Below are 63,436 nucleotides of genomic sequence, written 5' to 3'. Positions count from 1 at the left end.
TCGACCGATGAATTCACTCCTTGCACCGCGACATATACTTCATTCGCGGTGTTGGAGTTTGTATTATTCTCTCATTAACGTCGTGGATAGAGTATGGTCCATTTCATCCCTCACAGCGATTCCCGAGTGTGCCGCAGGAATGCAGGACGTTCGGTAATCCACTTCCTGTGAAAATCGTGACTTCATGGCGACCGACAGCTCGCCGTCACAATCATGAGGGGGAAGTCCCAGGCCCGATTGAGCAGAGAGCGGTATTCAGACACCCATCCCGGACATATACGTATGCCGAGCCCTGAGCTGCCGGGTTCGTCATCATTCGCTGATGAACTCTTGAATCTATTCGCCTTGCACTCAACATACCACATGCTCCGGAAAAACAAGTTCTAGGACAAGGGATTAGCCATTATGGTGTTTCCAAAAGTGATTCTACCCGCGTTTGCTATCGCAAGGCGGATGCGCAGTGTCGCGAGGAAGATGCGATGTCATCTATTCTGACGCCGAAAGCTTCATGAAAGATACGGAGCGGAGCCTTCGCGGCTTACCATCAGAACGATAGGCTGCCGAAGTGAGCTGTCTCCGATTAATAGGCCACAGAGACGCGCGAGCGCCTCTCGAAACACATGGAGTCTTGGTAAGCTGCCTCTCGACGTGGTTCCCCTCTCTCATAGTTCGTCAGCGTAAAGCGGTGGATCGAGAGAAGCTCCGAAGGGAATTTATTCTAAGTATTTGTGTGTTTCATTCGGAGTGGCTTGGAGTGCGTGAGCGCCTGACAGCTAACATAAGACATGGCCGCGAATGACACTCGCTTTTTCACGCCGCTTTTCGTAGTATCGCAGGTGAGTTCGAATCGACTTGAAGGATACTGCCGATTCTGGATCCTAGCTCTGTTGCTCTATCCACCGACATCCGACGAGTAGGTAGCTGGATCGGTCGACATCGTCTTGAACATCATTCGAAGTGTCCCTCTCATTCAATATCCTCGACGCCGAATATTCAAAACGAGTCGGAGCTCGTGGACGTCTGATGGGATTCACCCTCCAAATGCGACTCCATGCGAGCAGCGCGCGGCGTAGTCGGTGAGGGGGGAAAGATATTTGACGTCTGTCGGTCGCTAGAGCACGTATTTCACTAGATCTTGACATTCATGTTTCATCGGATAAGTATGTAGAAACCGACAGGGGATTGTATTTATCAGCTGAGCCTGCGCTCGTTTTCGTCCTTGCTCCGGATAGATTGGGTCGAGTGGCGGGATTACCAGGTGTATGCATATGAAACCGCAAAATTTTTTCGAGGGGCGCTGCCGTCGCTGTGGTTTGAATTTTCTCGCGCGCTTGGTGGCGTTGTTTACTTCAAAGAGTCAGCTGCTGAAGCCCGGTGTTACATTCAGAACCTCGTCGTCGAAAAATTTTCTGTGATTTTCCGAAAATGACCGATTACGTGCCAGAAAAGACCGTCCAGCGGGGATCGCTACTCACGTACTTCCATTTGAAGAAATCGGCTACGGAAGCGCACCAGCTCCTCGTGGAGGCCTACGGCAACCACGCTCTAGGTCAGCGCACCTGTTACGAGTGGTATGAAAAGTTCAAAGCCGGAAATTTCGACCTCCACAACGAGCCACGCGGGAGACCCCCGAGAAATTTCGAGAACGACGAGTTGGAAAAACTCTTGGACGATGACAACACTCTGTCCCAAGTGGAGCTTGCCCGGCGACTCGGCGTGGCTCAGACTACCGTTTCAAGACGCTTGCGCGCGCTTGGAAAGATTCGGAAGCTCGGGCGTTGGGTTCCACATGAGCTGAACGAAACACAGAAAAACAAGCGATTGACCGTGTGCCGGAAACTGCTCCAAAGGTTCGAAAAAAAAGTTTTACTTCACCGGATTGTCAAGAGTGATTAAAAGTGGCTCCTTTACGACAATTCTAAGCGGAACGCGTCCTGGGTTAACCCCGGGGAGCCAGCGGGTGTGACAACAAGACCGAACCGGTTCGGGAAAAAAGTTCTTCTGTGTGTTTGGTGGGATCAGCTAGGAGTGATCTACCATGAGCTGCTCAAACCGGGTGAAACGGTTACTGCGGATCGTTACAAAGGGCAACTCACCAATTTGGCGCGAGCTCTGAGCCTCAAGCGGCCAGAAACGGAGTCGCGGCATGAAAAGGTCATTCTGCTCCACGACAACGCGCCGGCACACACCGCAAGTGGCACTCGGGACATGCTCGCAACGTTCAAATGGGAAATTTTACCCCACCCGCCATATTCCCCGGATCTCGCACCCTCCGACTATCATTTGTTCGCGTCGCTCGGACACGCAGTTTCCAACCAGAATTTCAAGACATTCGCAGAGGCCGAAAAATGGGTGGTAGACTGGTTTAACTCCAAAGACGAAGCCTTCTACCGAAAAGGGATCCGCAAGCTGCCCGAAAGATGGGCCGAGTGTAAAGCTCACAACGGGTCATACTTCGAATAATATCCGACTCGAAGCGTTTTGAAAAAGATAAAAATTATTTTCGAAAAAATTTTGCGGTTTCATATGCATACACCTGGTAAGGTCCTACACAGAGCGGGTTTCCCACTTTAAAATATATTTTGGCAGAAAGAAATTTCTATCGTGACCGCCAGTAAAGAAGTCGGGGACAAACACGCGAGAACCTCCGAGCGCGGGTCCAATATCAGGAATCCGTCTCGGGATCCAACGAGAGCATGGCAGCTTCATGAGAAACGCTGACTAGCGATTCCGCGAGGATTCCTGAGTAATCATCGGTCGCTCAAAACGGCGATCCTGTTGCGATCTGCGACGGAATCGATGAGGACTTTCGATTCATCTCCAATATCCGCTCTCGGCCTCATTATTTTTGCGACGGATCTAGCGAAGATTTCGTATCGAGGCAACAATCATACATCCCGCGGGGACGAAAGGAAATGTATTCGATTTCAGCTCTTCGGGGTGGCAGTCATCGTCCTGGTGAGGGTATGGGGCGAAACCCTGGGCGGATTCCCGAAGCATTGGGATGCTTCGCGTGTTTTCAATTGGCATCCTCTACTGATGATCTTGAGTCTGATCATCATTCAAGGAGATTCAATCCTGATATATAGGTGAGCGATTCACGAGGTCCTTCGTGGTTCTGATCGTCCGCCCGAAAAACTCGAAACGCGCTTCGTCTGAATGAGCGGAAAATCTTCCATGTCCTCAGGGCTTTGCGCTTCGACATGAAACCTCGATTGAAAATCATCCACGCGGTTCTACATTGCATAGCTCTCGTTGTCGCTATAATCGGATTGAAAGCAGCATTCGACTCACACAACTACAAGGAGCCGCCGATCCCGAACATGTACAGGTGAGTGTCGATCCGGACTCGGCATTCGGCACACCGAGCGTATCTTCTCCAGGCGAGGCTTGGCCACTGTGAAACTTTGGCTTTCTTGCAGCCTACATTCTTGGATCGGTCTGACCGCCGCGGTTCTCTTCGGCATCCAGTTCCTCGTCGGCTTCGCCAGCTTCTCTTTGCCGTACGCCAAACCTTCTCTTCGGAAAATGTGAGGATTCCGCCCGACACTGGGTTATCTCGAAAAGAACCATCCTGACAGCTGAGGGCTCCTATTAAATACTTTATTCATCTAACGCAGGCTCATGCCGCTACATGTTTTCGGGGGGACCGCGATATTCATCCTGTCTATCCTTGCGGTTCTGACGGGAATCGTCGAAAAGAACGTATTCATGGGAAAATACAGTGAGCTTCCCAAGCCCGCAGTCATAGGGAACGTTCTCGGTAAGAAAATCCAAGGCGAGAGTAAACCGGGAAAGCAGCAGATCATCCTGGACGATCATGCCTAGTCATCGAATGCTAGAGATTTCATTGCATCATTCGTGTTCACCGTTGCAGGCTTATTCGTCACTCTCTTCGGTGTTTCGGTGTTCTATTTACTGTCGAACCCAAGCTATAAGCGAGTGGCGCTGCAAGGAGACTGATGATGTCACTCTCCTGGATGATGTCCAAGGAACTCAACAGCCCTCGAGCCGAGCTGCCGCACGCCGGAACCGAGTGGATCACGAGCTTCACTCTCAAAGATCGATTGGAGGCAATAAAGTTCGTCGGAAGGTTCCCATGAAGGGACAGAGCTGTTGTCTGGATAGAGCTATCAGAGCTGCACTGACGGCGAATCGGGCTGGGATATGAGCTCGTGAACTTCTCCGCGAACCCACTGCGGCTGGAGACATCTCTCTCCGGGGCTTGCGACCGCGAGCTTCAATTTCTCCCAGGATTCGAAGCTCTCAACTCTCATCAACAGTCTCTGTCGAATATGACCGATGAATTTCCCTCAAGTCCAAACAGATGATGCTCAGGGTTCCGCTTTGTGCAGGATGACGCCGGTTGTTTCGGGACGCGGATTGAGCGATACGCTCCCATCGGTCAAACACACGGACTCCCGTCACGAGACGCTGACTTCATGGCCGCTGATCCTGGGATTGTTCCGGCAGGAACGAATCTCCTCATTGAACGCGGGGGTTCAGAGACTACTTAGGCAGTGTGGAGGTCTGAACTCCGGACCGAAGAGCACTGTCGGGCGCCTCGCTCTCTCCCACCCCTGTTTTTCATTACCATCAGAACATCGGATTGGCAGACTGAATGCTGGGAATGCTCGATTCGATGGGAGATTTCTGGAGCTCGCATTGTCCGGTAACGAAGGAGTCAGCAGTACCGCCTCATTTCCGCCAGATGCGCTGCGGGCTGGGTTGATGTTGGGCTGGGTGTTGTCGGGCTCGGTTCACAGTGCGCGCCAGAAATGTGCGTAGAAACCTAGGCTTCTATGAGAAAACTTCTCTCTTGGCTCCAAACAATAGAACGCGATTTCAAAACTTGGAGGGCCCCCCTGGAATTCCTTTGAGACAGTTGTGTGCGAGTTCCAGGAGGTGGAAAATGGTTGAGGTCAGTGGAGACTCCTCGGTGCACATGGAACCTGCATGTGGCCTTTTTTGTTTTGAAGTAGACGGAACGATCGAAGCAATCGAGCTCTCAAGAGACAGCTGCTCGTTCTCACCCTATTCGAATACACTATTCGAAAACCGGAGTACTGGAGTAGTGTCGCTCAACCTCGCGTTGACAGCACCTTCAGGAAATGGGAATGGGTTCACTGTGGGAAGGAGATACGGCGTCAGACCCTTCCAAAATTTTCCCCAGCTGATTAAAGTGGCGACTATTGGCCTCTTATCCTGGCGGCCCATGGTCGTCGCAGCGGAGAAGTTTATCGACTCCCCTTCTTTCTCGGACAACTATTCTTGAGGAGTTTTCCTTTCTAGGCTCCCCCGAAAGGCTCCGGTGTTGGAACGCTACATTCGACGAATCCGTGAGTCGACAGCATAATGCTCAACATGAATGTCCTGCTACCCTCAGAAATCGCTCGTTTGGTCTTGGGCTATTTGACATCGATCAAATGTACGGCTGCTCGCGAGAAGTTCCTCGAAGAGTGCCCTCATCTCCGAGAATATGTGTTCTATCTTGGGAACGGTCACGAATACCCAACGAACATATCCGGCTATGACCTCATCCACTACCTTAACATCGGTTTTCAATACACCCAATTTATAAGTAAGTTCGGCCGTGAGCACATCCTCCGAGCTTCGTCCTGCGTTTCGAGATTCCTAATATTCTCCGATCTCTCTCGACCCAGCTTGTGGAGAATCGATCAAGTTCCCCTTGCCGACGGCGGCGAGTTACTACGGCTTTCAAAATAGAGGATTCGCTCCTGGCGTCACGGGTCAAGAAAGTCCGGCGCACACGGGACCAGGTCCATCAGGTGATTATATTTCTTTCTTTCTTCGTCTTCCCTCTTCTCTTCTCGGCATTGTTTTCCCGAGTAGCCCCTCAAGTCCGTATCAAGAGATCTGAGCTCCAATAACGTTCCTCTTCCGGTTTAGGCACACCTCTGACTTCGCCGCGCACAAATCCCCCCCCGTATCGGACCCCTCGCAATCCATGGACGAACGCTTCACCCGCCATGGATCGTCGATCGCCAGCTGAGAGCATCATCGATGTGACGACAGTCACCGAGCCGCCATCGTCAGAACCTCAGATCCCTCCTCCGAAAAGGTTGAGTGAAGCGGCTATCCAGACCGAAGACAGCCAAGACAGCGTCACGTCGCAGCTCGCCGCGCGGCGCGGGGCTACGCCGCAGCCCACTTTCCAACGTGCGACACAAGAATTTCAGCCGCAGCCCCAGCAGGTCCCCATAATACTCCAACAGTCTCCGCATCTTCAACTCATCCAGCATGACGCCCCACAAGCTGGTCCAGAGAAATCGCAGCAGCTTATGCTGCAGCCGCATCAAATGCAGCGAGCTCAGTGCATTCAACCAGTTCATCCAGCGCAGGAAATGTTGCAAGGGCTCGCGCAGCCAGAGCAGAGCCCGGAACCCAAAAATACAGCGGACCAGCTGCAGCTGAACTCGATCCAGGAGCGCGGTCAAATATCCACGCTGGTATCGAACAACCTCCAGATAGTCCCCGCTCATCAGTTCATCCCTCCCAATCGTGAGCGATTTCTGGACAGTTTCTCTCTCTCTCCGATGAATTTATATCTAGTCTCGCGGAGCGAATCCTGAGCTAATTTGGCTTTCCAGCTCCGACATCGACCCCCATAACCTCCGGTAGGACGCAGGACGCTCTCCGGAAAGACGGGCCGATGGAAATATCGCTTGGATTTGGTCAGTGCTTTTCGCCAAAACGGAAACCTACGGCTCCGAAACGGAGGTCTCTCGGAACACCGTTGGACATGTTCGCTTCACCTCCATCCCTCGACTCTAGCTCGACCAGAAAGACAATAGACGAGCTAGTACAGACCCAGCTAGCAGAGAAAATTGCGGAGAGCATAAACGAAGCCACGACGGTCCTGAGACCTCCTCCGCCAGCTGAAGATACTTGCCAGGCGGCTCTTACATGCGGCGCCAATCTTCCCGACAGTCTACTGTCGGATGTGATCTGTGAGTTGCTGCTTCAGATTTCACTCGATCTTCATGTGGTTCCGGCTCCCCACAGTTTCTGCGAGGGCCATTACTGTTACGTAGGAAGTAGTGCGAAAATCAGGGACCTGCTTCTATTTTTCAGCGAAAACGCTGTCGGATCCCATCATGGAAGAATTGGCCCAATACGTCGCCATACAATCGACTACACTCGATATCGAAACGATGACAGGAACTCCTCTCAAGGATCTAGCGCTTAAGACACCCTTCAAACAAATAGCTGAAGACATGGCCCGGCAAGGTCCGTCGGGATCAGGAACTTTCGGACAACCTGGCCATTCGACTGCGGTAATTATTTGGTAGACATGGGGAAGCTCCGCGGGCTGTCAACATGATCGGCTGAAACTTTCTTCATTCATATCTTTCGCATTTCTCGCTCTCAGAGCTCGGATACGCAGTCGTTCCTCTCGTCCGCCTTCGCAATGCAGCAAGAGGACGCAGTCGATAACGCACCTAAAGTGAGACCCGCTACGGAAACTATGAAAATCGTCGTGGACTCGAGCGTCGGTCGCAGCTCGACCCGATCGACGGCATCGATGCGCACTCTCCCCGCACCTCGGAAGCCTTCCCCGAAAGTGAGTTTCAGATTTGCGACGGGAAACGCTCGAGCATCGTCAACGAAGGGTACAAACCGCCAGATACGATCTTCTGACTTGGGTTTCACTCACCATAAGGTCTCTCCGCCGGGATCTACAACGTCGACGTTGCTTGGGGAAAGAACCCTCGACGGTGAGTCGACGAAATTCAACGGTTCTACAGCACCGCCAGCAACATCTTTCTCGGCTGGACAAATCAAACCGCTTCCGGGGACTCACATTCGGACCCTCGATTTTAGTCAGGCATCATCGAGACGAGAATCCTCGAGCGGTAAGTACAGTTGGGATCTTTCAATCGAAGAGAAAAGCGTTCCCGCCTTCTATGTATAGATATCGAGAGCGATCGATGCGAGCTCACCGTGAGAATCGATGTAGGAAGTGAGCCCACATCCGGTGCGAAGCATCGCGATGACGGCCGGCTGAGCTGATCGGAGGATGAATTTTTGGCCTCTAAAATTATAGGAACCGAGACGGCGCGATCGTTCCGATGCCGGAAGCGAAAGTCACCGGTCGTCAGCTCAGAAGTGCCGGCGAAATCAAAACGCACATCGACCCGACATCATTCCTCGTCCAATCCTGTGGACGAGCGGCGGACTCCACCGACGCACGCCGGTCCTCCAGGAGCGTCTGATGAGTTCTCAAGTGCAGCGGCGATCGCAGCGTCGAACGCTGCGGTGTACAGCGCGTCGACGGGCTTTGACAGCAACCCCGCAGTTATTGTCTCGATTCCGGACAGTCCTCAACCCAAATCGACGTGCCCTAGTCCGAAGAGAGCTCGAGCATCTTCACTAGGTAAGCCCCCTCGGAGACAGGCCATACTCGTGGAAACCGTACCGCCGTCTAAGAAAACGACTCCGAAACGAGTTTCCTCATCGAGAACGAAACCTAGGTTGAGGGCTAGCTTCGCACCTCAGAGCTCTCTGAACGGGACAAGTTCCTCGACGAACGTCACGAATTTCATCTTACCAAGTACCCCAAAGAAAGTCCCCGGTCCCTCGGCCGCTAAGATCCGAGCTAACGGCCGATTCAATAAGCCTAAAACTGAGCCCGTTGAAACCCCTCAAAGCAACGTCGAGTTGCCCCAGGCAGCGACGCCGATCGCTAACACCCATCCTCTAGTCACCGCACCGACCAACAGCGTCCTGAACATTGACATCACGGCACTTTTAGACAAAGTTCACAAGAATCGATAAGATCATCATCGGTGCTCGCCCAGTGGTCTCTCGCCGCCGATCACTGGCTCCACGTATACTCCTGTGAATATGAACACAAAAAAATATCGGGTCTCGCAGAGATTGATGAGAGTTTGAATAAAAAGTTAATGTGTACAGGAAAACCTGCCGTCTCCTGAAGCGGAACTTTCTATCGACGAAACGGAGTGGAGAGCTCTTCCCCCAAGGAACTAGGATTCTCAGTAAAGGAATGGAACTCTTTCGAAGGAAAGCTCTGGTCTACTCTGGGAACCAGAAGTCTACGCGGATCGATATTGGCCGGATGCCGCTGGAAATCCCGATCGACTTGGCTGAGAACGAACTATTCCTCGAGGCCGAAGCTGCGGAGGATCCTCGGATCTAAACTTATCCCAGACCCTGTTCGAGCAACCAGATTCGAATTCAAGGGACCTGAGCTTGTTTCGAAGTGAAAAGAGACTTGTTTATCTGGATATTCCGGCACTGTGAATAATGGTGCAGATTCCTGCCTCATTCGTCTCTTTAATCGATATCTTCTTGCACAGGAGACGACACATAGTCTGCATACGGGTTCCGAATGCCCGTACACGATCCCTAGAATTCGTCTTCATCGCGACGGAAGTGAACAACTCTAGGTCCTTCGTATCCGAAAATTTGGTTGACTTCGTCCATGGTTTTCAGAAGTATGATAGGCACATCATCATCACGTCTCTGGTATAAGATCTCCCCCTCGAAATCGATGAGACCTTTCTTCCTCGCTCTGAGCAGATTTCCGACTAGCTTGTCGGATATCACTGTGTAGAGCTGGAAAGAAGAATAGGCGAGGACTTTATTGAGATGTATTCATCGGCCACAATTATTATAAGGATGACGTGATGACTCGGTAGACGAGACATCGAAGCTGATATCATGCTAAAGCGAGAGGGTACATACACGTGAAATCCAAACCAAGCGCGAAGTCATCGGCGGATAAGCTGGTCTCGTCAGTGAACGGATCGCGTCAAGCATACCTAGGGAGTGACCTAGGGAAAATTATCTCTCGGGGAGCTCTCCTCAAGGTGATCGATACTTCTGATGGAAGGACTAAAAAGATTCTTCCGATTGTTTTACAAGTTTTATTCGATGGTCTCATATTCCACAAAGGGTATGTATCTTACATGGTATGACTCCTGTACAAAGTATGGCTCAAGTATTTACAGCGTCTGCCCGCTTGCCTCGACAACGACCTCTAACTCTGGAGAGGACTAGTGCCGAATTCAGACGGCGCCCGTACCGGAAGACTGCCCAAGATCCGCGAGGGGAACGCTTCCCCGCAAAAGTCTGTGAGTCTCCTTCTCGGTCGATGAGGGGGCTGCTCTTCTGGCGTGGAACTCTTAATCGAGCAAGTGTTGGGGAAGTTCAGCCTCGATCTGACGTCTCACGTGGCCGAGCGTCATTCTCGGTCCGGTGTAATTGAACATCTCGTTCACTTCGTTCATATCCTTCACCAGACTGACGATGACATGATCATCTCTTCTTTGGAACAGCATTTCTCCTTCGAAATCGATGAGACCCTTCTTTCGCGCCCGGAGCATCGTTCCTACGAGCTTGTCGGAGATGACCGTCCACAACTGGAAACGAAGCAGTATATTTGTGCGATCTTGCCGTATCAAATCTATGGCTAGCGAGCTGTCCCCCATGTACAATCTGCTTTCGCCTCTCAATTCCCAATGGATTGGGGTTAGATCCTTAGGGATCGGCCGGAGAACGCACGGTCTCTCGCTGTAATGAACTCTATCGAGGAGGACCGCTTAGTTTTCAGGCTGAGGACAAGGTTCTGTATGGAGTCCCAAAATCACTCCCGCTCCCCGCTCGTGTCGAGATGAGTGCAATTCCATCGGGATCCACGGGGGCAATCAGCGCATGTTTTCCCGACTTTCCACGCACGGACGAGGGTTTCGTCTGATATTTTCGCACCCACGACTTTCTGAAATTATCAGCCGCGGGACGATTTGTAGCAAATTGTCCGTTTGTGCCATCATTGTTCTCAGTAACGCGCTATTGTTGTCGTCAGAACTGAGCAACACAGACCGGGGAGGGCAAGAGAAGATTGGAATGCGTATCGAAAAATGCAGGAAAAAAAGAGAGACCGCTGGCAATGAGAAAGTTCTCTCTTGACGTGGAAGAGACTGAACGTAGTGGTTTTCTGAGGCATTATCCAGCTGCAGTCGAACGCTTAACGATGCATTGTGGTACCACTCGCGGTTCGCAAGCGAATTTCGTGAACAACAGGTTCTCGCCCGTGACACAAGAATTTTTTTCGGACACCCTCTTTTTCTGACGGAGCACCAAGCCTAGAAGACTTTAGAGCCTCGACTTTTCTGTGTATCGGATCCCGACAGACCAAGCCGCGATCATCTGGACACGTTGAACAAATCGCAACATTTGCGGCCGATAAGTGTTCTAGATTAGCAGTCACGCTAGGGAGAGACGATGCGATACTACTCTCGTGCCAAGATGAGCCAACTGCTCGTTCCATCGCATTTGTCTGACTGTGTATTCGCGGTCGCTTTTGTATTACTCTGTGTGTGTGTGTCAAGAGTTCCGCAGTTCGCTAGAAGGGAAGGCTCGATTTAGAAAGCAGATGTTTTAAATTTGTACAAGGTCTCCTTGCGAAATGATGAAAGCGTCCAGGAGAGAATGGAGCCGCATGTGTCCAACAAAGGCGGTGTCTGTCAACACTTTGAATAGATGTTTCTTCTGATGGATTCTGCCTTGATTATTCATAGGTTCCTTTCGAAGTTTCTTCCATCGATCGAGCTCTAGCTCGTTGTCACAGACCCAGTCCATCATCGTTCCCATTGAGGGTGTATTTGACGCTTCTGCCTTACCCCTTGCCCCGAACCGCAGATCGCTCTCCACGGTCGCGATTCATATAGATATCGGAAGCTCAAAGTGGGAATGGATACATCCGATTCCACGGCACGTTGGATGAATCGGAACTCAGGTATAGGGAGGTGTTCCTTCAGAGCCCGCTCCCCTACAGAACGGGTAAATCACTGTCGCGCAGCTCGATTCCGATGTGGGAACCCGAATTCCGCGGGAGGCTGTCCACATTGCGCGAGCCGACACGCAGGCATACCCGGAGCGATGCGATGAAATCGTTTCACTTCAAACTTATCAGTGAAGCGAAATCGTAGGAGCGAGTGTTCAATGTTTGGCGGAATACGGGGGTGTCGCCTTTTCGAAAAACGGAAATAATGTCGATTTCGTGGCTTCTGAATATTTGCTTTACCCAACGATAGCCAGCAGCCTGGCTCTATCCCGCGGGATCTACTTCTGATGTACCAATGTCCTTAGTTGCCCGACCCAGTTCCTTTGGGAACCTTTTTGAGGGGGAAAAAAATGTTCCGGAAAACTCTGATCAGAGCAAACCAATGATCTCTGGGACACTGTCGTGAGCTCCTGGATCGAGAACCCTATCCTAATCCCTGCTACAGCCCACAGAAGTTGGAGCATATCAGGAAGTAGTTAAAAATCGGGTTAATAAGCGTCGCGGCGACGGCTGGTCGGTATTGTCTTGCCTATGGATGGCAACGTCAGCGTCGTCTTCAAAAAACCGAAACATGGTCGGTGATCGACGGAACGATGGCTGGCGAGCGGGCGTTCTTCCTCTCGGACGCCAGAACCAATAACGACGGGGTAAGACAAGCGCCAGTGGTGTAAAAAAAAGATACTATGCTTCCACACACGCTTTTGTTGATAATAAATCTCGCCTCCGACCGATGGCGGGCTTTCCTCTCGGGCGACGGATGTAGCTGCTAGCTAAATCCATAAATCACGAACAGAAGCTTCGTTACTGCTGCTGCTACCAGAATTGAGCTAGTGACCACACGGATTCGACTCGCGAACACTTGGGCACAATTCGAATTCCCAGCTTGGCGAATAAGGCGGTGAAAACGGGGGAACCCAGGTCGGATATCAGGCGTGAGAAGACGGGTGCGTAGACGGCAGTTTCTCCGAACCCACATGCCGATTGAATGCGACAATTTGGCAGTGCCTTCAGGATTCTCGATCGTCGAGGTTGTTTGGATTCGAGCTCCGATCAGGGATGGTATGGTAATCACAGCATGGCCAGTAGGAAGCTGCGTTACAAAGCTGTGTTTGCATCAGAAACATGCTCCCTGGTCCCGGAGCTAGCGGGAAGATAATGTTATTATCTAATTTGGAATGGGGGCCGGACTGAGTGAAATGCGTTAAATTTAGCGCCTGCAGATCCATCAAGAGCGAGAAAATGGCTCGGCCATTCAAGTGGTGAGTCTGCTACGGAGCCTAAGCGAGTCAGTAACTAAGTCACTTATTGTGTGTTCGTCTGTATATGTGTCTACATCATTGTGACGTCACTTCGTCACACTTTATTCAGCAGCCTGCCGCGATCGTTTGAAGCGGCTCGGGTGTTAAACGCTCTGTATGGCCTGTTGTTACCACCTTCCTCGGTTCTCTTCCCCGGGCAAACAGTTGCTAAGCTCGTTCACTGTCGCTTCCTCCGGCTCCCACGGTCTGCTCGAGAAGCGTTCAGGAAGATGACGCAAATCGTTTTGCTTAAGAATTACAGCTCGCATAGAATGAGCGAAGACGAAATTTTCATTATTTGATCGACTGACTTTGCAGTTCGGGGCTCATTGTTGCCCGAAGCCGAAATGAAACTAACACGCTGTGGCGTATCCGACTCCCCCGATTGCGAACCATCGGCATAAGTCGATTGTGTTTCTTCTAGATCACTCGACCCTTAGGCAGAGGATGATGAAAAAACCGCGCGGTGATCTCTCGTTCCCCGTCTCGGAAAAATTAGACTGTGAATATTTCAAGCTTGACGCACATTCCGAACTCGTTCCAGATTCCCACGGTTAGCTGAGGCGACTAAACAGGGGGAATGCTTTTCGTGGCTCCGAACTTACATCAAAAAGTTGACCGAAGGTGATGATGACTGTGCCGTCTTTCTTGTGGTATCCAACCTCATCGATGATTTCGCATAGCTCTCGGACCTCTTTCAGAATCTCTCGCTGTGCTTTCTGACCGCGGAGATCTGTTTTGGAACCGGCCTCAGGACGTCCATAGTTTGGATCATTCTTGTCGATGACCTGAAATATTTGCAATCTTTCATGTATGCGAACGACGCTCAGCGATGCATCAGATCGATGAATTTCGGCTTGGATGAGATATTTTCTTTCATTCCATCCTGAGGTGCAGCGTCCTCTTGCAAGAAAAGAATATCGGAGCTCCTGGGAGGAGCTCCCGTTTCTTAGGCGTGAACGCTACTCGCTGAACCGTCCTAGTGTTGACAAGACACGCTTACCCGCTTGACGCCGCATCCATCCTTATCAGAGAAGAAATTATACTTTTGTTTCTCTGCGTGATTGTCGGCTTTTTGTTGCCACATCGCCACCTTGCCCTTCATGTTCATTCTGGGGTCCACGACTCTAGTGGATGACACGGTGCCCGTGTCATGACCGTGGAGCATGCCTGAAAAAGCAATGACCTGATCAGTTCAGGGAGTCGTCGAAGATGATCATCGGACTTCTGCAAGTGACCCGTGTCGTCTGCCTTCGCGAGAGTCGATTGTTCCTCATGAGCATCCGATGGCCCGAGATTGCTGCTCTTCGCGACTTGATCAATGAGAAAAAAACACGAGCTCCTCGTTCGCCATTTGATGCGAGTTTCCCTTCCACGATGAAGCGGCCTCTGTAGGAGCCAGCCCGCGGTCACCATATTTGAATTACCTAATTCAAATGCACAGAACGGGATGAAATGCATTATCTCCCTTGAAAACTTCCAAAAAAAGCCCCAAGTCAAGATACAGTCAGGGTGGGGGCGCTCCTGAATTTCGCCAATTAACATGAGCGATAGATGTGGATTGCTAATAATTAGTCGACTGAACCGAACAATTAAGTCTGCGTGTTAGGAAGTTTTTTGCTCTTCTTGCGAATCGCGGCAGCTCTGGAAGATTTCTCCTCATCCAGCCTCCATCTAGATTCGGATGGCGCTGGGACGTCGTTTTGCGGAATGAAATCTGAATTGTTTTCACTCGCGATATTTATTCACCCTCTGCCGCTGTGAGTGATTCATGAGATGAAATCAGTGTAATCCGTCGAGAGTCGGAAGAAGGGCTCACTCAGGATTGTTTCCGCTGCGCGACGAGGAATTTCGAAACGAGTTGCCGAGCTGTGCTCAGTTCAGAGACCTCAAACAACCGAATGGAGTTTTGATCCGAATCGATTGCTGATTCCCTCGTGGACATGAGGGTCTTGCCTGATCGGTTCCGCTGCGCGCGGGGCATGCCGGGTGGAAGGCAAATGTCGAGGAGTGTCATAGCCGGCGCATATTAGAAATTCTATTCTATCAACTATTTAATTCGGCTCGTATTCTCAGTGTTGTGAGTAATATGTGGGAGAACGCACACAGCTAAGGGGAACCCAGGTACGAATCGATCGCCTCCCGATTTCAATTCCTTTGATTCTACGCTCACATCTTCTTCCAATATCTTTTGATCTCACGGGGTATTCGCTCGTTGGATGCTTCAATAAATTCCAGAAACGGGAGTCTTTCCCGTGTGAAAGTCGAACGATGATGCAGGGACTGTACCGAACAACAGTCGATTCATACGTCGACCGCATGACAAACGCCGGAAATTTCTCCGCGGCAGATAAATCCACCGCGACCGTCGAATGCGGGTGCCTACTTCTAGAAGTTCTGGTGTTGTCAGGGACGCGTTTGTATCTGACGTTTGTAGGTTTTTCCCAAACATGATGGATTCATATTCCAGACGCTAGCCTGTCCGATCATGGAGCCGACGCCGACGTCCCTTCAGCGCGGGTAAGGAAACTTATCCTTTCGAAATCGGCGGCGTCCGAGTTGTTGTACTGTATTCGGAAGGAGCGCGGATACTTCCACGGCCCTGCCCGGGGAAGCTGCATGTACATTTTTGCATATAGGTACATATTCGGTGCGTTGAGGAACGCAAACCCTCAGTGCGCCAGTTTCTGATTCCGTGGAATGATTCGGCTGCATGGATCGAGGTTGCCAAAATTCCAGGCGGTTCCTTCATGAGCCGGGTGATGAGAACGGCACCGTTACGTGAGACGTCGGTGTCGTCATCGCTATCATCACGAGCAACGGGACCCGATGATCTGGAACCATTTCTCAAGCTAATCTGGCTCATCTCAGAGTCCCATGGTCGTCATCTCTTCTTGTAACGTCCGAAAGCGAAAGAGAAAAAAGGTTTCACCACCGATCGATCCGAGTCCTGAGATCCGTAGCGGAATCCCGCTGTTCGACGACCCACAACCCAGAAACGAATAAAAGAAAAGGAGTCCCAGAAAAAGACCTGCGTATTCCTGGACGGTATACCTTTGCTTACGACTAATCTGACCTCGATCAAGAGACAGAATTGAACGCGATGAGAATGATTCTTTTCATTTCTCGACTTAGAGCGCATGCTGGCTCTCGATGCCGCCCGATCCCGCTTCCACGCGATTCCGGAGAACGGATATGGTGCTGCCTTGAAGGCTTACGATCAGGACGTTTTCCTCGAGAGCTTAACGAAGAAGTGATCGGTGAGCCCTTAGATCGTTCAAGATTCAAAGCATTCGGATCGCCGTGAACAGGAATATTCTTTTGATTCCCACGGTCACTAGAGCAACGGAGTACCGAGAACTATGCGGAATTTCTTTCCCTGATTCCGGGACAGAAGGGCCTCGCTGTTTCCCCTGCGTTGTCAGGCTAAGGATTCGGTTCGACCACAGAAAGGCTTTCGTTGTAGTACGTACAGAGAATTCGTGCCGAGTCCGGGAAATAATAAAGACACTCGGAGGTATTCGGATTAGCTCCCAGGGTCCCTTTTGTGGTATCGAGACATTAATATTTATGAAGGTCCATCCGAAAGTAGCAGATATGAAAGGGGCAGAAAATCGAGGACGGAATGGCCCTGGGCTGGGCGTCTTCATCTTCCATCAGGTTCGAGACTTTGTCGTTCGTCTACACCGGGACTAGTTTTCCGCATTTCCGCAATTTCGGGGTATCTTGATGGAATCATCTCCGATCTGAAGAGCCCAGAGGTAAGCATTCCTCAGCACCCCGCAATCAAACAATGAATGACTGGCGAAAGTTTTGTTATCCTTGCTCTTTGCCCTGTGGGCGTCGGAAGCATTATAGTTGTACGTTGTGTGGGCGCATTGCTCGTCATTTTGTCCGGAATGATCCAACCTCCTGCATAATACACGAGTTTGGGAACAACAAATAGTTCGGCGTGTGCAATTTGTTCCGCGACGGCGCGGCGGTGCGATGATGGTAAACTTTACTATTCAACGCCTACTGCCGAGCTCCGGCAGATGCAACACGAGCATGAAGAAGCACTTAATCGCACGTAGCGGTCATGAAGACGATCGAGGACAATATCGCATCATTCCGACAAGCCAGGCTTGTGGGTTGGGTGCTACGCGACAGCACGTTTGTAGGCGCTTGGCTCATTGATCGCTCTCCTATCACTCGCCTCCGCAGAGGGTCACGTGCGGAAGAGTCCCGAGGGAGATCCGAGTGTATCCGAATTCATCGTGCACTGTTGAGGGAAATCTCTCTCTCCGCCCGCCAGGTAAGAAAATGCTTCTCGGGGAAAAGTCGCGGGTTGTGGCGTACCGCACCCGCGACTTCGCGAGTCGATGAACTATAAAATTCTCCGAACGATCTTCCCTAGCGAAATCACCAGGGGCCTTCCGGATCCTCCAGTGAAAGCGTCAGCCGGAACGCGCAATACGCAGGTAAATATGTCCAGCCTGTCTACCGATGAGGTTTGCGACGAAGATTTCCTGAAGAATGGGACTGGATTCAAAGGGCTATCGTAGGCTCGATAGAGGAGGATGCTTGAACAATCAACTCGAGACTGACTGTTCCCACTAGGCACACCTACAGAAACTATCCTCATTCCGCAAGCGGCCCAATCGCGGCTGCCACATAGCTCACGCATCGAGGGGGATTTTTCAGAATGGGACGTCAGACCGAGCGTCGACAAGCGAAATTGCATCTTCCGATGGAGCGAGCTCCTGGAGGAATCAGCGGCCGGCACCGAGCGTACAAACTCCGCTCGCTTGGAACATCATTCCGCTCATCATTTCGCAATGAGCTGAGCACTCCCGAAAATATTTTTAAGCTCCGGACGTTTTGCGCTCGATTTGCTCCCGCCGTCGCGTCTCTCCTGTTCGTGCAACGAGCACGTGCTCGACTCGCGTGCGAATCGCTGCCACTCAGTGGGAGAGCGGCGATGAAACCCCCCCAACTCGATTGCGGCGATTACGCTGAAAGTATATATATGTGCCTCGGTTTATTTTGAACGATCATCATTTCACTAAACCTCCTTATGGACGGAAACCGTCACCTTGTAAGGGACGCTTTTGTTCCCGCTCATCACCTCTGCGTTCGCGGAAGCTCGTGCGGCCGCTGTTGTCTTCGAAGGGGACCGCATGACGACAAATTCGAGCGACGCTAATACATGGAATCTTTCACTAGAAACAAGAATGCCGTCCCTCTTCATTGAGTGAAGAATCCTCACTCCCACCCGTCGATCAGCAAGCAAAACCACAAAAACCAATTTAGTTAGCGATCATGGTGTGGTGGATCTCAGCTTTCGCAGTCACGAAGTGCGTATCCTTATTCGGGTCTCGACAGGTTTGCTTCCGTCGCGGACTTTCGGCAGAGGCCCGAAAAATCGCCGAGACCAGCACGAGCGAAATATCGTCTCTTCTCTTGGTGAAATACTTTTCACGCTCGGAGGATAAGAGAGGAATCTGAAATCCATTCGCCGTCGAGCTCAATACTGCGAGCTTCTGGATCTCGGGGTATCTTCTCACATTCAGGAAATCCGAGATTCGGATCTCGAGGGGGAACTTTAAGAATCTCGCATCGAGAAACGTGTCCGGATCCGCGTCAAGCCGAGGCTCAAAATGGATCTTGAGCGCTCAAGGACGAGTGATGGGGGCCGTCTGACCCGGTACGATTCCCGATACTGTCATGTGGTGGGATATCGGACGCCCGCTTAAGAACGGGGACAGGAATGATTTGCTGGAATTTTTGAAGAAAAAAAACGTTCGACAAGCCGAGCATTCCGTCTCTCGCTGCAGCTGTTCTGGTCCTTGGCGCCCTTTGCAAGCTGAGCGAGAACGAAGGAAGGAGGACTCACGAGCAGGGCTCGAGAAGATTTCGTCGGCTCATTCCGATAAGTTCCGAGTTCGCCGCATCAGAAGTTCCCTTTCCAATCAAATCGCTCTTAAATGAGTACGCGATTTACTTCCACGATTTGGAATGAGCTTTCTCAGGGCTCAGAGCGGCGCGTTGTATCATCATCATCCCTATTATGAAACAATGAAATTGAGTCGGATCGCGTGAAAACCTCCATCTCAATCAAGTTCATCTATGTTTTCAGACTACGGAGGGGGTTTCTAGAAACGCTCCACCGACCTCGTCGTGATCGAAGCGGCGCGGCGCCGAGCGATTCCTCGCCTTCATCAATCGTTTTTCCGATTCGTCTTCTTTCCCGTGTTATCCTCATGCTCAGTCGATTCGCTCACACTGATCAATCGTTTTTTTATGCGATTCTGTCCTGGGACGGGAATGCCCGTGGAGAGTATCCAAGCAAAGTCTAGAAATCGCATGAGTGAATTCAGCGAGCACGGCGCCAATGACGGATGCCTCCTCCTTGGACACAGTTCCGCGCAATACGATGGGCTAGCTTTGAGAAGGGCTAAGCAAGTTTTTTGAGCGCGGCTCCCAATACTCGCTCTTTTTCGATCATCCAATTTCTTTTCTTTTCGTGTCTTCCAAGTAGTGGAATCGTGCAATATGATCAGGAGTTGCGAGGAAATATTACAATCGATCCCATGGACAAAAACCGTCATGAGAGCTCATGATGAACGCTGTTGCGTCTGTGAGGCAAGCTGGACGCTCCGATGCTTGTGTGGAAAAGAGAAGCGAAAAGAATCTTCTCAAGTTCGTTTTACACAACAGATTGCTCCAGGATAGTCCTCGTTGATTAGAGATATGTAAATTATTTTTTTCGATGGTCCGCCATTCGGACATTGCATCGATGCGGCGGACAGGGATTCATGAACGAAGACCGATCGAGAGAATTTCCGGATCGGGATCGATCGCCTCCACCATCGAAGACTGTGTCGATGCCTTGATACGACCAGACAGAGATCGAGCCCGGGTCGCTCTTCGAGCGGAGCGTCTCGGTGTTCGAGCTCCGACAATCGTGCTGCAGAACCTGAATCTCGGGAAAACAGGTGCGCGTCCACGAAAGTTCCATAAGAGAGCGAGGCTCGAACTGAGAGCGCACTCGGCCGCGAAACTTCGTGATTCGCTCAATGATCTATATAAGTAGCACTCACAGTAGCTCATAATCGAGGGCGCCATGTCTGCGGACGCGGAGCGCGGATCCTTAAAGGGCTGTCTTAATCCTCAGGAAAGAGTAAACTTCAGATGAGGGTCTTCGGAACGGTCGCGCGATGGAATCCTTCGCGTTTGAAGATGAGATTACTCGACGACAGGGAATCACAATCACGTGACTTCCTCAGAGCTGTCCGGCTCCGGAGTACTCTCGCACCTTGCTTTCCCCGCGACCACGAAACGGCCAACTTCTCTAACGAATGCTCGATAAGCACTGCCGGCTTGAACGCCAACAGCCGAACGCTGACTTCACACGCTTCTGGGAGAGAAGCAACCTGCGCCCTTACCACACCGCTTTGTTGCGCGTCGTAATGCAAAGTACCAGAAAGAAAACTACGCTGACTCACCGCTCTGGAAACTGTGCAGAATGACAGCGCAAAGAGACGGCACGAAGTCATGGTGCTCATGACACGAGTCACTGATTCATGCGACAACTTCTGGCGTGAAATCCTGGATTCTCGGATGATTCTCACGGACAAGTCCCCGGAACGCTCAGAATCCAGGGCGTCGTATTCTACATATTCACCCATATATCTCGCACGTGAGCTCCCTCTGGAGTCACAAGACTCCTCACGAGAGCAGAAATCAAATTCCCTTCCCTTAGACCAGGAGATAATCATTATCTTTCGGGAGAGACTTCTCGAGGCGATCGGGGGGATCTTGATGGAGCTCTTCGACTCTCCGGGAGCCTCTCCGACTCGTGGCTCTCAGGAGGGTAAAATCAGTAGATGTCCGTAGGGTATCCCGACGCATTCCGATAGGTTCTGAGAATCATTCCACTACCCTGTACCTTCGTCTAATCCTCGACACTCCAACTGGCGGAAGACATACGCTACCTTCACCCGCTCTCCGAAGAAACGATTTCTAAGATATATGGTGTCGGCTATCGAGATTGTGCGATTCCTGAGCTGAATGAGTCAAAGCCTAGAGTTCGTACCCCATTGCACGCATTGTCCAGGCGACTCGCTGCCACAGTCGTGAGTCACGGAGGAGTGGCACCAGATTAGTTCGAATTTCTCTCCAGCGGCTCATCTGTCCAATGATCATTGAATGACCATCCGATGGGGCTGTCCATTCTCAGCCGCTCGAAGTCCTACGGAAAAAGCGGATAGGATCCGACACGCATATTCGTTCATCCGCGCTCTCGCAGAAATGGTCTTGAGAACGTTTGGTGCCGGAAATGCGGAAGGTTCCTCCTAGGCACCGATCTCATAGCGCGTCTGCAACGACCCTCTGATCCGACATGTGCACTCATCCGTCAGGGACCTCTTCTGCGACACGAGGGTGGATGCAGGCTTGTAGATCGTTGGTACAAGAAGATCACGCAGACGTGTGAGCCGTCGAGAGTACTTCCGCTCCCGAGACGCATCGCAGGGAGCCCAAGTCCGATGATGCCTGATGAGGTCTTGAGCCTCGGATCGGAGAGGCAGCAAGAGTGCGAACGCGTTTTCTCCCAAAGTCTGATGATACATTGTAACATACTTTTCCAACGCCTCTCCATTTTTTCTCGAGGACCGGCTCTGATCCGTGATGCTTTTCTTCGATCCGCGATGCCGTTTCAATGGGAGCCGAATTCCGAAACCCTGACAGCGTATGCTATATCTTACATTGCTCATCGTTCTCTTGTTTATCGGTACCCAGAAAATTCCAGTCACAACAAACAGTCAATGGCTAGTCGTCTGTTATGTCTGCGGATTGACAATGCCACATTCCTCAAAATGCTTCCCAGAAAACGAACACTCCTCATATCGAGTTATATCTCGTGTGTCTCTCTCGCCCTGTCACACTCGTATACGCGCATATGCTTCTACATATGAAGCTAATATGGTTCACAAAAGATCAGGTCTTCCCACCGCGCTGACAAGCAAAAGGCGAGATTCAACCCCGGGAGCTTATCGTGATTCGTGATCAACCATCTCATGGCAATCGATCCTATCCAAGCTCGACGCAAAACCTATTTCGGCGTGCCTCGGAAAGTATTGAAGTCGCATTCGGAGCTTCCCGGAATCGAAGGCCCGGAACATCGAGGAGGAGGACCGCCCAGAAGCGTCAACGGAGCGTACGAGTCAGTAACATCAGAATCACCCTCACTACGTGAACCGAGAATAGAAATCGTAAAACGATACTAAGCCGAGCAAACAAATGCTTTCCATTGACGGTTTAGCATTCGGTCACAGTGGCCAGTCAGCTTTGTCGGCCCCACCTGAGACGTAGGGGACCTTGACCGAGAACCGACTAATCTGAGCGGAATGCACCGCTGGTGGCGATCGCGGGAAACATTTCCGCGGATCCGAACATGAACTTGAGCCAGTTTTCTGAATTCGAGAGCGTTTTAGTGGACTGCCATCCGAATGTTTCGCCGATGAGACATCGATACGGAACCAGTGGATCATTCTTAAGTTATCGCGTGGCTCATACATCATGGTCGATTTGACCTTTTCCCAGCGATATAATTTCCGATTCCTCAATCGCACCTGATGATTCCCCTCTATTGTTAGGCGGGCGAAGGAATCGCGAATTATTTTACTTTTCACTGTTGTTGTGGTATTATTCACGATCGTTCATCATATCGCATAACGAGCATTTCCCTTCCAAGGTTCGAGCTCAATTGATTCATTCTTGCCACTATCACAGCGAAGAAGAGCATGGAGGTATGCGCGTAATAGGCGATATCGATGTGACGAGGGCGAACTTACAAAGCTTCATTTCCAGATGCGAATCACGGGCTCATATGAAATTCCGTTTATCTCACAGAAACGCATCTTTCCCGCCAGATAGAGGCATAATATGGCCCCCGAAATTCCGAGCGAAAATTCCGCGAAACCCAGAATCGAAAATGATCCATTAAAGATGTGCGACACTTTCGGTGGATGATACGATTCGTTGCCGGAGCAAATCGAATGAAGACCGGCAAGTTCGTCAGGGAAGCTCACTGATTGACAATTCGGGAGCTATGCGTGGAATGTGGTCACGAGCCATCAGCTCTGTATTTGAGAGAGAGTGAGTGCGCGCGCGTGAGCCTGCGTAGTAGCCCATTCGATCGATACCCTGACGTATCAAGTCCCGTCCAACGTGAAAATAAACGGTCAACGTCAACCGACAGCTATCCAATGGAGTGTCTCGCTGACACGGAGCCAGCCGACGCGGCTTCTCCTCCACCTTGAATGTGACCACTTGACCGGAATTTTGGTCAGAATCCACCGAGTTGTACGGCGGGGAGCACATGCCGCAGTATCGCCGATTCGACCGCCCAAGCGTTCTATCAGAAAAAGACACTTCGCTCAGTTTTTGCTCTAGTGTTGCATTCCGGTCCCGTGGGCATCACTCGTCTCTTCTTCTCCCCTCCAGAGCTCCATTCGAGTGTACATCGAATATATATTCGGGATGCCCCACGTCATCAGACATGAGATTTGACAGCATTCGAAAAACAAGGAATGTTCCGAGCGAAATCCCATCGTGGGAGCGATTGATGTCGAGATTAGACCCACCAGAGAGCGACAGTCGATCATGCGATCGCTCTCGACTCTTATAAGCGAAACAGTTCAGTTGATTTCTTTTTAACGTTGCCTCGCACAAATATGCGGAGTCGTATGTATGGCGCAGTGCCTGGAAGCAGCCAAAGGTCTTCAACATTGTTCTGTACTTCGTCCTCATTGCCTCCGCGGAATTCGGTCAGTCGGGACCTTGTTTGCGGCACGGAGATTGCTCAAACAACTGTCGCTTCACTGGGTCTGCTGTCTGCATGCCTAACCTTATGCGTCATGTACCTCATCTTCCAAGTGGTCGCTTGAAGCAGCCCAACTCGTTTGAAATAATCGTCCCTAGCGCAAGATCTACACCGCGACGCCGAACGAGCTCTGTGCCTGGAGCTGAATTGTCCAGCTGAGCGTATTCTCAAGAATCCCCCTCCCTCAAAAGCTCTGCTTAGTTCAGCATCAGACTCCAAGTACCATCAGGTACAAATAGAATAAGAGAAATCAGGAGATCTTCGTCGGATAAAATTATTCCAGAGAGAATTCTCCCAGCATCGAGTTCAGCTCTTCTACTGCGAGTAGGTAATGGAATAAGCTCCGCAGCAAAGCGATGAAATCGCCTTCGCTATCTGTCAATCGCCGGTTCATGCTAACCGAGAGCTGTGGTTGCTCCAGACGATTCTGAAATAATACAGTAGAGGAGGAACGGGGAAAACTCACCTTGTCCGTCGACATCACATTTCACGACGTCACCCATGATTCGAGCAAATTCTTTGCAAAACAGGCTTTCCGTGCAAAAATATAGAGCTGACGCGAGTCAGATCTCGGGAGTCGAGTGAGCCCCGTGCTAAGCCGTGAGGAAGAATGCACTAATGCACAGACCTCGCGTTCAGCTTCGCGTTCCTCCCTCAGAGAACGGAGAAGAAGAAGAAGAAGATCTAGAAGATTCAAACCTCGAGTCAGGCTCTTGACTCAGCCCAAGGTCAAGATTCGTGTTGCTCTACCCAGCGATGCAGAGCGCTAACCCACGCATCCCTCGCACTAACAAGCAGTTTGAGGGCTCACAACCTTCTAGACTCCTTCCAGCATTTTTGAATAATCTGTGAATTCTTCGGGAACATGTTCATTCCTCCACCGAGAATCAAAGTGCCGGCGGTGACCTTGAACACTTACTCCCCGTGCCCAAATCTTTGGACGCGTCTTGCACAAACTTGGGTAGACCCTCGCGCCTACAGATAGTGTTGCTGCAATGGTGTTGAGACAGATAAATCGCGACCCGCGACCCTTCGAATTTTTTTCATCTCTCTTAAACTCAGAACTCGTCATAGATTGTACCGTGCAAGGCTCCGTGGAATATCCTCCTGAGACAGCTCTCCGGAGGTAGCCTCAACCTCCGATCGGAGATGAGATCAATTTCCCCCCGAGCGGTAGGTGAGTTCCTGAGTCGACTCCGCTAACTTCAGGAGGCATCGGCCATCGCAATGCGACCCCCCTGATCGATTTTTCAAGATGTTCCAAGCTTCGGCTCCAGGAGCATATTGCTACCAGAGTCCCCTTGATTCGCAGGGATGAGGCCTGTGCTTCGACCTTCACGAAATCCGAACTTCCCGGACCGACGGACTCGGCTCAGCGACGCATACATTTGAGAACATGGAAACGGCCATCTGATCAGAATGATTCTCGAAAGCGGCAGAGGATCTGCGGAGCCTACCTACAAAGACGTCAGAATGAAGTCGGAAAGGCGGATGGCTCGAATTGACGCTGATGCGCGGCGGCCATGGCAGGCTTCACCAGGCGGGATCTCCCGCTGGAGCTCTCAGAACGAGCCATCCGGGAAACGGAGCTCTGGGTCCGCTCCGCAGCCTCATGGGAGAATCCTTCGCGACTGAGGGAACACTGGTGACGGGGAGGATTCTCTTCCGGGACAAGAGGCTCCATCTCCGAATTCCGATCGATCATTCATCTCCCGCCAAATATTTTTCAAACGCGCGAGAAAGAGCATGAAACTTCTCTCTCTCGCTTCCGTCGAGACCTCCGAAATCCAGATTATCCAACACCAGATCGTTCACCTCTCCTTGCTTTGGTTCCATTTCTCGATGCGGAACTCGCACAATTCCCGTCCTAAGCTAACATCCCTCGAATTCGATATGGAGTTGAATCGTCGCTGTCTCCCCTCTGAGGAGTACGGCAAAACGAATGACATTTCGGAAACATGGAGTTTCCGAATCAATGATGCACGAATATGCGCTCTCCACTCGAGCAGCCGATGTCGCTTTGATTGTTCTTCTTCGATTCTCGAAGTAAACAACGATTCCGCCGAACGATAGTCCATTCGCATTCCTTTGTGTCCCGCCGTTTGATTCGCTCATCATGACTCTTTCTTCACCGCAAAAGGCCGATCAGAAGAGCCCGAAGCTCCCCTTAAGAAGACCTAACCGGGAAGCCTTGGAACTCCTAAAAGTCGGTGAAAGTTCTCATGCAATCTTGACCGGGATATCCGAGTTGGAGTAGAAGTCAATCGTTCGCGGACCGAAATCTCTCTCGATTACAGCAGAGTCCGTCGACTTTGAGGGACGCGACTCCGCCGCATCAGAACACGAGATCGAAACGGAACAAACAAGCCGCAGCTTCATCTAAATCTCCTCCCGATGAAAGTGTCCCGAGAAAAGTGCGAAAGGGAGCAGAGCCGCGCAAGGAAAATAAAAACGTCTCACCCTCGAAGAGCATCGCCCTTGAGACGCCTCCGAGTCAAGGGATCAGGAGCGTTAAGAGCCCACTTGTTGATCAGTCGTCAAGGAAAAACCGCGCTGACTTGGAGGAGACCCGCCTCATCGAGGTCGATGACGACAGTCAAACGACTCCGAAATCAGTTCCCCCGACCCCTTTGAACACGGCTTTGATCGAGACGCCCCGAGTCGACCTGACTCCTCGGGCTGTGCGACGACAACCATTCCAACAGGTACGGAATGCTATGATATATTAGGAGGGATCGAGGGGAAGAAATAAATGAATCTGGGAATGGAACAGATCAGGGCAATCTCTGATTTTCAGGGTGAGCGAGGAAGACTACCGTACGGAGGATTAATGACCGAAATATACCGCCTCGAAGCTCAAAGCCAATTCGAACACATTGCTTTGGAAAGCACGGAAGTGGTGACGGTTGTGGAATCAGAAGATTCGTCTCACGCAAGACCACCGAGATGGAGTTTACGACAGTTGTCGCCAATTCGGAATGTTGAGGAGACTCATGAGAAAGGAGAAGTCTCTAGCTCTTTCGGGGCGGAAACCACTTTCGGTGTCGAGGATGTCGGCGTTCAAGTTTCTCTCTGTCAAAGATGCAATGCCCATAGCGCTTGGTCCGAAATGAAACCGATCGTTATGGTATTCGTCTTGATGATGCTTTCGTTGCTCTACCGAGGGCTCTTGCGGGTAGATCCGAGACTCCCCCAAGGATTTGGGAATGCGCTCGGCATAGCCGTTCAGGGTACCTTTCTCGCGTCGTTCAATCTGGAAGACTACCTCACGGATATTTTCGCTGTGTGAAAATCGAAGGAACTCTGCTTGATTTGTTCATCGTTCAGCTGAGTGATACGAAGGTCAATCCGATCCGAGATAGGATGGCCGGGCTAAGCACAATGTACGATGTGAATTCCTGCCCTGGGCAGGAAGTTTGGACATGAATATTTGGACAGAACGGGAATTTGTAGTGTTGTGTAGGGAACTTCCTCCACAATTTGTAATTTTTGAAAATGTTTCAGCAATAAATGGATATTCAAGCTCATAGATCAAATACATGAAATTACTTTGAGGCTCCCGCTAGACTGCTACCCTCCCTAGATTCATTTTCTGCCGCCCTTTCAAATCGTCGGAACACTATTCTGATTGAGAATAACACCTCCTCGTCGTTGGTTGAGATATCATTGAATGCGTCCATTGATTCCGGCTTTCATTGTCTCGTCTCTCGGTCTCGATGTGGGGAAGACTATCAATGCTCGGCTGCTGGAGATGTACGAGTCCACTTGCGTTTCAGATCACATCGATCCCATCTCAGACCAATCCGAGCATCCCACGTAGCAGGAAGCTCCATGGAAACCCGGACATCAACTTCCCTTTTTCACAGCGCTTTCTTTCCAACGCTTCATTCTCGGAGTCGCAATGAGGCACCTAAGCCCCCTCCTCTTTTTGAGCGTCGGGTTGTTCACCCTCGCATTTGTTGGAGCAGAAATCGAGGTCAGTGATAATGAGAAGACATCGGATGCTAGCGATACATCGGCCGAAAGCAACGATACCAGTCCTGCGACTCACTCGGACTCGAATGACTTCGACGCCGAACCTGAGTTCGGATCGCCTAAGTTTGACCAGTAAGTAAGAATATAATCATTCGATTCTACTGGAACTCTCCACGACCTCGACGAGTTCCTCAAGAGCTCAAACTTTTTCAGACATATGCGGGAGACGATTGCCGACGAATTTGGAGAGCCAGTTCCCGCGGAATATACGGGAAAGGCTTACTACTATTACTACTTCAAGTGAGCAAACCGAAGCGACTGACCGTAGCCCAAATTGGTAGATGCGATCGCTCATCTGTTCTGTTCCGTTCCGTCTCTACCGAAGAGCCAGTGTGGAATCCCCGCGGAGGTTTCTCTCGAACCAGCTCCTGGGAGATTTCGATGTATCATTTACATTGTCTTCCTTATGTTGTGCTCAGAGCCCATGACGATGATAGAAACAGCAAGCTGGATAAGAAGGAATTGCTGAAAGCCCTCGTGCACCTAGTCTTGCCCCCCTCGAACTACAACGGCTACCCGAGAGAAGATCCAGAGATGTCGGGCGAAGGCGACGGTCCTGGAGTACCATGGGAAGTAGAGCTCATCTGTCAAGGTAAAGACTCTCGAGCATACAACTCGATTCATTCCTCTATCCGATCCCGCGCTTTGGGTCTCTCCCTGAGTTTCTGATGTCACCATCACGAAACTCAAATCCTGGCGACGTCTCGAGCTCTTGGAAGCACTTCGTTTCGATTTTCGCAGATAGCGTTGATCGAATCATACGCAAGGACGACAAGAACAAAGATGGCTTCATCGACCCTCTGGAGTATCAGAATGCCAAGAGTAGAGGTCTGAAAGCGATGAAGAAATCAATCGATAAGCAGCTGAAACAGCACGGCTCGCGAGGCCGCTTCTACTAGAGAACTTGACGCCGTGCTTGCGCGGCTCCGGACCCGATGATGCAATGATGCTCCCCTAATTGGACATCGTGAAACCCGTTCGCTTATCCGATTCAGCTGACGAGTACTAATACTGTCAGGGAAAACTTCCTCTGGAAGTAGTCGAATGAAAGAGATTCTTACTTTTCCTTATCTGCTCCAGGATTTTCGGTAGTCTTTGATATGTGTTTTGAAGCGGCTCTGCGGTTCTGCTGAATGACCCGATGGGGCAAGCAGCCCATCCCCATGAGCCCGGAACGGGATATGAGGGCCCCCCTCGAGATATCGATTCAAATGGAAGCTTCTGGAAGAAAAGATCTAGTGTCTGACAAGGACACATTCGTTCCCTCCAATCTGGAAATTCGAAACTCGATTATCCGCTGATATTCCATAATTTACCTAAATTCCATAATTTAGGCGCAAGACTTTCGAAGAGCAAACTCTTCTCCGTGAGCCCGGTTTGGAGGAAGCGCATGTTTATTAGTGAGAACGGCTATTGTTGTGCCGCAAAAAGGGCTGAATGAAAGAATAGCTAGATTAAAAGGGGAATGAAAGCGAGGCTACAGAGACAAAATGTGAGTTGCGTAGTATCAGACGTCGCTTTTGGATTGAATAAGGCAGTTCCTGCTGACTGGATTGTCATACGGCCCCTGTGGTTTTTCTGTTCTGTTCACATGGGGCCGTCTCCGGAGCTCACGATGATAGGACTCAATTAGTTGCAAACCTCACGTGTGAAGCCTGAGGAGAATATTTTTCGATGCCCGCGGAACCCGAGAAATAAAGCGGGTTGTTATCCGAGCGGATAGATTCTCGTTTTTTTTTAAGGACTCTTTGGAATGTTTTGGGATGCTTGACGTCGAGTTGACCGCGTAAAGAAGATCTCCCTGATGCTCACATGTTTCCTCATGAATTGACCGTCGCTTTCGTCATGAAAGTTGACCTGAAACCGAATGTTGATGGCTCACATTCGCATAACAATGCTCATTATCAAATGTTCCAGAAGGCACCAGGAGGATCAAGCGAAAGTAAGCTATTGTCAGGGTCGATTCCGAAAAGATCCAGATTGTCTCATTGTCAAGCGGTAGCACCAAACTGTCCCCGATCGCTCCCCTGGTCACGCAGAGGATTACTTACGGCTTGCCGAAAGACTTCGACTTTCCTGCCCGTCTTATACGTGGTCGGACCCCGCAGCCTTCAGATTGAGCTTCGTGCGGGTTTCCAAGCTACTAAGTGTCATTCTAGCTCCCTTCTCATGATGGAGTCTCTCGCCCGTGGGGCTCAGAAGATGACATTCCGAATTGCTTCTCAACGGAAAGTTGTGGATCCATCTGTTGAGGCAGGTCCAAATCCGCTCATTCATGAATCAGGAGAATGCATCACGCGGATCGCCTGATACACCCCGAAGGGATAGGAGATCTAATGGAGCTCTCAACTGAGGGTCACTTTCTGGGAAGTCGACATGTCTGGCCCGGATAATTTCTTGAGACACTCGGTTGCGTGGCTCATCAATATGGTCACCCGCTCCACCTGGAATTATCATTGACCCTTCTTTTTTGCATGAATTTCGAGGAATCTTCAGAGACTTGAGGTCTACCTTTAATCTGCTGTCGTGTGTTCGGGTGCCGAGCGGGGTTATGCTCGGTCTGCTCAATATTGGAACAACTCCGCAGACCATGGAAGATCCTCTATCATTCGCCAATCCGAATGTCTTCTAACGAACGTTTCCGAACGTTTTCCCTTGTAGCTATGCTTAATTCACTGGCTGCTGATGGATACCTACGTAGCACCGATGAGCAAGTACATCGCTTCTCGTGGAGTATTGAGACCGAGCAATTTGCAGTACCTGACATTCAGGATTATAGCTCATCAACGGGTAATTTCCAGATACCCCTCCGCTCCCGTGATCCCGGCGTCAGTCAGTATAGCGGATTTTTCTCAAGCGAGTTGAGGGGCATTCCGGTGTTAACCCGATGACTGATAACAATCTGAACTGCAGAAGTCTGTTGGGCCCCCGGAACCCGAAGCCAGGAGTGCCGTGGTGGCAATACCTGAAATCAGGACTCACGTGAGTACGGTACACAGTATACATGAACACGATGCATCTAAGACATCGTATTAGATCTTCACTTAGAACTATTCCCAGAGAGGAGTCCTCAGACGATCTATTCTTTCTCCATCGACATCCTCCGCAAGAGGATCGATCGATGTTCGAGAGGATATTGAGGCCTCAATCCTCATTTGGTAGATCCCCTCGCTCGCAGGCCGATTCTTGGAGGACGCGGAGCCGGTACATAATGCGCCCTCCGTATTCCGGGGGAAGGAAAGTCAGACAAAATCTCGGATCCTATGCCCGCTTAGCGCCCCGCTGGCATACGTTCCGTTGTCCCTTCCGGATGGCGAAACCCCTCCTGGAAAGAAAAAGAGCCGAGCGTGTCTCCGGTGGCCAGAACTCTCCTCTCTGAAACCTAAATATACTCAGCAAGTCAGCAAAGACTATGGCCGCCTCCAGACCGCAGCTCTGCGTCTTGTTCTAACCCTCTCTTCGAGCATTGGCCCGACCGGGCAACTGGCTAACGCGGCCAACATGTGTCAAAATTAGGCTTCCCTCGATTGTGTAAATTCTAGCTTTAGGTGATTTTGAGGTTTGAGTGAGCGATAAGTGATAATGTCGAATCGCTACGGCAGCTACTACGTGAGTATTGCTCTATGAAGCTTTAGGCAATATTACGGTAGAACTATCCGTCTCGGTGGTTGTGAGCTCTGGACTTCAACTTCGAGTACGGCTTTGTTATTCCCAAGGCTTGAGGAATCATGAATTTCATCGAATCTCATCCGGAAAGCGCGTGACGAAGGATTCTCAAGTTTTCGAGGAACCTAAAGAAAAAATCGTAGAGCCCAGAGCCGTGTTTGGTTTAAATGGGCCGAGCATTCATTGTCTCTCTGCTCTCGAAAGGCTTGCGGAGTAAGCAAACCACTCAGTCGGTATAAAATACGTTTACCCGACCCACTCGGCGGCTTCGATCTTCCCGGATCGGGTCCGGCTCTCGGCGTCTTAAGCTCCTAATCTGTTGAGCAACGTTCAAAATTCATTATCTATTGCGGCTTCTATCAGGTATAAGTCTTCCTTATGGTCGCGGTGCGGCATCCAAATGACAGATGAGGATATTCAGCTCTCGAATCACGCGAGAGAGCAGAGTTTTCACGGAAGATCGATCGGTCGATACAAATCATTGTTATGATGATACTCATTCAGCGCGAAGAAGGCGAGTTATTCAATCTCGTCGACAGAGGTTCTCGAAAATGCTGTGATCGTCCAGTAGAGCCGTAGGTACACCCGCTCGTTCCCCTCTTCGTCAGAGATGATTACTCACAAGTTCCGCGGTGATTCACTCGGGTTTTGGAATCCATTTGAGTGGGAGGTTCCCGAGCTCATCGACAGGTGCCGTCATGCAGATTCTGAAGCCTAATCCTTGAGACGGAACTGACGCTCATTTAGAAGTTTCTGGAGCGTCTTGAGCTCAACAACAGAGGAAACGGGAGAAAAACAGTCTTCGAAGAAACTTTCGTTCTCCGAGACTCTTCCATTTCCGAAGATTTTCGTCCCGATAATCTTACCACGACCGATCTGAGGGGGAAGTGTGTAGCCGAGCTGGTCCAACTCCTTTCTATTCCGGCTCCTTGATGACCTCAGATTCGCCAGTTCCGCGGAAACCACGACGGTTTCAAGCATATGTATGCTCTATGAACGTCGATGCTTGACGAGACCTAATTAAGATCGAACTTTATCCTCCTCCGTTGCAGCCATCGTATCGTCGGACGGCGTCGCCTTCATTCTCCTCACAATTCAACAATCTCAGCTTCGGAAGCAGCTACAGACCCAGTGCCGCTTTATCCTCAGCGAGTTCATCCATAGCGAACAAATACCAAAGTACCTTGAACGATTCGAGGACTGGGAGCTCAGCGGCAGCTCACTCATACCGGACACCATCGAGCTCTGGTTACACGTCCGACCATGCCAAGTCCGGTCACCTGTCAGATAATGCTCGTCAGAGCACAGACCAACGCTCCAGCCATCTACCGCCGCCTGGCAGGAGTGGTTACACATCGGACGCATCCAAATCCGACGTGAGGAACTCCTACATCGACTACAACGATAGGAGCCAGAGGAGCTCTTACGAGAGACCGTCCACCCAGAGCCGGTCGCTCTACGATTCGTATCGAGGCAACGGGGGCAGCGCGTATCCGTCGCCGTACAGCTCGAAGTTGAATCTCTACTCGCAACAGGAGCCGAATTCGTCGTTTCGAGATAAATCCCCATCCAGGAGCTTCCAGAGACAGGACTCCTCGTCCTCACAAGATAAGCTCTCGGTGTCCAGACCGGTGCTCCAGCGACAAGACAGCGGATCCCGAGACTACCAGAGCATAGCGCTCGGGAACCGAACCAGCTCTGAGAGCAGACAAGATGCAAGCTCAGAGAGACCGGCGTCGCGACCGGTGTTTCAACGGCAAGACAGCGGTGGTTCGCGGGATTATCAAAGCATGAATTTCGGCTCCCGCGGGAATCTCGAACGGCAAGACTCGTACGGGGAACGCCCAGCGTCACGTTACGACGCTTCGAGGAGTTATCAAGCGATGAAGTTCGGAAGTCAAAATACTCTGAACCGCGCAGACTACGGGGAGAGATCCGGACCTCCGGGTCGGGTCCCGTTCCAGCGGCAAGATTCCTCGCCGAGCGACTTCGGATACAGGAACGAACGAAACCCCACGGGGTATGGTTTGCCGATGAGGGGCGGGTCACTCAAACTTCCGGAACGTTCGGACGTGGCCCATCATGGCAAAGAATACAAAAACGTACTCTCTCCTCTCGATGTACCGCGCGATAAAACAAGCGGATACAGTTCCGCCGGATACCAATCCGATGTGATTCGGTCGGGCGCAGCCACTCCCACCCGTTCCCCGTCGCCTTTCTCCCGGCAGAACTCGTACGAGAACTCGAGAATAGCGAGCGAACTTAGTTCCGTGGCGAAAGCAATCCAGCAGTACAGCCTGAAGCCGAAACCGACCCTCCCCTCGTCCTGGAGACAACCATCGGTCTCCTATCAGCCCTTCGAGACGCCGACGCGTCGAGTTTACTACGTTCCCCCGAATAGGTCGCCGTATAGCAGTCTGTCTCGGACATCCTCGTATAGAGCGCCCGAAACGAAGCCAAACTTAGCTCCCGCCGATTTCTGCAACTCTGACTCGGAAGACTCCGACAGCGATTCCGGCAAGACCGTCGAGTATCTGATCAGCCGGTCGACTTCTCCCTCGACGACCTACCGTCCGGAAGACGATGAAAACCGCATTTCTTCGATGAGCAAATTAGAAAGACCGGCAAAGAAACGTCTGCCGGTGGGGAAAATCTGCGCGTCGGTTCAAGTTGACTCGCAGGACATAAAGAAAGCGTTCGCTCCCAAACTCGCGATACCGTCCCCGGAGAAAGCCACCCATCAGTCGAAAACGTCGCCGACCGATGCCGTGCCCGCGTACGCCTACTATGGGAAGTTTTCCACGGCGACGGCACCGTCAGCTGCCAGCATAACTGCGAACAATAAGCTGGCTCGACCGTCCGTCAACCAATCGTCGGACACGTCACCGACTTCGCCTGAGAAATTGGTCTCACCGCAATGGCCTTCGGAGAAATCTCCGTCGCCGAACGAAGAACGCCGGAGATCGAGAGAAATTCGGAGGCGGAAAAGCAGGGAGGACATGTCGGATCACCGTAGAAGCCGGGACGACGTCAACGAGTCCCGTAAAAGTCGAGAGGACCTGAGCGAGAAACGGACGAGCTGGGAAGAATCCAGGGACAACCGCAAAAGCCGAGACGATGTCGTAGGGCACAACAAGTCTCCCGACGAGAGCCGGGAGTCTCCTCGGAAGCACGATCCCCAAGAGACCGGTCGTAAACGACGGGAAGACGAGCCTGTCGTCAACGACACTATAGAACAGGAAAAACTGAGATTAGCGAACATGAATAAGGATTTCCGGAAATCGGTTCTGAACATGAATCTCTCGGAAAAAGAAAGGGAAGAATATCTGAAGCTCCAGAAAGCCAAGAGGAAGGCCTTGCGGCGCGCAGGCAAACCGATGGAGAAGGAATCAGACACCGAGATACTGCAGTCGTCGTCTGACGATTCCGAATGTGAGGCATCATCACGCCGCGAAGTATCCAGAAGTCATTCGCAGCGGAGTGTACACAGACACGAAGTGAAGCGAGCCCCGTCCACTTCTCGGGTACGTGGCGATTCCGGTTCGTCGTCCTCCTCGGACGAGGACGACGTCTCGCAAAAACGGCGCTCGTTCCGTCGGAAGCGACCGTCTCGGGGGAATACCCTCGAAGACCGCGCGCCCTCTCCGCCGGAGCATCGAAGCGTCGGGAAGCTTCAAGATTTCGAGCAATCCTTGGTGGACGCACCCCTGGCCCGGGCTGAGGACGACACGGAATGCGAGGAAGAACTCCAGAAAGACGGTGATGCCGACGAGACCAAAGAGAAGAAATCGCCGTCGCCCTCTAAACCGAATCACGTCGACTTGCATCCCGAGATAGGGAGCGCCTCGTCGAGCGTTTCCGGAGACGATGCCGGCGACGGTATCGAGAAAAGTGCCACGGTAGTTTTCCGAGGGGTTGAAGTGAGCCCCGTTGAAGATCCCTCTGTCGGGGACGGCCCAAATCGCACCAATACCGAAACGCTTACTAACGGTGTGCAGAGACCCGCTTTCATTAAAATCTTATCGCCGGAAAAATCTCCAGAGGTTGTCTACTCACTCCGGAAACCGTTCGATGATAAGAAATCCACCTGCCATGAATTAACGGTGCCGACGCAAGAAATACAGAAATCGAACTCCGCAGAAACCCTCACTTCACAATCGAAACCGATCCTCATTCAGAGATCCAACTCGAGCCAGGCCCACTTTCCGGTCATGTCTGGAACGGTGACCATAGCTCCAGAACCACCGGGCCTCGCAAGGTCGTCGGAGATCATAGCCGACGGGAAACAAGCCGACGTAACACAGCAGGGAGACGGGGACTCGATATTCAAACACCGGACTAAGACAATTTACGATCGATCGCAAATTCGTAATTCGACGGGACCGACATTCACGCCTGAAAGCTCCGATGCATGTGCAAACACAGATGACCGACCCACAATACAGTTATGGCAAGAGACCGAACCGAAAGCTTTTGCGCTAAACCGTATCACTCATCCATATCGACCGATATACAAGCGACCGGGCGCGACCGACACCGAGTCCGACGCTCAACAGGTTTATGAAAACGTCAGCTTCCGGAGTCCATCACCGATGATGCCTCCGCAGATTTCCCGTCTCCAGCAGCAAGAGGGCGACATGAGTTCCAGCGATTATGAAATCGTGGGAATTCCAGCTCGGAGAAAAGAACTCGTCAAGAGGAGGTCCCGAGAGAGCGACTCGAAGTCGAAAGAGGCTTCTCCTCAAACGAATCGCAGTCGACCCGGAAGCGTGATCGAAGCCTCCTCGACGGACACACGTCAGCAGATGTCGAAGCAGTCAATGTCACGGGAAGAGCTCGATCTCTTCGAGTATCTCCAGAGTCAACAGGAACAGATCCAGCGGAAGGCCGAAGAACACAGGGCGCTTGCACAGAGCCGACGGAGACCGGTTTCGGTGGAAGTTGTTCCCTCCGACAGGAAGAGCGAATTTCAGGAGAATATCAAAGTCGATACAGACAGCAACGAGCAGGCAAAACGCTCGCAGGAACTCCAAAGATCCAGCTCGTTCAAGAACGAAAGGATATCACCCTCCACCGACACAAGACCATCCTGGGCCATCCATCAACAAGTCCACGAAACAGCACCATCGGCGCCTTGGCAAAAACCGCATACCAGTGAGACACACGCACCGGTAGCTAACACCACACAACACAACGATGTCAAGCTGAGCGATGGAGCGACTTGCTTGCAGTCGATAGCAGCTGATTTGGCTAATCTGCCGCAGAGTGCACCACCGCTGCCCAAAATCATCGTATCGTCGAAGCGAGCGTCGACGGCGTCCCCTGTACGGAAAGGAAAAACTCAGTTCATCGGCACCTTCAAGGATATCGACTCCTTCTTGGAGTTCTGCGACAGTGACTCGTTCGATGCCATGGAGTCGAGGTTCGAGAACGAGAAGCGCCATGAATCCGAACCTTTGTCACCGTCCAAGAGACACCCTCCGAAGGCGCACATGAACCCGCCGGGGAACTTCATCGGGACTTTCATAGATATCGATGAGATCCTAGGAGCGGAGAGTCCCTCCGCTTGTCCCTTCGAGAAAGCATCCGATCCGTTCGCGCTGTTCAGAATCGACGCGTCTCAAGTGAAAGTCCACGCTCCGAAGACTTCTATGCGGGCCGAATTAAGTTCCGGTGTCGAAGAATTCGACAGCACTTCCATACGAGTCCGGGAAGTCCGCAAAGGCCAAGCCGTCGTGAACAAGGTGAGTGGTCAGAATAGACTCAACGACGGCAGACAAAGATTGGGATGAATGTCAGAGCGCACATGTCCGGTGAGCACTCCGACGGTTAATGAGTGGCTACTAAGCTCCGGGGACGGGATATATTTAGCCTCGGACACCAGGGTGAAGGACCTTCGGGGAACAAGTTGCTGAGTTTCCGAAAAGTTGCTCAGACGCGTGAGTCGTCCGATTCTCGCGCTTCACGTGGAACACGTTCGAAATGGAGTCTATTTCTCTTATCTTATCCGCAATCAGTGAGGTGCCGGAAAGACATCGGGAAAAGGATATCGGATTCGGGGAGCGAGGCTCATGGTCGAAGGGCGAACGCTTGTCCTCGAAAATTAGCGACAAAGTGTTGATGGTTGTTCCAAGAACGAGTGTGTCAGTGATTGTACACGTGCAGGGCAGCCGTGAGTGAATGAGTCAAAGCATCGGCCGACACGACAGCGATTCGGGTTGCCCACATCTCGGGCAAGCAACACTATGATTCAAGCGGGCCGGGTCTCACCCCGAAGCTCGCGCTCTCTAGTCGTCGTCGACTCTTCTCGCATCTTCTCTCTGGACACTCTAACGCAGTCTGCGAACGGGTGCTGCTCAACCCTATATGTCCTACTCTATTTACTTTTCTCCGTGAATGCTTCTTACAGGGGGCAGAACGAACATCTGCTTTCGGCCCCCAACGCTATTCTCTATCCTGTGCGATCCCCTGTGTAGCGTTGTTTTTCCTTCGGTGCTCCGTGAAAAGTTCAGACCCTGGCGATGTTCTCCTGCAGAGTGCAATTCATCGACGACATCGATCCGTTCGGGTCGACGAGCTGTGCTCCCCAGCCTGCGCTCTCGGTGGCGCCTACGTTCACTTTCAATGCCTCTATTCCTCTGAATAGGCAACTTTCGGCGCTTCATAGATTCCTCAGGGCTCCACATAAGGTACAAGCTGTGCCCTAGTGTTCCAAGCGTTCGAAAATTCCGGGCTTCTCCCCCAAAGACTACGAACCGAGTGGATAGTGGCCGATCGTCCCCGTCCTGCACCCGGAACCTCCCATCTGTATCAGTTCTGGAGGTATTTCAAAGACGTGACCGTTACAGGTGGATGACTCGTCTCTGCAAGTGTATCGTCCTTCAGAAGAAGGTGGAGTTTATCTGGACTTGGAATCATCTATCGAACAGCAACCAGATGAGTTCTCGGCTTTCGAAAAGTATGTATGATGCTATAATCGTATGCTATTCCTCATGGGAAATCGGGAAACGGGAGAATTCGGGCGCCCGACTGCAAGAGAATATGAAATTAACAGTTCTTCATCCGCCTGTCTCAGAGAGGAGGCGTCAGTCGTTCTCCGAAGTCAGCTGTCGGTCCGAGTCCATGCGATTATAGGTGAGTTTTCGAAGCGAGCATTGCAATAATTCCAGAGCGCAAAAATAGTCAGACAGCCGCTTCTCAGCCGGTGACACTCGAATACGTATGAGTCGGAAATTTCCTCGACGATCGCGATGACCCAACGCGTCAACACCTTCTCTGACACAATGACATACATACTAAATTTCTTGAAAACAAAGGGTGGGCGCTTCGAGGACACGGTCGAATCGACTTTTTTCGCCTTCAGAAAAAAGCGTAGCTCGAGATACCCGGAGTGAGGAGTCTCAGAACGCATGTGCCGAACACTATACGTCTGAAGGTCGCGAATCGAAATAGCTCGATTTTATGAGCCTGACTGGCTTCTTTCACGGCGAGACTGACGTCAATGACGACTCTTCCCGGTGATCCCCGTTGTTTGGGAACTCGTCGCGGTCCGAAGACGCCTACTCGAGCAATGTCCGTCCCGCGTTTAATGAGTCGATTCCCTCTCGATTCTAGACAAATTAGTAAATTCAGCCGGAACCGAATTACGCCGGGCCCTGTTCGCTCTGAAACAAGTGTTCCAGGATGACAAGGATCTGGTGCAAGCCTTCGTTGAGAACCGTGGCCTCGATGTTCTGATCAAGATCGGACAGAATTGCGATCACAACTACCAGAACTACATACTCAGAGGTGATGACTCTTGACGATTCCAACAGGCTAAATGATGAGGATATCCAGATATCCGGGGCTCTTGTATTCGCCGCACGTACAAATTCTACCGCATGCACTCTACCATGAACCCCACCGATTGCGCGAAGGATCTCGTCTTCTCATTATTCCCATCTCTTCCATGCAGCCCTTGGTCAAGTGATGCTCTATATAGATGGAATGCACGGCGTGATCCGACACAATCTCACGATCCAATGGCTGTACCAGTTGACTCAGTCCAACGTAAGTGAATGCTCATCTAAGGAAATGATAGCCTACCATGCGACTTTCTCGCGTGAAGGAGCCGTATCGAAGGGCTACTCGCGCTTAGCGCCGGCCAGCTGTTGCCCCATCGATGCCACATTGCGTTGCTCGCTTCTTTAGTTCCGTAAACCCACCGAAAAATAATCTGAATTTTGAAGATTCAGAGACTATGGCCTTGGCGAAAGTCGGGGCGCCGGTCCGATCTCTTTTGTCGTAAGGTCTCGGTTCAATGCGAATGCAAACATTGCTCGAAACGTTAATCGCGTCGCATTCGCGTTCTTTTCTAGTACCGTCTGGTCGTCAAGGCCGCGCTGAAGCTTCTGTTGGTTTTCCTCGAATACTCGGATTCGAATTGCTATGAACTCCTCCGAGCCATGTTCCGACTTCAGCAAACCCACGGGATGAGACCGTGGTCGAGCGTGATGAAGATTCTATCACAGAGAGACAACGCCGACATGGAGCTCCTGATCTACTCGATATCGCTGATCAACAAGGTGAGGCTCGGGACATCATTATTCTTCGGATCCTTCCCCGCACCTGCCCGAATTCCTGGAGAAGTCTTATCGCCGGGTGGAAGGCACCGCTGTTCTGCCAGAAGTCCGATCTAGTCATGAAGTTATCCGGGCTGCCCGAACTCAGTCAGGCGCGCGAGTGGGGTAAGAAAAATAAGTGGTGCCGTAACATCATTCGTCGACGGCGACGGACTTCGACCAACAACAGAAAGTCAGCTCCTTAAGAAATTGTGCTCGGAAGTCGTTCCATCGAATGCTTCAGCTACGGTGAATAGGCGAGCAGCCTTCAAGACTCTCGCCGTCACCGCCGCCGCTACCGCTGTTCTTACTGCGGCCTCACTCGCAGTTTGTTCACTGGCGCAAAAATGACGAATTTCCGAAGCAAGTGAGAAATTGACTGGCGAACTGGCTCCCCTATAATCGAATATAGGGAAAAACAGTATGCTAGACGAGTACTCGGCGTGGAGAGTGACTTGGGCAGATTCCTGCTCAGATGTTGATCCTGTGACCCGCTTCCTGCTCCACCACGGATATCGATCTATGCCATCTAATGGCTCCAATGAGGTGTCCATGAGTCATAATTTATTGTTCATCGTGTTATAAGTGCCTGGGTCTTCTCGGTTTGTGTGTAACCTCGCACGCAACGATCAGTGTTGGCGAGGATGTTATGTTTGTGATCTCGATCCGTAGAGCAGAGTTTTTCTAAAGAGAACTCTCGTTGCCAGACCCTGGAGGGCGTTCCCGATCAGGACAGCTATTACGACATTGTTGACTCGCTCGAAGATATGGGGATGGAACGCATCGTCCAGTTCTATATGTCCAAACAAGGCGTCGAAAACGACCTTCTGCAACAACTGCAGATCTACGAGAACGTTCTCCGTCTCGAAGACGGTGACGCACCACCTAATATCAAAGTTCCGGCCTGCGTCAGGTGAGTCCCGGGGTGAACGAGGTTTTTGAACGAACGGGTGAGATCCTCCAGAGCCGAATAGCAGAGGGGAAATCTTCCTCCGATCGGTGACGGGACCTGATTCCACGTCCTCGACCTCGGTCTCGGAGGTTCCCTCCTCTATTCGAGATAAGAGCTCTAATCAACCGAGTTCCTACCGTAGGAATCGGAAACAGAATCCGTCGAGGAAAAGTCGACGTCACAGTCATAATGATGGGCCACCGGCAAAAATCAAGCCGTCACCGCTGCTTCAAAACCTCATCCGCTCCGCGGAGGATCCGACGTCTTTCGATGACAATGACCTGACACCCGCGATGAGACGCTGGAAAGACGATCACATGAGTCGAGATTATTTGGAAGATGAAGAGAACTCTCCGATGGATATGTGTCAGGGCCAGGCTTCCCAGCATTCAGCCAATGTGCGGCAATTCAAAAATATTTTCGAGCAAACCATTCAGGAGCAGGAAGCCGAACCGCCCAAGCGACAAGAGGTTCCCCGGAGACAGCTCATCGATCTATCTCCCTTGCACCAGGCTCAGGACAACATCCCGAAAATTCCTGAGCGAGCGCGAGGTATCAACACACCTCTGAATCAACATTTCAATCAACAGCCTCAGCAGCAGCTCCACTCGCAGGTATTGTGTGGCTTTTCAAACGGACTTTTTCGCATTTTCTCCCTCGGAAACATCCAATCCGAGTCGCTCTCAGCATCGGAGTCTTCGAGTAGTAGTAGCGTGCTCGGTCGCTGTTGGGGAAGGGGAACGAAAGAACATAACTTCTCTTGGCAGGTGTCTCATGCAGAAAAAAGCCCTAGTTTTCCCCCTATGCGGCCGCCCACTTCCTTGGATGCTCCCGTTATTCCTTCGCGACAACCCCAGCCGGAAGCTCCGCCGTATGGACATCGAGGCCCGGCTTCGATGAAGTCGAATCAATTCTCGAGCAATCTTCAAAAGTTCGATGGGAGCGAGAACATACTTCAAGATATGATCTGGAAATCAGGCAGCCCCGTTCAGTGGCAGGACTTTGTGAAGACTCTGAGGAGACCTTTGTTCATAAATGATTTTGACTTCACCGATTTGAGTGAGGACGACGACGTGGGAGTTCTGGCTGAGAGTATGCCCTCGATGAATGGCTCGTTCGGTTGCGGTCCGCCGCCCCCGCCGCCAATGCCCACCGGCTCGGCCGGTCCCCCGCCCCCGCCTCCTCCTCCCGGGGCCTTCGGTATCAGAGTTCCACCCCCTCCTCCACCTCCGTTCGGAGCTCCCACGCCGCCTCCGCCCCCGTTCGGGTCTCCGCGAGGCGGAACTCCGACATTCCTTCAACAAAAACAACATCTCCCGAATCAACCGCCTTGGGCAGCTAACAAGTAAGCGGACAAGAGAGACTGCGACAGGAAATCTTTAAACTGAATTTCGCGGTGAAATTCATTCCTATCAGAACAAGTCGGTGGTTCTCTGCCACTCGCCGATCGCTCTTGAAACTACTTACTCCGTGTTGTGGGTGAGTAAGCGAGAATGTCGCTTCACGTCGTTACTTTCGTTCCGCAGGAGCGAAGGCAGCCAAGCGGCGACCATTCAGAAGAACAAAAAGACTGTCAAGTTATTTTGGAAGGAAATCAAGGAGGACCCCAATCTGCTGGCGAGGATCAAGAAACAAAACACGATCTGGGATGAGCTCAGTCGGGTCGAGGTCGACACGCTCAAGCTGGAGGAGCTTTTCGAGAATAAGGCCAAAGACCTCATGAAACAGGTATGAAAGCCAGAGTCCCTGGTAGGTTGACGCGGGGCCGAATCGCGCCGCACTTCCAGAGAGGTCGACCTATCGAGTCGAAGGGTAAAGGGCTCTCTCTTCCAGAAACAAGAGGGTAAACGGAACGAGATAACAGTATTAGATGCCAAACGATCGAATGCCATCAACATCGGCATGACCAAGCTACCGAACCCGAGAACGATACGCACTGCTATATTGAAGATGGACTCAACAATCATGAACCGTGAGGGCATCGAAAAGATACTCACAACGATGATGCCGACGCCCGAGGAAATGAACAAGATCGTCGAAGCTCAGATGTCGAGTCCGGAGGTTCCACTGGGAAACGCGGAGCAATTCCTGCTGACTCTGTCTTCGATTTCGGAACTCGAGCCGCGACTGAGGTAAGACTCCAATCTCGATTCTGATATTCAGCCAGCCGGTTTCTGAGCTCCAAGGTCATGATATTAAGGCAGCGGGGGTGAGTGAGCTTCGGTCCCCGGTTCAGATTGTCGACGTCGGTCGCCGAGTAGCGGGAGACATTCCATCTACGAAATCTCCGGTGCGATGGAATACGGGAATAGGCATCATGTATACTCGTCTGCTCATTCGAGCCTGGTCCGACCACGAGAGACAGGAGACGGAATACTCTGACGGTAGACGACAACCGCAGAATTCTCTAGGACGCAACGAAATTCAATTTTTTCTTCGCTTTCCGTTACAGGCTGTGGGCATTCGTGTTAGACTACAACGCTCTCGAGAAGGAAGTGGCGGAGCCCCTCATGGATCTCAAGCAAGCTATTGTCCAGATCGAATCGAACAAAACCTTCCGCCACGTGTTGTCCACCGTGCTTGCCATTGGTAATTTCCTGAATGGCGCGCCAGTCAAAGGTTTCCAGCTCGACTATCTCGCCAAGGTACCCAGGTCCAAATGTTATGCGGAAAAACCCCCGGATCTCGATCCCGGCCCCAATCCTCTCTCGCGAGTATCAGCTGTTCCGATCACGCAGACGACCTGATCTCACGGACTAACCCCATTCCTCCACCTGCAGGTTCCCGAAGTCAAGGACACTGTATACAAGCACAGTCTGCTCTTCCATGTGGTGGAATTCATAATGTCTCGACATCCAAACTCTAGTGATCTCTACTCTGAAATGGCGGAAGTGACGCGGGCGTCGAAGGTTGGTGTCTTCGACCTCCACCGATCTGCCAGAATCGTTCAGGCTCTTCCGAGAAAATGACTCATAGCAGCTGAAGCGATCCTCGCACCACTGAGTCCCTTCAGACTCTTACGGATAGTTGTCCCACAGGTGGATTTTGAGGAGACCTCGAAAACTTTGAATAAAATGGAGTCTGACTGCAAGGCATCTTGGGAGCATCTGAAGGTCGTCGCCAAACACGACGGTCAACAGAGCTACTCGTCGATTGCGACATTTCTATCCGACTGCGCCGAAAGGATCACCGTGCTCGGAGTTATACAGAAGCGAGTGATGAATAGGTGAGCGATATAAATGATTCGGATGACAATGATCCCGACTGCTCGAAGACTCTGGGGAAGATGGACAGACATGACTGCCCGGCGATTCGGATGCGTCGCCTCCGTCACGGAATCCGATCTAATTTGCTAAGCGAGTATCTTATCGAATATATTATTCTGATGGAAAAAATCAGGGAAGACCAGCCCCGGAAAGGCAGTCGCAAAAAGATTAGCGGATAGATGTCTTCGGATCCGAATCCGGTCGAGGCGAAATTTTATCGGCGCCTCGCGTCTGGAGATTCCCAGGCGGACCCCGCTGAACAAGTGGTGTTGGTGCGGCTGTCGCCTCCTGTCCACTGTCGTATCTTCAGAAGCATTTCCATCCACTGGATCAAAGATCATATGTCGATGTCGACTAATCTCGAATGCTTCCTCTCCAATCGCTCAATGACAGATTCCACAAATTGATGGTGTACTTCGGACATCCATTGCACACGGTCAAGGATGCCAAGGCTCACAACATCTGTAAAATCATTTCTGAGTTCGCTCTAGAATACCGCACAACTCGAGAGAAAATTCGAGAGCAAGCCGAGAAGAAACGCCGCGAAGCCGATCGGAACGCCGCCACCGCACGCCGAGTTTCCGAATCCGTAAGTGTGAGAATGAATTTATCAAAAGCTCCCACTCGCGTCCCCCGACGTATTCGGCGAGTCCTCTCTGCGTGAACACGGAAAATCCTCACCGGAATGTCGGTAGGAGAGCTTGTAATACCAACATTTTCCTCCTATGACTTTCGCGAGGAGCACGCTCATCGCTCGCAGCCGGGGTCCGAGTTTTCGCGTCGGGGGGGGGGTTCAGACCTCGGTGGAACGCTTGGGAAAATCTGCCGGGCAAGCGATGACGCTTAGAAATGGCCTGATGATAAATGTGCGAGCTCCTTGAAATTCTGTGTGCTCAAGCGGTTTTTTGACGAGTTTCTCCTTTCCACGCAGCGTCGTACGACTCCTGACCGGCCGAGCACTTTGCCTCGTAGGGAGGGCTCGGCCAAGTCCGAACGGGAGCTTCATCGAATTCTGTCCAATGGATACTCGTCCGATGCGTCTGATGGCGATTATCGGAACTGGGGCTCACTGGGTAGGCGCAGTCGTGCCGGGTCTCTCAACCAGATGTCGAGACACAACTCAATCAAAGAGGGTAAGCAATCGTGGCGGGTTGGTTTCGTTCTCTATGTCGGTCTCCATTCTCGCTTCGACGCTCGATCTTGGACAGATTCAAAGTCGTACGATTCAGTCTCCGCGGAGATAAATACCATTGGTGAACTACTCGGAGAACGCATAGTACCAAAATCGGTCGCGAATGAAGAGGAAGGACTAATCATAGGGAGCAACAGAGCTCGTGTAAGAGGGCCGAACTGTTGGTATCCAATGACGGGCGGCGACGGGCGGCTGGTGATGGAGTGCCCCCGCACAGCAGGCTATGGCCCGATTCCTGCGTCCAATTGATCTCTGCGGCGGGTTGCGGTCCAAAGTCTAATGAGATGTTCATCAAGTTCCTCATTTCCTTCCTGTCTCATGCCGTCCGTTGCGTGCGCTTCTTTTCTCTTCCGGAACGAGACATTTTATTAATTTCCCTCCTCTTCCACGCTCATATCGGCGTCCGATTGTTTCGTCGTCTTTGGGATCGAGCTCCATTCCTTTGTTGCTTCGACGCCCTGTCACGCTGTCCAATTCTTATTCTCTCCGGTATTCCTCCCCCTCACGCGCTCACTTTCCCTTATTCCCGTTGTGGAAACCCTTTTTCTCTGCCCATCTCAAACTCACGCTTGAAACCCTTCTCATGGGTCCTAATTCCTTCGACGCGCTCAATCTCTTTCCGAGTCCCTCCCAAAACTCCTCCGACTCTTTCTTCTTCTCGACCGTGTTTTTCCTCAATGCCCCTCGTTTCCCTAGCCCATCTGGTCCTCCCTCCTCTCGTTCCGATTTTCCCTCCCCATTACGCTCGGTCGACAGCTCCTGCAGCGTAGCTGCCACTCAGTGGGAAAGCTAACTAGGAAGCCGGATAGTTCAGGAGTGAACGAGACGGCGAGGAAAGAGAGGAAAAGAGAAGCGACCACGCCAGACGCATGGAACCGTTTCGGAGCCAGATTATAAATTAGCGATTTTCTTCTCTTGCCCGCGCGGCTGCTTTCCGGCCCCCATCGACGTCCGGATGAACAGACGTTGAGAGAGTTTGCAAACCTGCCAGCCTTAGCTCTCCGCTGCTCCTGCACCGGTGCTGACTAAGAGTCAGCTCGTGAAAATAAAGTGTTCGGTTCCTAGAGATTCATTCCGGGTCCGATGAACGATCTGCAAATCATTGCTATTGACGTGTCCGGCAATTTTCATCATATTTTGCGCCAGCGAATAAACTCATCATTAGATTCTACCGATCAGAGATTCTCATTAACTCTCAGCATCGATGCTCGCTTCGCGGATCGCTCATCAACGGATCAGACCGCCGACCATCCTTCGATCCAATCCGTCGGTCATTCACAAGGCTCACTAGTCCGATGGTTGCTTACAGGGGAGTACATGTCGGGTACAGACGGCGACGAGCTCATCGAAAGTCTTGTGCGAACCGCGACAGCGCCCTCACAAAGAAGCTTGGAAAGGCAGAGGAGGATGGCGACCGGAGGAGAAAGACGATCCCGTAAGTTGCCTCCTGCTTGACTATCGTTCGCTCTCCTTGGATCCCGGCCGATCTCGTTCTGGTGTATCTCGTCCTCGTCTCTCTCTCTCCCTCAATGTGTCTTTTGTTCCCCGCACTGCTTTTTCTGTACCCTCACTCTCGTCTGGCCTGTATTGCGTCCCACTCCTACGCACTTGTATGACCCGGCTCGTTCACATTCCCGGAATGATGTCTCACAGCCTTTCCTGAGTAGCGTCGAGTTCTCGGAATGACAGTGATTGGAAACGAGCGCAGAAGGGCCGAGAATTCGACTTCAGAGAAATAGGATCTGTGACGTTATGCGGATTCAGCAGAGACGCGGAGAAGCCACTCAAGAACATTTCGAAGAGGTTCGGGTCCTCGAAGAAGTCCTCTCGTCTAATGAGACGTGTAACGGTTACAGGACGGTCGAGCATGCGTGAATGTTCTCCGCGACCATCGCTCTGGCTTATTGATCCTATGAGAATGAATCTTTCCACAGACTGACTCGACCTTCCATTTCAGTCCGTCGGGCTCTGCAGAACGAACTAAGCCGCGACGAGAGGAATCGTTACTCCTACATGTCCTCGTAGGATAGTTGAGCTTCGACTCGGAAGCACAGCTACCTATGCACCCGTCGCTCTATGGTCAGCGAGTCACGATCGGAAATTCTAGTCAAACGAAATAGGGAAGGAAGAAGTTAGCCTCGCTGTCGACCCCACCCCTTGTAAATATATAGGAAACTGTTTGCGAGCTCTTTCCTTAGGTGCTCCGTCCCCGAAGTTCAATCAATCGCAATGTCCATCATTTCGGGAACCATCTTGCTCCTTCCTGGAATGTTTCCGACGCTGAGAGGAGAGTGGTGGGAAGGGAAGGGGGGCTTGGCCGCCGCGGGCCAGAGGTCTTGTTATGGGTTGTGGAGTCGACGATGATGGAGATCGCATTTCTGTTGAATAAATCTGGTTTTCGCGCCTCAATTATTCGTGGTTGATTGGTTCTTCGATTGCGAGCATTCGAGATTAATGTTCTAGAAATCAGGGATCATGTCTGAATGTCTAGATTCTGTTCTATGAGATTCGATAGCAGGCCGGATCGAACGCTCATACCGAGCTCAGCTGACAGTGAAGTTATCTCGCATTTGAATTACCTCTCCTGCTTGTATCGCCGAAGCCTCTGCGACCGGTCTCACCCCGATGTGGCGTTGAACTTTGCGGGCATCCCGGTCATTAGGAGTGTTCTGCCCCAGTTGGGTCCGAAACGAAAAAGCACGAGGAGAGAGATTTGTTGAAGACCCCAGGTAGATTCTGCGCCGAGCAACTTCAGGCCAAGCTAGCATGTATGGGTGGGGCCGACCCCGGACACGCTCTGCGCGAAGCCTCGAAGCTCATACGCGAGCTCTGTAGCGTATTCTGTGTCATTCCACCAACAGTGGCGTTCGGAGTAGGCCCTCCGCATCCGAAATAGTTCATTTCCACCTTGTTCCTAAAGGTACTACGACGAGAGCCGGTTGATAGTTCAGCGGCACCCGCACCGAACGGGGATCCAACTATATTGGGGTGCCTGTAGACGCAGGAGGACTTGGATCCGAGTCCCACGATTCCATTGTCGTGCGTGCTGAAAGCTGAGCTAGCGTATATTTTTCTCGAGAGTTGTCCACAGGGTTTTTAGGCGCCCTCGTTGAGGAAGGATGACGTTATCTCTTCGTGCGCCTCCGCAGAATCCCCGTCGTTTTCAGCACTGATGTGGTATGATTCCTATTACGTCGCAGAGAATCTGACACCGACCGCCGCGAGTGAGACTCTCGCGACCTAATTTCCGGCAGGTCCCGCCTGCGGACTGTCAAGATTCCCATCGTTTTATCTGGATCGCCGAAGGGCAGATTCCGGAACCCGCAGCACCTTCCAGAATCCCACCAGACTTCAGGGTTCCGATTCTCAGTCGCTATGTTTTGAGACTCGCCAACCCCCCTCCCCTCCGCTAGTTGAGTGGCAACGAGCCACAACATGCAAACTTGTTTCGGGAAACAAAACTGAAAGCGGATTTTGTGGTTGGTTCCGCAGTCTCCCGAGATCAAGGGGAGTGCGTTAAACAAGCTTATCTCTCCGATCCCCAAGTTCCGCCTTCTCTTCCCTCCCCGCCGACCCCCTCGCCCCCCACTCCCCGTCCTTTCCCCGTGTCGAAGAGTCTGCTGTCAAGACGCCCTTGCATCCGCTCCCCACTCGCGGGTCGGTGGACCGCCGCTGTTCGCTATCCACGGTTGCTCGCCTATCGGCTGACATACCTACTAGTGGTGCTTTTTTCCCCATCGTATGTTGGCGGGAGCATAGCCAGAGGGCGCCACGGCAACTTCACCCAGTCTCCAGTGCTCAGCTGCCGACTGCTTCCTGGCTGGAAGTCGGCTCAACGATGGGATGAATTTGCTTGAACCGGCGATACAGCGAGGAACACCCCGGACAAGTCGGCTGGGTCGGAGGACGAGAAGGCGCGCAAAAGTTGGAGAGGGAGGGAAACGCGCGCGTAGAGAGACACAGTGGAACAACAGGGGTGAAAGACTCGCTCGGAAGACTGTCCCCAGGAGCACTCTGACATTCACTCACAAACACACTCGGAGCGAAGCACTGAACGAATGATCGCAAAACAATCTCCCTGGGAGACTTTCCGCGAAGCATTTATACTCACTTCAGAATCCAAGATCCAGGACAAATACTATTTTCTTGGTACCAGTGAACGGTGAGAGATTCCCGGCGAATCTGGAAGGGGGGGGAAATAATTCGAAAAACCGATGCCGAGAATGAATAAGCTTCCTACCCCTCCCTCGAGCCTTGGTTGGTCGCTGTTCCGGAGATACCCTGGATCCGGTGGAAAAATCTGGGCCTCGCAGGCAAGAGGTTCAGCTAAGAGGTTCGATACCGAGGCTTGTCGTTGTCTCCTTCTTCCCCTCGATTCTCCTCTCCCTCCCAAGAGTGATCCGCGTTTCCGATGCAGGTCACGCACAAGGAACTCGGAATACGGACAGACGGGAACATGGCTTGCGGAACGGCTGCCTTGCCTAGCATGCTTTGTTTTGAGCGGGCAAGAGGAGAAACGGGATAAGAATTCGTATGAAATAAAGAGGAAAGAGAGATAGAACGAGCAGATCAGGAGGGGAAGAGGAGAAGCGGGCAAGCCTGCTTTCGCGTGAAGGCATGCCAGAGGAGATCAGAGTTTCCTAGCGAAGGGGCTGAGGGTCAGGGGAGAAGAATAACGGGTCGGAGAGAGGGAGAGACCGAAAAAGACGGAGCGATGCCTTGTGCGCCTAGAGGAAGTGGATAGCCTTCCGGACAATAAATTGAGCCCTGAGGCTCATCGTGGTGCACAAGCAACGGAAAGAGAAAAAAGCTTCGAAAAGGAGGAAGGAGAAGAGGAAACTCCAACGGGCGAGCGCGGAGGGGGCTCGTCTGCCGCTTCGTACGACCGTCCGGTTGCTTGTGGCTGCGTGGGGTGGAGAAGAGAACTACGGAGGCGAGGCCAGCCGAGATAAACGAAGCAGCAGGTCTCTTGGGCAGTAGGCCCTGCCGCCCTCGTCCTCGTCGCCGCCGCAAAAGAAGAATAACTGGAGGGGGAACGAGATGTGAACGGGGAGCAGGCCACAAAAGAAGGGAGTTTCCACCATCTAGCTTACCAATTCCCCGCACCAACCGGGCAGCCAGCCGGCTGGCGAGTCAGTGCGCCGTCTTCTGAATTTGAATGCAAGACAGGGAGAATGGGTGGGGAGTCGGTTGGGGGAGGAGACGAGGGGTGAGAGGGGGGGGGTGGATCTCTCATGCCTTTAGCGGAGAGTTAATTGGATGGACGGATGGGTTGTCGACCGCTTACCCAGCCGTCCCGGCAGCCTCCTCTCCAGCCACGAACTCGCGCGTGGTCTCTCGTCGTCGGCGGCATCCAGAGTCGCGGTGCGGTCCGGACCATGTGCCTGTTTATGTCGCCGCGGACCTCCCCGCAGCCCTGAAAAGGGGGCGTCAATCGGAAACTTCGGCTGAAAGGACTCGCACACGAGTCCTTGCCGCCTTTCTTCTCCTCGGGCCGCGTATTCGAGCCCGGAATGTAATCTGGCCGAGACTTGACTCCAGCTATTCCTCTCTAGTTCACTAGTCTCTAAATCTCGCAAACTCCGAAGAGAATGGACCCGAGTTGTTATGCGAAAGGATTGTTTCGCTTGTCGTTGTTGACCCCGACGCGGAGACAGAGAAGCGTTTAATATATTCGCATCACGATATCCATCCCCACTGGCGACCCACCGCTGCCACCGCGGCCGCCATCACCGCGGCTGTTCGCCATCCCCTTGCCTCTCATTTTCTCTCGTTTCTCGCTCCCATCAGCAATCCTATAGCTGGGACCCTTCCCCTAAAACGACGGACCAACCACCATCTGCCACCCTCTGCCTGCACTGACGGTGACTAGTTCTTCTCTCTCGCGTAGGGTGGTTGTTCAGCACGCTGCCCTCGGCAGCCCGAATCCCTCTTTATCCTCTGTCGTCACCCCCCCCCGCCGGGTTTCTTCTCCCCGTTCCTCTATCTTCTTGTTCTCCTGGGTCCACTCTCTCCCACCTTTCGTTCCCCCTCTTCTTCGCCCCTGATTACCCTCACATTATTGCCCCGCTTGCTTAAAGCAGGAGCATTCCCTGAACCTAATTGTGTTCCTCTCACACTTGTACGAAGCCGCTCGCACTGTACTCCGACGGAGTTGTTGCTGGCGCTCCCGCGCACCGCTGGCGTTGTTGTTGTCCGAGCAAACACTGAATGGGAGCCGGGAGATACCGAAGGCACATCGCCACATCTTTGTCGGGTTGTTCGCGCGGAAAGATACTCGAGTCGAAAACACATTCCGATAAGGTCGGCAGCGCGCGCAACGGCGACGTCGATGAGAACCTGATTCTCACAACCAAATTGTTTCCTCTGGGGATTGAGAGGGAAACGAAACCATCCGGGACGCAATGATCGAATCGTGATCGTATCGGGGATTGGCGTCGATGGTATTCGAGAGCCGACCGAAGGCGGGAACGGGATTCCCGAGCTCGTCTCGAGCTCTCCACGAAAACTCGAAGTGGGTTTTTCGCTGACCTGCTGAAGGTGCTGCGTGGGCAGCAGAGTCGGCAGCGAACGAGCGAGGTCGACGACGGAACTAAATCTTAATGACTCATTCGCGGCTCAGTTATTAGCGTCTGCCAAGACAGGTTAGCAGCATAACGAAAAGAACGTCCTCCGCGACGGCACCATCCAAGAATAGAAAATAAGAGAGCACGCCGACTCACCGGACCGGGCGATCGTACACGAACGACCAGGAGAACGAATGAATGCCCAGAGGGAAAGAGGGCCAGATGGATCAAGCACGCAGGATTAAGGCGGGACACGCAAGCTTGGCCTCAAACCCCGCCGTTATTGAGCTTTGTATGCTGGGCCGGGTCATTGCAAACAATCGTCTTCTTTTCTGCCTCGGAGATTGTTCGTCCGCAAGTAGTAGGTGAGCGAGCCACTGGTTGCATCCCAGCTCGGGCAACAGCTCGCCACCACGTCATATGTTCGAGCTTGGAGCCTTTACCCCGGAAAATGCGCGAACGGTCTCGCATGCTGTCCCAGATCGGACGACTGCTTGAGCTATGAAGGAACTCACGACACTAGAATTTTCTTCTAGGCATCCAGAGGCCTCGACCGTAACGCGAGCCTTCCTCGGAAAGGCGAGAAAAGTCGGACTGTCCAGTGGACGTCATCGTATACATCCGGCTCGGTGGGAAAGAGAGGGGGCCGAGGGAAAATGCGACGTGTGCGGAGGTAGTTAGAGGAACGAATGAGGGGGAACAGGAGAAATAGAAAAATGGATTATATTTTGCCACTCCCCGAATAGTGGGCGGCAATAAGGGAACAGCGGTCCTTTAGCAGCCATTACCCTCGCCTCTGTCATCGTCGTTGCCGGCGTCGCTTTCCCCATATTAGACGGCCCGTTACCCTCTCAACGGTAAGCGACGCAAGGAGATTAATCAGGAGCGTTGACGTGGTCGTCGTCGTCGTTCAGAGGGAAACCGACCGAACGAACGAACCGGCGAGCGACTGAACGAGCGCCACAGACGAGGGTCTAGGAGGGGATGCAGCCGGAACGAGAGGACGAGGAGAAATACCTATTCGGTGGAAACGAGGCCAGTCGGCGGAGAAACAAACTTAAATCAGCTCCTAGCTTCAATATCGAAAACTACGGTGACCAAGGCTATCGCGTTTGCGGGAACACCAAACGATAGCACAATGTCGTTGTCAACAATCTTTTGCTGAGCAGCAGAAAGGTAGGTGACTGAAAAGAGGGCGAGGTATTCTACTGATGAAATTCCGACGCCTGCCGACAACCTCGATCAAAGGCCGCGCCTTTAGGCTGAGAACGCGAAGAACGCTTTTTCCACAGTCAGCACCTCTATCCCAGTCACAAGTCACAACTCTTGCCGCATGTCTGCGAATGACGTGTGGATGAGTGGAACGGCAAGCGATCAAACGTATAGTCAGTGGGCAGCAGAAGGACCTACGCGTCCCGGCGAGCGCAGCTCTGGAAGTTTACTCATCGAAAAGCCTTGTCTAAAGCAGGGGCGGACCAAAGAGGGGGCAACCAGGCAACCGCCCCCCCCCCTCGATGAATCTGATGACTGCCTGTATTTCCAATGTTGATGCAGAACCCAGGTGAAGATTCGCCCCTCCCTCTATGCATTGACCGCCTCAGCCCCCTCGAAGAATTCCTGGATCCGCCCCTGGCTCGAAGGAAGGGGATACACGTTCCCTTCCACTCTTTCTAGGTGCTGAGAACTGAGATCGGACCGGGAACCTCGTAGGAGTACTCTGTAACGTTTTTGTGTCTGTAAGTAGACGTGAAAGATGGGCAGCGTTCCGACGAGGAAAAGAACGAGTTCGGTTGATGAATTGATGGACGTCGCTCCCTCGGTCGAATATAACTTTCGGTACACCTGCGGGCAATGCTTCCTGGGTGTATAACTTTTTTCCAGACTCTTCAACTCCATCATATCTCGACGCTGCAGGAATGTTCACAGACTTAGCTCCGTTTTGCGCCATCTTCGGGGCGCTATTGTAGTCACCGGTCAGGAGATTCCGTGCGACAAGCCAGTGTAGTCAACTGGTGCGAGAAACACCGTCGGTAAATCACCGGGCAGCCGAGAATCTCAAAGAGGCTGCCAGCGGAAGATGAAGCATCCTCGAGCTCAACTCAAGCATCGTAATTGCCAGCTGTTGTCGCTCTCTCGATTGAGGAAAAGGCACCGCGAAAACCATACGACACTTCTTCCCGGGTTGCCAGTTGGTTCTCCTCGTCGAAGCCTAGTCTGCCGACAGAGTGGATGAGCTAGCCGAGTTGTCGATGGAGCACTCATTGCTGTGTGATCACGCGGTTCGGATCACGCTTGATCCTAGAGTTCGATTATCGATGATCCTCACCGGTTTTGATTTCGCAGCCAAATCCAGCGTTGCATCGATTGGCATTTATTTCACAGGGGAACACGCGAGTCGGCCGCGGAACGCACTCCCTCTCGCTTCGCCCTGTCCCATTTTCTCGTTCGCACCTCCTTTCGACGACCCGCAAAGCCCAGCCGAGGCTCGTCAGGGATCGAGCAGAGGACAAGGCAGTCTGCTCAATATGTGAATCATCTCGGGGAAGGAGCGAGACGCCACTGGCAGGGTAGAAACCGTCCGCTCGGGATAATAAGTCGACGGTGCAAAGCAGTCCCGGATAACTCAAAAAGATCGGCCCAGACGTTGTGAAACGGGGGCGAAGTCTGCTCCCCAGTCGCCGGTCCTACATTGTTGCTTTCCCGCGCGCAGCGTGAAAGCTGGCAGATCAGGAATTCCGCCGACCGGAAGCCCGATCGGAGCAGATTGCGCAGCTTCTTCCCGACGATTTTTTCGCCGCCGAAGGGGGTGATGGGGAATTCTCCACAGACTGCTCCGATTAGGTGTCGTGGACGCCAATCCCCCCCAATATTCTCGTCACAGAGATCTGACCAGCCTTCGTTCCGCTGGTCCGCTTGAGCCCCGTCAGAGTCAGAGTTCCTCTGCGAAAACCGAGCGTAGATTGAATGCTCCTGATTTTAATATTTCACCTCGACAGAGTGTCGACTCTACGAGTCGCAATCGGCCCATTCCTCTCGAATTCTCCAGCACCGTTTTCGTTCATCTCTCGTTGCCTCGCCTCTCCCACAACTCCCCCTCTGCCGGTCTCTTCCTCTTCTCTCTTTAAGAGCAGCCACCGCGGAGGACCGCGCAGAAGGGAGGATAAATTGAGAGAGCAAAGGCGCAATAGAGAAGGATACACGGAGAGGATAAGAGACGCGGACGCAGGAGCAGGCCGAGATAGTCATGGAGCGAGCGAAAAGGGGAAGCAAAAGGACCAACGGGAAAAGGGGAGAGCAAGACCCCTCAGCCGAAAGTTAGGGAGAGGTTCTACAGTCAGCAGCGCGTCTGTGTTCGAGAGAAGCCTCAAAAAGTGAGCTGACTGTACGGGCACGCTGGCTGTTAAGCATAGTGTGCTCCTTCGTTCCGAATGAAGCGAACCGGGGGGGCGGACGAGCGAATGAATTACTCGTAAGGACCACTGAGGGCGCCACGAGTCGGAAAGTTAAGAAGCACTCAAGTGCGAGGAACGAGACTTGGGGAAAAAATCCGTCGTCCTCCTCATTGTCGACAGGCTAACAACAATACGAGCTAAAGAATGGTTGAGCTGTAAGTCGACGACGAGATTAAGGAACTTGGACAATTGGAAGCGACGCGACGGGGAGAGAATGGGAAGTGATTATGGACTTCGCATTCCTGTCATTTCCTTGTTCCCATGGAAGGAATGATCCGAAGCGCGGTGGTGGAAATCCATGGTGCAAATACTCGATCCGACGCAATCCGAAAACTGCCGAATCCGTTGCCTCCGTCGAGGGCCAGAAGCCAGAACGGTCTGAAACGTAATAGACACTGAAAGATACCATCGGAGTTCCTCCATTCGCAATGCCTCAGTGAGCAGCTCATGCGCATTCAGGGAAGTGGAGTCGGAGGTGAGGCGACGCCCAGACTGCAGCAACAACGGGAGCAACAACTCGGGTGGGTCTCGTACGAGACAAAACACTTTGCAGAGAGGAATGCAAAAAGAGAATGCGAAAAACGAGAGAACCGTAAGCAAAGCTTCCGAAATAAATGGCGTTTATGATTGCTGGCACTCGTGTGGCGGCTGCCGCTTGTGCTGATGCCATCGCAGCTGCTGCGTGCAGCCCATCTCGACTGGGAAGCCACCGAGGAGCGGGAACGTTTCTACCGCTCGCGAGCAAATCCCTCCTATTGCACAAAAAGAAAATCACGAGGGCACAGACGAAGTGGAACAACAAGAAGAATACTCCGAGGAAGATATGGCTCCCCATGAGCATTGAGCGAAGCCTTGCTTGCCGCTCGGATTGTGTCCGCTTTCCTTGAACCATATTGAGTATTAAATATTTTGGAATACTACCTATTGGCTCCGCGGGCGCTTCCGGAGGCTCAAGTCATTTTCGGCAGATATCCTCTTTATTGAATGTTTTGTGACCGGGCTCGAGATATTGTGCTCGATCTTAAGAGCAGATATCCTAGGTCAGGGCGGATGTTTCCTCCTCGGGCTATCGGGAAGACAAGATGATGCTGAACTGGGAAGGTGGTAGAGTGGGGCAGTAGAGTGGAAGTCTAAACACGGAGACTCGGACGGGGATCCCACGATCGGCGTCCTCCCCCTCTATTTGGGAGTGACCGAGGGAGACAACGCCCCCGAGTCGAGGACCCCTGACCGGGCAACGTTCTGTGATCTTCCCTCATCGGCTGACGTCAGACTATGGTGGTCAACGACTTCAATCTGAAAGTGGTTGAATCGGATATTGAATCGCCGGAGGCTCCCCAGCCCGGCCTCACAGCCTCGCTAACGAAGGAACCTTGTTTCCTTCAAGTATTCCGCTCGTACCAACCGCGCTCCTAGCCGAATTTTAAGGGGCCGATGGTCTTCCAATCGAGATAAGAGAGAGTTGTCGAAAGTCGGCGAATATCTCTCATAGGGTCCAAGATCGGTCGGAGGGTGCCGAATCGGATATGCGATTGACCCTGTACCCTTGTCACATGCTCACGGGAAAGATATCAGTGATAGACACAAGTGGCGAGGAAATAATTTGGGAGACTATCGGCGTGGAGTGCTGTCGTCCTTCCCGGAGTTGGAATTCGCTGCCTCGGACTGCTGCTTTGATCCGGAAGCTTCAACCTGATGCGTGACATTTCCTCAGATTGGAGTTGTCTCGGACTCATCTGCCATGCCTAGGGTTCGATTTTTCAGTCAGTTTCGGACTATCATCGGTATTCGAATACCTGCGCGGAAACCGCTAGATGAATGTTTGGGAAAACACTGGAAAAAAATCCATCCAGAACGCTTCGATCGCGCCATAAGAAGTCCGAAAAGAAAGGGCCAACTTCGGTCGAATCATTCGAGGATTTCATCTACGTCTCCGCTAGATGGCGCTACATGCACCGCCACGAGAATGCAAGTTCACCACAGACTGTCTCAATTGTTTTTGGCGGAGCGGATCGGACTCCATCGATTCGAGAACATGAATCGTAATCACCTCGACACACCTCTATCATTTAGGATACTGTGTCGCTGAGGAAACACTGTCGTTGATTCTTTGTCATGGCGGCGAAGTGGTTGCCGTGTTCGACAAGCCACCGATTCAGCGACCAATCATCGGTCAATAGATGCTTTGGCTCGTGACCGAGCCGCACAGCGGTCACTGCTGCTTACGAATGCATGCATATCCATCGATACGCTGCCTAACCATAGCTGAACAGCCAATCGAAGTTGATACGCGTCAATACATTCACTCTCACTTGTGAAACTCGACGACCAATGTCGAGAAGAAGACTTGCTCCTACATAAGTCGGATCATTCGACCATCCCAGAGGCTCACGAAGCCTCGAGCACTCACGATCTGAGGATAAACACGCAAGAATTGCTAATAATACTGGATAATAATTCATTAAGGTCGTGATACGCAGTTTCATCAAAGCTGAGAGTCGCCTTGGGTGTAGGACTAACGGCGCAGAAGAGTGTCCGGGGCGAAAAATCGAACCCGAAAATTCTGCTCAATGTTTCAAGGAAAAATGGCTTCCTCCAAAAGCTTCGTACGTGCAACGACTTCGCGCGACCGTATATCCGAGCAAGCAGCCGACCAACCAACCAACCCACACAGAGAGACTCCCTGCCACCCACCCGACCATTCAGCCATCCAGCAAACTCCCCCATCGTTCCCCCTCTTCCTGAACCCCATGTTCCCTCCTCCGTTCGACTTGGCTTCATCTGGCTCCCTTCTTGTCTCCCTATTACCAAGCTGCAGAATGGGGCGGCTATCCGCCATATTTTTGCTCAAGTGTCTCCAACTTTGGAACCACATGAATTGAGATCACGTCCTTGCATCTGATTTCGCTCGTTTCCTCGCTCGCTGAGGATGCGAACTAGGTCGGTGGAAACTCCACCATCTACCAGCGTGCCTAATAATGAATTATTATCATGATAGATGATTATAATTATGATAGATTATTAAATAATAGATGACGATTTTAATCGTTGAGGGTTTTTTCGATGAGCCAATCGTGATGACCCAGAGGATACGTAGCATCCAATTCGAATCCCGACTGTCCGAACATTATTTTCCGCTCATATTTTCCACATAGAGGCGGTGCCCCGTCTGGGCAGCAGAACAAATCAAAAGAACTTCAGGCGGAGGCTCGGCGGGAGCGCTCGACTCAAGCCTCCAGGATCTCGAAGTCTCGGGCCGTACGATAATATCGATCGGACAAATGGAAAAGTCTAGCTTGTGCGCCGCTTTGCGCTAATCTCTGCCGACCGATGTCGAACTCTTTGATCTTTCGAACTGCCGGCGAGAGACTCACAGCCACGGCTGGGGGATCATGTCTCTCCACCTGAAGCATCAATTTCGGCCAATCGGCCGTAGTGTTTTCTTCGTATTTGAGACCGTGAGGGAGGACAGCTTAAACTCTCCGCGTGTCCCGTCATGAAGGAACAAGGAGCCGGGAGCCGATGTCTGGAAGTACTGACTGGGATGAGCAAGGAAAACGTCAAGCAAGAGGAGGCATCGCATAGACGCGTCGTGGAGATCAGAGCCAGGTTAGTAGCAGAGCAGATGCAGTCGGTGGTTGACCAACACTCCACCTGCCCATTCCGACCCCTATTCGTAGGTGTCACCTCCGGATCGAGGGAGGCAGAAATCGAACAGCAATGAGTAGAGCAAGGAGTTCTGCTTTACCCGGGTCCGAATCTCGCTCTCGTTCAGCTGCCATTTGGCCCGCGAGGCCATTAAGGGTGGGGGAACGGCGAAAACGAGAGGCACAAGGAGCGACAGGAGAGTGAGCGAGGACGCATGATTCGGCGAACCGGGAAGCAGAGTCGAGCGAGAAATCCATCTCGGTCTCCCTTACCCTTCGTTCATCATCGTACATTCGTTCTCGCCCATTTTGCGAACGAGTCTTTCTTCCCAGCCACTTGCAGCTCGCTCTGTAGCGTTTTCGTCAGGTCGGTCCTTCGCGGAAGCCTGGGGTCCTGTGAGAGGGGGTGCGCGCACCGGTCCCTTTTCCTTATCCGCGATAGTTGGTCACTGTGCTGAGTTTCCCAGATCGCTTCCCCTCTACCGCCCAGGGTGCGGTGCCAACTGCCGCGGTCCTCGCAAATATCTCGCACAGGCTCCCTGCTAACTCCCCGTTGCATTTTTCTGGATTGGCCGTATCGGGAAATTTCCATCATCGATGTGATTGGGTCTGATCCTTGTCACTGACTATTCCGTGGAGGTCTTTCCGTTCTCCGGCTGAGTACGTCCGATCGCAAGGCGCTCGGAAGTCTCTCTTCAACGGATTCTCGAAGTTCCCCATTGAGCCCTGAAAGCTGACGACAACATAATAATCTCTCAAGTTTTTCTCCCGTTGTTGCTGTCATTCTCTGAACGCATAAGCGAAGAGGAGAAAAAGTCAACAACCCCTAAGGCCGTCGTCGTCGCTTCAGCGGCATCAGGAGCGATGCCGGAGGAGGAGGCGGCGGCGGCGAGCAAAGTAGGGAGAGCAAAATTGGAAGAGAACGGAAAGAAACCAGAGGAGGAGCGCGGGGAGAGAGCTGAGGGATAGGTCACTCACTCACTCAATCGAACCGTTCTCAGCCGCTGCTGCGGCGCCTACCGCTGCTGCCGACGACGACGACGGCGGTGGCGGCGGCTACTACCTACTACTACTATTGGTACTACGAAAGATTATCCTCCTTCCCCTCTCATCTCTTGTTCGCTCCCCTTCTCTCTTGCTCTCGACGTCTGCCGTCGTCACCAGCAGCAGCAGCAGCTCCTCTTTCTTCTCTTCGACGGCTGTTACTTGCTGGCTATCTGCCGGTGTCCGTCCGTCAGTCCGTCTGTTTGTCTGTCTGTCTGCCCGTGTGGTTGCTTTAAACAAGCACGGTGCCCTTTCTCCTGTCTCCATTCGTTTGTCTGAACGGACTACATCAGCGGTACCGCTGGCGACTATCGGAACAGCTAGAGGATGAGGAGGAGGAGGGGGAAGCCAGCGAACGTCTGTCGTCTCCGCTGCACCGCCGCGCATCATACTGGAGCAACGGCGGCAGCCCCGCCATCGCCGCGGCAGTTGTTGCCGTTTTGACGTTCGGCGCGCGCCTCCGAAGGTTGTGAAGTGGACGGAACGACGCGTCGTTCATCTGATTGCGTTTTCGAAAGTGCACTAAACGAGTAGTTGCGCTTCTCCTTTGAAGCTTTTTCCCTCCAAAAATTCTCTTCTGCGAAAAATGGGCCGGGAATCATGCTGATGGTGGCTGATCTCGGTAGTGGGATCGAGATTGAGACGAACAGCTTCCAAAGCGACTAAGTTGTCAGGGATGATGGAAATAGTACAAAACGGATAATCAATGAATAAAGAGTCTGGGGATGTGGCTGGGAGCTCATGGATATCATTCGGGAGCAAAACAACGATTTTCCGAACGCCCTGAATGTGATTTCGTGTCTATTACGGTTTTCTGCGCCGGAGCGGCTGCTCATCTCAAAGCGAAGCGGTCTCCAGAGGATTCCGAGATCATTTTTTGTTGAATCGATCTGGATCCGACCAATCAAAAAAATTTGTGATTTTCGGCGTTGGAATTCAAGAACAAATCACTGGCTCTATAAATCAGAGCTGTCAAGAGTCGTGTGGAACAATTCGGTTGTCGTACATCGATCAATCGCCCGTAATATCATTGTTCGGCGCAGCAATAAATTGCATTCCGCTTAGCCGCTGCCCGGGACGCACCGAACGAATGCGCCGTATCCTGTGTCATATCGGATGGATCCATGATACGGAAGCTTACAACGACCTCGCAGAATAACCTTCAGAAGTAGAGTTAGGTAGTTGTCCCGTCCTTCTCGCCCTCGAGTTAACCAGCAGATCAGGCAAGCAGGCAGGCCGGCCGGGCGGCGGGCAAACAGGCGGGCCACTTCGGCCCGTATGTTCTGCGCATGTCTGCTGCAACGGCACTCACTGTCTGTCTGTGCGTTCCTTAGGTTGGCCGTTCGCCGGCGCGTCTGTCTCGTTCCCCTCACACACACGCACGAACACACTCAGTTCTCGGACGGTTTCAACTGCTGCTGCAAGCCAAGAAGTACTCAGAGCGGTGGGGCAATTCGGAGCGAGCAGATCCCCACGGATAGATCATCTTCAGACTAGCATTTTTACCGAGAGTGGCCTTGCCATCTGCAGCAGTCGGCCGCAACCTGATTCGATCGCATGCGGGAAAGGAATCGCGAGCCCCGAAATTTATCTCGTGGAGCGATCGATTCCGCTTGGAAGCAACCTCCTGATTCACTTTGCTTTCCCCTCATATCCCCCTCTTCATACCTGACCCGTATTCATCAAAATGTCGCACGGTTCCATCACTTCGTCGAGAAAGACGTCCTCATTGATTCAATTGATACGAGGAATCTCGGATCGAGCGTACTCGCGGGGGAAAATATCACGCATCCGGAGTGATCTTGAGCCTGATCCCATTGAAGTGCCGACCCGCGTCATGTGAGCTGGACGCATCATCACGGATATCGCAGCAATAACTTTCAGAAAATTGCACCGTTCATCAGAAATAATTCCCTCCGAGTAAATGAACCTGCATTAAGCCATTATCGCTCTGCACGAAATAAGCTATTGATTCGTAATCGCTTTGATTGCTCCCTGCTCCTTCAAGTGGCGTCGGCGACAGCAGCGCTGCTCTTCGTGGCCACCACCCTTCCCCGTTTTTTTTTTTTCGCAGGACTAGGGGTTGGGGGCCTGGTGGGTGGCAGGTTCAAGAGGGGAGAAGCCAGCCAGCCAGTCAGTCAAGCGCAAGGGGCAGATGGTCAGGGGTAGAAAAGAGAATCCGGAGGAGAGGGTGGAAGAAACGCGTTCCAGGAGTGGGGAGGGGCGCACGTGGGTAGCGGAGGGAGCCGTGGGTAGCGGCGGGGCAAGGCGCTCACGTTCCCTCGGTCGGGAGAGCGCTCCCGGAGCGATTCGGCCGTCGGTCGTCGCGTCGACGCTCATCCCCAAGTCATGGGCTCCCTCTGTGCGAAAACCCGATCGAAATCGGAGCATGTTTAGTGAACATCGAAAAATTCCCACGCCGGTACTACCCTTGCAGTGGTCCGTATCAAAATTTATACACCAATATACTACTATCACATAAGTAAGCTAGCTCGCTGGCAGCGGCTGCTTCCTCCCTGGTTGCTTGCCAGCCAGCCAGCCAACCACCCAGCCTATCCGCTCACTCTTCACTCTCTGCCCCTTTCTCAGCCTCTCTCCTCCGTTCTCCGTCGTCTGCCCGCTTGCCAGTTCGACCGGCTGGCTAAACATGAGACACTACTGAGCGGCGGCGGCGGCGGCCACCGCCGCTACTGCCTTTACCGTTCGATGCTGAAATCACCGTCAGGGGGCGCTCCGCGGCTGTCGACTGGCGACGAGGTGAGGATGTGTCGTCAACGGCATGAGCGGCGCGGCGGCGGCACCGGTGAAGAGTTCTACCAGCCTGCCTGCCTGCTTGCACTGGCGGCGGCGGCGGCGGCGAAGACGAACAGGAAGAGGAGGAGGGTAAGGAGTCGTCGCTGATGATGCTGCTGTTGTGGTCGTAAGTGTGTGTGGCGGCTGGAAGAGTGACTGCGAGCGAGCGAGAGAGAGAGAGATCGGGAGGGGTAGGATGAGAGTGGTCGACCATGTGTGCGGAACGAG

The 63,436-nt window shown here is 52.2% G+C and overlaps 6 protein-coding genes across 6 annotated transcripts; 5 read left to right on the top strand and 1 right to left on the bottom strand.

The window, feature by feature from the left end:
* Window positions 1-726: 726 nt before the first annotated feature.
* On the top strand, window positions 727-4,107 carry LOC100899013 (cytochrome b561). Its single transcript, XM_003748502.1, has 6 exons — window positions 727-836; window positions 2,932-3,089; window positions 3,188-3,331; window positions 3,423-3,530; window positions 3,621-3,763; window positions 3,878-4,107. Exons 1-6 carry the CDS (start codon window positions 786-788, stop codon window positions 3,961-3,963), a joined length of 690 nt encoding a protein of 229 aa, XP_003748550.1. The 5' UTR covers window positions 727-785; the 3' UTR covers window positions 3,964-4,107.
* Window positions 4,108-5,364: 1,257 nt separating this feature from the next.
* On the top strand, window positions 5,365-8,931 carry LOC100905745 (uncharacterized). The gene is made up of 8 exons (XM_003748544.3): window positions 5,365-5,581; window positions 5,664-5,789; window positions 5,911-6,522; window positions 6,612-6,971; window positions 7,096-7,298; window positions 7,394-7,585; window positions 7,685-7,877; window positions 8,069-8,931. The coding sequence occupies exons 1-8, from the start codon at window positions 5,365-5,367 to the stop codon at window positions 8,797-8,799; spliced, it is 2,634 nt and encodes an 877-aa protein (XP_003748592.2). The 3' UTR covers window positions 8,800-8,931.
* Window positions 8,932-10,169: 1,238 nt separating this feature from the next.
* On the bottom strand, window positions 10,170-24,611 carry LOC100905598 (actin-binding Rho-activating protein). Its single transcript, XM_029112911.1, has 4 exons — window positions 24,462-24,611; window positions 14,132-14,298; window positions 13,734-13,916; window positions 10,170-10,406 (listed from the first exon to the last, which is right to left on the bottom strand). The coding sequence occupies exons 1-4, from the start codon at window positions 24,496-24,498 to the stop codon at window positions 10,170-10,172; spliced, it is 624 nt and encodes a 207-aa protein (XP_028968744.1). The 5' UTR covers window positions 24,499-24,611.
* A 1,483-nt stretch (window positions 24,612-26,094) lies between these two features.
* LOC100905451 (uncharacterized) lies at window positions 26,095-27,518 on the top strand. The gene is made up of 3 exons (XM_003748542.2): window positions 26,095-26,201; window positions 26,293-26,700; window positions 26,793-27,518. The coding sequence occupies exons 1-3, from the start codon at window positions 26,112-26,114 to the stop codon at window positions 27,282-27,284; spliced, it is 990 nt and encodes a 329-aa protein (XP_003748590.1). The 5' UTR covers window positions 26,095-26,111; the 3' UTR covers window positions 27,285-27,518.
* Window positions 27,519-27,896: 378 nt separating this feature from the next.
* LOC108864936 (multiple coagulation factor deficiency protein 2 homolog) lies at window positions 27,897-28,929 on the top strand. Its single transcript, XM_018641451.1, has 4 exons — window positions 27,897-28,102; window positions 28,184-28,270; window positions 28,450-28,622; window positions 28,772-28,929. Exons 1-4 carry the CDS (start codon window positions 27,897-27,899, stop codon window positions 28,927-28,929), a joined length of 624 nt encoding a protein of 207 aa, XP_018496967.1.
* Window positions 28,930-31,612: 2,683 nt separating this feature from the next.
* On the top strand, window positions 31,613-47,731 carry LOC100905305 (Formin homology 2 domain containing). The gene is made up of 21 exons (XM_029112898.1): window positions 31,613-31,639; window positions 32,749-33,293; window positions 33,417-34,818; window positions 34,909-37,440; window positions 38,545-38,654; window positions 38,772-38,830; window positions 39,311-39,484; window positions 39,651-39,745; window positions 40,054-40,260; window positions 41,004-41,209; window positions 41,391-41,867; window positions 42,036-42,593; window positions 42,775-42,976; window positions 43,082-43,380; window positions 43,701-43,893; window positions 44,029-44,157; window positions 44,287-44,474; window positions 44,908-45,103; window positions 45,446-45,647; window positions 47,016-47,141; window positions 47,664-47,731. The coding sequence occupies exons 1-21, from the start codon at window positions 31,613-31,615 to the stop codon at window positions 47,729-47,731; spliced, it is 7,995 nt and encodes a 2,664-aa protein (XP_028968731.1).
* Window positions 47,732-63,436: the final 15,705 nt, after the last annotated feature.

The sequence above is a fragment of the Galendromus occidentalis genome, unplaced genomic scaffold, assembly GCF_000255335.2.
Source record: "Galendromus occidentalis unplaced genomic scaffold, Mocc_1.1 scf7180000077533, whole genome shotgun sequence".
In the NCBI taxonomy this organism is placed as follows: domain Eukaryota; kingdom Metazoa; phylum Arthropoda; class Arachnida; order Mesostigmata; family Phytoseiidae; genus Galendromus; species Galendromus occidentalis.
Note: the sequence above shows the minus strand (reverse complement) of the source record. Positions and strands in the feature narration are given on the sequence as shown.

What these genes read in the sequence shown, in the direction of transcription:
- LOC100899013 (XM_003748502.1), top strand. Translation starts at nt 786, where the DNA reads ATGGCCGCGAATGACACTCGCTTTTTCACGCCGCTTTTCGTAGTATCG. An exon ending in CGCTTTTCGTAGTATCGCAG is followed by an intron (nt 837 to 2,931) that starts GTGAGTTCGAAT and finishes ATTCGATTTCAG; the next exon opens with CTCTTCGGGGTGGCAGTCAT. An exon ending in CCGATCCCGAACATGTACAG is followed by an intron (nt 3,332 to 3,422) that starts GTGAGTGTCGAT and finishes GCTTTCTTGCAG; the next exon opens with CCTACATTCTTGGATCGGTC.
- LOC100905745 (XM_003748544.3), top strand. Translation starts at nt 5,365, where the DNA reads ATGAATGTCCTGCTACCCTCAGAAATCGCTCGTTTGGTCTTGGGCTAT. An exon ending in TCAGTTCATCCCTCCCAATC is followed by an intron (nt 6,523 to 6,611) that starts GTGAGCGATTTC and finishes TTGGCTTTCCAG; the next exon opens with CTCCGACATCGACCCCCATA. An exon ending in TCTACTGTCGGATGTGATCT is followed by an intron (nt 6,972 to 7,095) that starts GTGAGTTGCTGC and finishes TCTATTTTTCAG; the next exon opens with CGAAAACGCTGTCGGATCCC.
- LOC100905598 (XM_029112911.1), bottom strand. Translation starts at nt 24,498, where the DNA reads ATGGGTGACGTCGTGAAATGTGATGTCGACGGACAAG. An exon ending in ATGGATGCGGCGTCAAGCGG is followed by an intron (nt 13,917 to 14,131) that starts GTAAGCGTGTCT and finishes CAAATATTTCAG; the next exon opens with GTCATCGACAAGAATGATCC. An exon ending in CCTTCGGTCAACTTTTTGAT is followed by an intron (nt 10,407 to 13,733) that starts GTAAGTTCGGAG and finishes CTTCGTTTCCAG; the next exon opens with TTGTGGACGGTCATCTCCGA.
- LOC100905451 (XM_003748542.2), top strand. Translation starts at nt 26,112, where the DNA reads ATGACTCTTTCTTCACCGCAAAAGGCCGATCAGAAGAGCCCGAAGCTC. An exon ending in AAGCCTTGGAACTCCTAAAA is followed by an intron (nt 26,202 to 26,292) that starts GTCGGTGAAAGT and finishes TCTCGATTACAG; the next exon opens with CAGAGTCCGTCGACTTTGAG. An exon ending in GACGACAACCATTCCAACAG is followed by an intron (nt 26,701 to 26,792) that starts GTACGGAATGCT and finishes TCTGATTTTCAG; the next exon opens with GGTGAGCGAGGAAGACTACC.
- LOC108864936 (XM_018641451.1), top strand. Translation starts at nt 27,897, where the DNA reads ATGAGGCACCTAAGCCCCCTCCTCTTTTTGAGCGTCGGGTTGTTCACC. An exon ending in GGATCGCCTAAGTTTGACCA is followed by an intron (nt 28,103 to 28,183) that starts GTAAGTAAGAAT and finishes AAACTTTTTCAG; the next exon opens with ACATATGCGGGAGACGATTG. An exon ending in TACTACTATTACTACTTCAA is followed by an intron (nt 28,271 to 28,449) that starts GTGAGCAAACCG and finishes TGTTGTGCTCAG; the next exon opens with AGCCCATGACGATGATAGAA.
- LOC100905305 (XM_029112898.1), top strand. Translation starts at nt 31,613, where the DNA reads ATGTCGAATCGCTACGGCAGCTACTAC. An exon ending in GCAAAAGCCGAGACGATGTC is followed by an intron (nt 34,819 to 34,908) that starts GTAGGGCACAAC and finishes CGGGAAGACGAG; the next exon opens with CCTGTCGTCAACGACACTAT. An exon ending in CCAGAACTACATACTCAGAG is followed by an intron (nt 39,485 to 39,650) that starts GTGATGACTCTT and finishes TCTTCCATGCAG; the next exon opens with CCCTTGGTCAAGTGATGCTC.